At 43.6% G+C, this 72089-nt stretch overlaps 1 protein-coding gene and 1 non-coding gene across 2 annotated transcripts; one reads left to right on the top strand and one right to left on the bottom strand.

Annotated features, from left to right (window-relative positions):
* Nucleotides 1–23554: 23554 nt before the first annotated feature.
* On the bottom strand, nt 23555–23638 carry TRNAL-UAA (transfer RNA leucine (anticodon UAA)). The gene has a single exon. It is a non-coding gene; the product is annotated as a tRNA-Leu (tRNA).
* A 22113-nt stretch (nt 23639–45751) lies between these two features.
* LOC123744974 (germ cell nuclear acidic protein-like) lies at nt 45752–46582 on the top strand. Its single transcript, XM_045725198.2, has one exon. The coding sequence runs from the start codon at nt 45752–45754 to the stop codon at nt 46580–46582; it is 831 nt and encodes a 276-aa protein (XP_045581154.2).
* The last annotated feature ends 25507 nt before the right edge of the window (nt 46583–72089 follow it).

A 72089-nucleotide genomic window follows, 5' to 3' on the forward strand; every position in this document is an offset into this window, starting at 1 on the left:
AGTGTGTTAAGTGCAAAGTGTTCCATCTGTGACAATGGCAGACAAAGCTACCATCGATGATCTGGACGATGTTCAGGCTTTTCTGAACAGAGTGGACTGTCTTGCCAGATTAAAGTATCTGAGCAAACCGGAACTTGTACTAGTGAGCGCCTACCTGGAGATCAAGATCCGTGCCAGTGATTCCCGTGTGGAGATCTTGTCCAAGGTTCACCGGCACCTGAAGGCAGAAGAGAAACAGGAAGGCGAGACTCCTAGTACCAGGGAAGGTGAGGAAATAGCTTCCACAGAAAAGGAAGATAAGGGCAGTGACATTGACAGTGATGCAGGTGAGCTTAATATCAGCTTCCTAACAGTCAAAATGCGTGCCCTAGAGATCAATCGCGAGATAGAAGTTAGAGTCAAGAAGTTAGAAGTAGAACGAGAATTAAAAGATAAAGAAGTGGAGATGAAAAATAAAGAAATGGAGATGAAAGAAAAAGAATTGGCGATGAGGCGTTTAGAATTAGAAAGAGAAGAAAGAAGAGAAGAACGAGAAAGAGAGAGAGAAGAACGAGAAAGAGAGAGAGAAGAACGAGAAAGAGAAGAGAGACGAGAGAGAGAAGAACGAGAGCGAGAAAGGGAGGAAAGACAGAGACAACATGAACTAGAAGTATTACGACTAGGCGCTGGACAGAGACAAACTGGAGTAAGCGGTTTCGATCCGGTAAGGAATATCAAAATGGTCCCCAAATTCAACGAGAGAGAAGTTTCGAAGTTCTTCGCAGCCTTCGAGAAAGTCGCTGCCTCTTTGGAGTGGCCAAGGGAGAATTGGGCCATCATGATACAGTCAGTCTTGACTGGGAAGGCCCAAATTGCCTACTCTACGTTATCCCTTGACGACTCCGGCGATTACGATATGGTAAAGAAAGTGGTGCTCATGGCGTACCAATTGGTACCTGAGGCATATAGGCAAAAGTTCAGAAACCTGAAGAAGACCTCAGAGCACACTTTCACCGAATTCGCCACCATCAAGGAGCGACTTTTTCAAGAATGGTGTGCCTCTCGGAAGGTGGAGACCAAGGAAGACCTCGAGCAGCTGATTCTGCTCGAGGACTTCAAGGATTGTTTGTCTGGAGACCTCAAGACGTACTTAGAGGAACAGCAGGTAGAGACCTTGAGTGCAGCAGCCACCATGGCTGAAGAGTACATCCTGACTCATAGGCCGTCTGCTAAGTACGTCCCAAGGAATTACCAGCGCCGGTTCGACAGACCTCATGATGAAGAAGAAAGACCCGTCCCACAAAGTGCTAAGAAGACGCCCCCAAGTAGCCCCCGAAGAACAAGTCCTAGCAGTCCGAAACACCGGAGCCCGAGGAGGAATATGGTGTGCTGGACTTGTGGGCAGAAAGGGCATATAGCTGCTAGGTGCCGAGGCAGAAGAGGTGGCAGCGCACGTAGGGAGGTGATGATGATGAGCTGTGTTACACCACCAGCAGGAAACCAGTCTACGACGACGCAGGAAGGACCAAGTTTGTTGGCCCCTCACACTTCAACCGGGTATGTAACGAGTGATCATACTGGTAGATCTGTAGTAGTGCTCAGAGATAGTGGAGCAGCCCAGTCCCTGATCATGAAGAGCTCGGTACCCGAGGGAGTAAGTGTGGACGGGAGACAAGAGGTTGTCCTGGTTGGGTTTCCAAGGACGCAGTACATCGCCCCCTTAGTGCCAGTACATCTCGACTCGCCTTATTTCAGCGGCACATGTGCGTTGGCAGTTGTCGATACCCTCCCTGTGGCTGGGATTGACGTGGTACTAGCCAACGACTTGGTGACCGATTGGAGCACCAATCATCCCAAAGATGCGGACGAGTCTACCAGAACAGCACGGTCTGAGGTAACAGGCAATGGTAATGTCCAGGTAAAGACAGACCCGGATGTGAACATGTCTAATTTGTCCTCTCCCCCGCAGATCGACAGTTATCTAGCAGTGTCTCCTGACTCTTCTCTTAACAAGGAACATGAGGTTACAATGGCAGAAGTACCTGGACTAGAAGAGAGGCCTTGTGTGCAGACACCCACGGATACCAACGAGTCTGGAGCAAAGGCTGAGGTGTGCTTGCGGTATGGCAAGGTGCAGCGTGTAGGGGACCAGCCAGAGATTCCCCAGACGTCAGAGGTATGTGAGGTGTGTTCAAAAGGTCTAGTGCCCTCTTTGGTCCAAGCCAGGCTAGTGGATGGTGCCGGCTATGGACATGACAAGCTCAGGACACTTATCCCTCAATTGGCCTCATGCTTCTTAGCGATATTTTGTTTTATTCTCCTATGTATTCTATGTGTTCTCAGTAAGGACCGGTGGACGACCCGACGAATGATGGCCCCCATGAACATCGTGAAAAGGTCCCAGGGATTGGAGATTTGTACTGCAAGTGTTGCAGTTGAAGAAGGGACCTGGGAGGTAATAGATGATACAGGAGGTACGATAGATGATAAAATGAGTGACTGTTTCCGGCAGGTTGACACCCCCCGCGTGATTGCTGAGCCTCAATACAGCGTTATACGGAACGTTGGTCGACCTGACGGAGGCAGAGCGAATGCCATCTTCGGTGTGAAAGCAGCCCTGTTGGGACTAGGTGTGAACCTAGTAGGGTATGCTGTAAGTATTGACTTACCCACTGCCGCGATCACTCTGAATTATCAAACCCCTGTATTCCAGGTTCCTGTCTCCCTGAAGGACCATCGGACCGGCACCAGAAATGCCGTCTGTGGTCAGCCATCATCGGTGCCACGACATAAGGAAGTGTCGAGTCACCCGAGATCGTGTCGAAACCAATCCGTACTCGAGAGATGTGAGACGACGCCCCTGCTTGACATCGCAGAGGAGACGTGGAAGGTTACGCCAGACAGGACATCGCCTTCAAGCTTCAAGTTCCCATTGTGCCGGAATTGCCCAGTAGGACAGTTCTGTGGACGAGACAGCCTCGCTATTCCAGATCATAAAGCATGTGTGTCCATTTGGAGTTGTGTCGCCCTGCTAATTTGGTTTGTGTTTTTTATAGAACCCCAAACCAAATTCTTTTTGGTGGGGAGGTGTTACGAACCCGGATCCAGCGTCCGAGCCTGGAGCAGTGACAAACACGCCATCTGTGGGTCAGCTCCCGAAACCCCCGCCAAACGAACGACGACACCTAGTGAGGACAGCGTGTACTGGCCTCGAGGACCAGTTTCCAGTCTGGTTCAGCACTCAACACCGCCGCTCCTGACCTCTGGTGAGGTGGTGCTCCGACGACAGCGCCATCTATGGACTGGATACGTCAGGTGTTTGTGTCTGAGGCTGTAAGTGTGGTGTTTTAGTGTCCCTGTTATTGATGACGTGTCTGCTTACAGAGCCGACCTGGGACCACTGTGTTGAAGGTGGAGTCAGTCTACCCGAGGCAGCCAGTCTCCATACTGTGAAGTTTGCTGCAGCTGTTGTGACGTCGTCCCCCCGGAAGAACACTGTGGCGTGTTAAGCCTGCCAGTGGAGTGGCAGTGAAAGGATTTACCCGGGGCCGACGGTTGGAGACGATAATCCACTGGGGTATTGAGGACAGGAGGGTGATTGGTGACATCACACGAGACTCCTGTCTAGGGCGTACCCCTTTTATCGTTCGTGGAGTGGCCGTACCAGCCTTGGTGGCTCAGTACCTGCCAGCAGACCTGCTGGACGTGTGGTTGACGGCCTCCACGACGGTGCCCCCAGTGGACCTGTGTTTTGGCTGACCTGTGGCCAGGGTAGGCTCGGTATTCTCTCAAGACACGTCTTGAGGCCACGAAGAAAGCACCGCGGACTCAGCACCTAGCTTCGAGGATCCATAGTCTCCAGCAGACGACTAAAGTGTTAATACCCCTCCCCCTTGTGTACTCTTTTATTATATATATTAAACGGTGAAGGTGAACATTATATTATATTAAGTTCTTAGCTTTCTTTCCCTACTCCCTTTAAGTTACTTGCGTCACGGATCTCATCCCTTGAAAGCCTCTACTGGCTTGGGGTCGGATATATATCTTCCTCTAACGACATCAGAGTAAGAACCCCGTTGCGTCCCGAGAGGGCCGTAACAGAGAGAGAGAGAAAGAAACAGAGAGACTGACTGACTGACTGACTGACTGAGTCTTTGAAGGAGATTTGTGGCGAATGTCAGTCAACCTAACCTATGGTGTTTGGTCCCGTCAATGTGTGGAAATCACCATCCTTCTCTCAGTGTGGTGCTTTAATCTTCCCTACCCTGTCTCAGTGTTTTCCTCTCGTCACTACACTGTTAAATTTAAATTTTGCCCCGAGGGGCGAGTTTATTGGGCAGCGCCACTCATCTTGTGAGTGAACATACCGACACTGTCTTAACCTTGGGCTCCCTCTCCGCCTTCTCTCAGTGCAGTGTGATGCCCCCTTGCCCACCCTGTCTCAGCGTAGTACCCCCGGGCCAACCCTTTCTCCGTCGAGACCTTCATAATATCGAGTGTCTCAGACTGGGTGTTAGGGCCAGGGCTAGTCGACACCCAGTGTCGACTAGCCCTGGGTTGAAGTAGTGAGTTGGAGTCCCAAGGATAGACACTTCTTCCCCTTGGTTGAAGAATTGGGCAAGAAGAGGTCCCAAGAGCTAGGGGGGCAGCTTAATCGACTGTAGAGTCGAACTTGTGTGTGTTTGTGAGTATTAAGAGTAGAGATAGACTAACCCAGAGGATGGACTGAAAGCGTCCATACCTCTGGGTTGGTACATGCCCCAGAGTCCCACCTGGGTATCAGAGTCCAGGGTATGTACCGGTGTAGGTCCAAGTGGATCAGAAATGTGGATCACGAATAAACTGACTAGTGTAGCAGGGAAACAATTGAAAGTAATTTGGCAAGAGGAAAAAATGATACTTTCCCCGCGTCGCTTGGTGCTGGTGCAATGTGTGTGAAATGGTGCACTGTTTACCTATGCTTGTCCTGGTTGCTGCGTTTTCCCCTCTTATCATCATACTTACCTACATCTTCCTTTTTTTTTTTACAGCTACCCCTAAACTATATGATGGGTTACCTCGTATGTGTCAAGGGTTAGCTATACTTGACGCTAAATAAGATCCCCATCTCACATGATGGTTGGTCATACAGGGCCGTGTGATCAGTAGTCTACACTGGCCAACTTTGGGTGTATGATGAGGATATCATCCGGAACACGAGAGCGGTTAAAATAGCGATGATACTAAGGAGTCTCCATCTTGCAGGATGGTTAGTGATAGGAGGATGGCGGATATGGTGGGTAGGGGCAGTGTAGGATAGAGGCGATCGCTTTGGGGGATGGGAAGGTCAAGGAGTTATGAGTAGGGTAATGGTGATTAGTTATAGGTAAGGGTTAGGGAGCCTTGTGGGGTAAAGAGGAGACTAAATGGGAGTCGGTAGAAGGGAAAGGATACAATATGAAAAGGTTTAGGAGATGGAGAAGGTAAAGAAACTTTGTTAGGGAAGGGAAGGTAAAGTAACGTTGTGATGAGGGTAATGAAGCGTTGTTAGGGAGAGGAGAGGAAAAAGATCTCAAGGGGAAAGACCAATGAGGTTTTATGTTTTTCGTGCTCCATAACTCAGTTACATTTATTTTCTCATTTTAAATATTTTGTATTTATTTAATATGAATTTGTTCCATTAGAATGTGGCTGCAGTTTCGTGGAGAAACATCATGTTTACACTATAAGATCCCTTTGAGTTACTCAGTGGCTGTTTTCGTATTATTATTATTGGTGACATTAATTATTACAATCTACGTTTGCACCTAATATTTAATTACAGAGGTCGCTGCTAACCGGACCACTGCGCCCACTTCAACTCCTATATATGACAATATAACATTACACGTAGTAGGAAAGACCACTAGGCAACACGTAAGAAATTTTTGTCACTAATCATTACAGAATAAGATAAATCAATAAAATACAAACTGAACAGCCAAGTCCTATTACAAATACTCCTCCTCCTCCGCCTCCTTTACAGATGTGAACATTTTGGTGAACTAAACATTGTCTTTGGTGAATGGCGCACTAAGAAGGAAGTGGGGAAGAGAGGAGAGGTGATATGTAGGGATGAGATGGGATGGGGTGGAGGGGGGACACCAATATTTGAGGAAAAGGACGAGAGAGAGAGTAGAAGAGAGAAACCACAAGCCACAAGAGTGATAGAAGAGCCAGAGTGGATGCTGGTGGGAAAGTAGAAGTGAAAATCAAGGGAAAGTTACTAGGCAGGAGAGAGGACGGTGCAGGTGTGACAAAAAAAATCAAACAGAAGGAGAGTGAGAGAGAATGAGAACATACAGACAACAGCAGAAGAACAAGCTAGTATAGACAAGGCTGAAGATAAGACTTTAAGGACAAGTAGGGTGATAGGGGAAGTTTGCAAGGACGACACGGGCCGGGGAAGGAGGTAATAAATGTGGATCAGAGGTTGATGAGGAGTGTAATCACAAGGGGGGGGAGAGACGACCGAGGTGGAGAGAGTAGAGAGGCGCCCTGGTAGAGTGAGAGGGGATTAAGGGAGACAGAGAGAGACATACAGACACAAACTGAGAAACAGAGAGGGAGTGAAAAGAGAAAGTGGCACCTGTGGTGTATAGAAAAGAACGTCTTCGACTTAGTTGTGAGACGCGAGTACAATTGGCTGAGTGTTCTCTCACCTCATGCGCCTATTCACCTAGTAGTGAATAGGTACAAGGGAGTTAAACAGCTGCTCTGGGCTGCATCCTAGGGATGGTCACTATGCACTCACACTGCCCAAATAACACACACACTAAGTCGCCTGGTTTCAAACCTTGGGAGGAATGACTTGGAACTATTCCGTAACTATTCACTCCTGTTCCCACAACAGTCATCAGGGACTTGGTAGTAAACCTATTGCCGTGTCGTGTTCCAGGGAAAGCTGTGATCCCGGTAATAAGAAACGGAAATAATCTACTCCTGTACACCCAGCGTCACACCCAGGTGGTGTCCTGGGACACCCAGGACACCCAGGTGGTGTCCTGGGTGTGGCGCTGGTGTCCTGGGTGTGGCACTGGTGTCCTGGGTGTGGCGCCGGTGTCCTGGGTGTGGCGCCGGTGTCCTGGGTGTGGCACTGGTGTCCTGGGTGTGGCGCTGGTGTCCTGGGTGTGGCGCCGGTGTCCTGGGTGTGGCACTGGTGTCCTGGGTGTGGCACTGGTGTCCTGGGTGTGGCGCTGGTGTCCTGGGTGTGGCACTGGTGTCCTGGGTGTGGCACTGGTGTCCTGGGTGTGGCGCCGGTGTCCTGGGTGTGGCACTGGTGTCCTGGGTGTGGCACTGGTGTCCTGGGTGTGGCGCTGGTGTCCTGGGTGTGGCACTGGTGTCCTGGGTGTGGCACTGGTGTCCTGGGTGTGGCACTGGTGTCCTGGGTGTGGCGCTGGTGTCCTGGGTGTGGCGCTGGTGTCCTGGGTGTGGCGCTGGTGTCCTGGGTGTGGCGCTGGTGTCCTGGGTGTGGCGCTGGTGTCCTGGGTGTGGCGCTGGTGTCCTGGGTGTGGCGCTAGTGTCCTGGGTGTGGCGCCGGTGTCCTGGGTGTGGCGCCGGTGTCCCGGGTGTGGCGCTGGTGTCCCGGGTGTGGCGCTGGTGTCCCGGGTGTGGCGCTGGTGTCCCGGATGTGGCGCTGGTGTCCTGGGTGTGGCACTGGTGTCCTGGGTGTGGCACTGGTGTCCTGGGTGTGGCACTGGTGTCCTGGGTGTGGCACTGGTGTCCTGGGTGTGGCACTGTTGTCCTGGGTGTGGCGCCGGTGTCCTGGGTGTGGCGCCGGTGTCCTGGGTGTGGCGCTGGTGTCCTGGGTGTGGCGCTGGTGTCCTGGGTGTGGCACTGGTGTCCTGGGTGTGGCACTGGTGTCCTGGGTGTGGCACTGGTGTCCTGGGTGTGGCGCTGGTGTCCTGGGTGTGGCGCCGGTGTCCTGGGTGTGGCGCTGGTGTCCTGGGTGTGGCGCTGGTGTCCCGGGTGTGGCGCTGGTGTACTGGGTGTGGCGCCGGTGTCCTGGGTGTGGCACCCCTGGAAACACAAACCGAAACTGTCTCTATTTTCCGCTTATTAAAACTTGTAATAAAGTTGTTACATCTTGGCTTAACGTGTTTATGACGTATTAGAACGTTGTTACAACTTGCTATATTGGTTGTTATACCTGGTTAGGTGGTGTTAAAACTTGTTCGAACGTTGTACCAACGTCGTAGTTTCGGTGTGTGTTTGGCGGGACTGGTGTCCTGGGTGTGGCGCTGGTGTCCTGGGTGTGGCGCCGGTGTCCTGGGTGTGGCGCTGGTGTCCTGGGTGTGGCACTGGTGTCCTGGGTGTGGCACTGGTGTCCTGGGTGTGGCACTGGTGTCCTGGGTGTGGCACTGGTGTCCTGGGTGTGGCACTGGTGTCCTGGGTGTGGCACTGGTGTCCTGGGTGTGGCGCCGGTGTCCTGGGTGTGGCACTGGTGTCCTGGGTGTGGCTCTGGTGTCCTGGGTGTGGCACTGGTGTCCTGGGTGTGGCGCCGGTGTCCTGGGTGTGGCGCCGGTGTCCTGGGTGTGGCGCTGGTGTTCTGGGTGTGGCGCCGGTGTCCTGGGTGTGGCGCTGGTGTCCTGGGTGTGGCTCTGGTGTCCTGGGTGTGGCACTGGTGTCCTGGGTGTGGCGCCGGTGTCCTGGGTGTGGCGCCGGTGTCCTGGGTGTGGCGCTGGTGTCCTGGGTGTGGCGCCGGTGTCCTGGGTGTGGCGCTGGTGTCCTGGGTGTGGCTCTGGTGTCCTGGGTGTGGCACTGGTGTCCTGGGTGTGGCGCCGGTGTCCTGGGTGTGGCGCTGGTGTCCTGGGTGTGGCGCTGGTGTCCTGGGTGTGGCGCTGGTGTCCTGGGTGTGGCGCCGGTGTCCTGGGTGTGGCGCTGGTAGGGGTATCCCAGAGAGCAGCATGACCTGCCCAGCGCTGCCAACACAATCTAACTTTCTATGTCTCCAAAGATCAAAGTTTTATCCCTGCTCGATCGTGAAGGCGGCGGCGTCTGCGCGCGCATGCAGAGGTGTTTATTTTGCAGCTAAATATACGCACGAAAGCACGCACCTTACACACACATGCGTAACACACACGCATGCGCACCTTACACACGCATGTACAGCACACACACAGTGGCACGCAGCAAAAAAATGTTAGCATTCGTACAGATAATGAAATTATACTTACGTGCGATTTATATATTTTCATGATTATGGATATACAGATAAACTTACTATGTTTGTAAGTGAAAACGACCCGGGTTCGAACCCTTAGCAGGGTGAGACGATGGGGCACCGTTCTCTGACTGTACATCTCCGTTCACTGTTACGTGTGCCGTCCGTATACACCGCAAGTCATACTTCTAACTATACAATTGTAAGAGTGTCCCATGCTTATATGGCGGCAGAAAACGAGAATTTTGAATTAGTTAATGCTTTACGTTTTTGCGGGAGAAGCCTAGTCATTTATCCAACATGGCTGCTCAGAGATTCGCGCCGAAATTTGGGAGGGACGCTGACGCCACCTGGCGCCCGGGATTTGATTGATTAATGAAGATTAAGATACCCAAGAGGTGGCACGGGCTTGAATAGCCCGTAAGTGGTATCCTGGATGTGATAAAGCAAGATTACTTCTTAGGCAGAAGTGACCAATGAGGAGGTGAGGTGAGCTCGTGTGATACTCAGAGAGCACCCGATTGGTGTAGGCCCCGGCTGTCCTAAGGTTTCTCAACGTCAAGAAACTGTCGTACTAAATTGCCAATATCCTAACCTACCAGAGGACCCAAAACAGAAAACGGTACAGTATGTCATGTGTCACATTTGGTTTGGTGACGTGTGATTCAATTCTAAATGTCCAGCAAATTCGCACAGCACGGAGGGAACCGGTCGGCCGAGCGGACAGCACGCTGGACTTGTGATCCTGTGGTCCCGGGATCGATCCCGGGCGCCGGAGAGAAACAATGAGCACAGTGTTTCTTTCACCCTATGCCCCTGTTACCTAGCAGTAAAATAGGTAACTGGGTGTTAGTCAGCTGTCACGGGCTGCTTCCTGGGGGTGGAGGCCTGGTCGAGGACCGGGCCGCGGGGACACTAAAGCCCCGAAATCATCTCAAGATAACCTCAGGAAGAGAAGCACCATTAAGATAACCTGAAAACATTTTGAACATTCCGTCTAATTATTTTACAGGAAATCATCATTACTGTTCTTCCGCACATCATAATTTGTTAGTTTCAGTTAACTTTAGCTCACAAACATAACATTGTGTTCACCGGAAATAAGACTGTTTGCATGACACAACAGAGCGTCTGCATAAAATAAACAAAAACGCAATGATAAGCGCATCAGTAAACAAACTTCATTGTCAGGGCTCCTCATATTGCTACACACATGACTCAAAGAATCACAGGAAATTATCCTTTTGTATCGAGTCTATCTCCGAGGAATACTCTTGATTAAAGTCTATCGGGCAAGGAGGACGGGAATGAGTGAAGATTGCGTAGGAGGAAATGAATAATGAACATCACAAGAGTTCCTGGGAATATTTGCCAAAATGTTTGACAAGGCGAAGGCTCTTCCTCTCGAGTCTTCGTGTATATTAAAGCGGAAGATAATTATGTACATTACCAGGAACTTGTTTAAGAAGGCAATACACTGATTCCACAGTAGTGACGGGGAAGGATGAGGGGGGCAGATTACAGGTTTCAGTATGAGAAGTACAGAATGGTTTTTGTGTGTGTTTCTAGCAGCTCTATCCCGTAATGGTGTTCCTCAGTGGGATCCCAGAACCACTATCCCGTAATGGTAACCCGTAAAGGGGCCGCGGTTACGTCAGTACCTTGGGTTTGAAGTCTTGACATAAGGTCAATATCCAGCCGTATTAATTCGTTAATCTCCTCGTCAGGCTGAGTTAATCTGGAAGTTTAACTACAGTTGCCGAAATGTTTTAGTAATACTAAACCAAAATTTGTGAGTCGTTAGTTAATGTGTACTCAGCTCGCTCGACCCTCCAAAACACAGCTTATTGATACATCATACCGTCATACACATCATACCTTATCATACAGAGAAGCACACGTCCGGTTCCCACGTCTGAGCTGAGGACTCGGCAAGAGGGGCCCGATCAGTGAGTCGAGGCTCAGGTTTGTTCGCCTTAACCGGCCCCGACTATGGATAGTGAAAACCATATAACCGTCTCTTGCCAGCCCAATAGTGTCACCCTCATGCCGCCCTTCTAACGCCATCATACCACCCTATTCAGGTCCTTTTCCACCCTCATCTTTTCTCTCTCACTCTCTCTCTCTCTCTCTCTCTCTCTCTCTCTCTCTCTCTCTCTCTCTCTCTCTCTCTCTCTCTCTCTCTCTCTCTCTCCCTCCCTGGTGCACTCCCCAATCAAACCTGGACCACCAGCATGTGTGGATATATCATTAGTTCCTAGCAGCTTGTATCCGCCAACACTATCCATCTCTCTCACTTCGTCCATCCCTCCCATCACCCCCTGCTATACACACTACACAAGCTCTCCTCATATCATATTCCTTCCAATATTCTGCTACTGTTTTATTAATTTTATTTAACACTATGTATTTAATCTTTATTATTAGCACTCGCAGAATTATTCTTATTGGACTTTACTCTCATCGTTTGTCATCGACATTCTTTACTACTGTTGTTCTTTATTTGTGCTTTAAAAATAATACAAAATCGTAGCCTTTACTGCCAATTTTTCATCACCAGCGTCTTCGTGAGTTTGAAGACAAGCGTTGTGGTCACAGCATATTCATTCCTTTCATCACAGCATACCACAGCATGGGTGTATGAGGGGGGGGGAGGGGCAATCAGTGAAACCCCCATTAGGTTTCAGGGAAAACCTCAGGAACCCTACAAGATTCAGTTGAATCCCAGGTTGTATTACTTTCAGCATTTCGTGCCCTAGTGGTTTAGGATGTGTGGTTGGGAGTACCCGGGGTACAGGTTCGAATCCTCCACATGGACTGTAGGGAATTTTTTTTCAACTGTCATCCTTGCTGGGGGTGTGGAGAGTACTGGTGTGGCTGGGGTGGGGGCGTGTGGAGAGTACTGACGTGGCTGGGGAGTGGGACGTGGAGAGTACTGGCACTCCCAAGACAGCCCCGGCAGGGGAACCATACCCCCCCTCGATCAGCCCCCCCCCCCCCGGCAACTCCCTCAACGGTGCCACGGTAAATCCCTCGCCACGTAAGTAACGAGAAGATATGCATTTTAAATCCCTTTTTTGAGTTTAATTTCCGTTAGCGTTAAAGAGTGACCGGGATTTCCTTCGCTGGGGTTAATGCCTCACACATCCATATCACTTGTACATCCGTACCTAAGGTAAGGGGAGGGACCGAGGGGAGGCGAAGGAAGGAAGGGGAGTCTGAGGGGAGGGGAGAAGATGCTGGGAAATAATTTAGTTTGTTTTCTTTTTGAGTAAAGAAGATGGAGAGGTGTAAATAAAGGGAAAAGTTTAGAAATGGGGAAATACGGAAAGGGTTATGATTGGCTGGTTGGTCTGCCTTGCTGACATGTGTCTGGTCTTTCAGGAGGCAGACGCCATTAAAATTTTACATAAACATCAAGTCTCGCTGGAGCAGAATAATTTCCACAATTATTTCCCGCCTAGACGTAGAGTTACGGGACCAAAAACGTCCCGTTATCAGCACGATCTTCGTCATCAACAAGGGAAGTGTTCTGTATCCGATTCCAGTTCTATCTAGCGATTGTTGGCCAGTAATAATAGATTACTGAATACCGGTTAGAACGCGTGGCGAACCATTCAAACAGGGAAATTATTAATTAAATCTTATCTAATAAATTACAATATTCCCCCTGATACAGCTGTCATATATAAGTTATGAGTATTATTGTGTATGTGCCCTTTGACAGGTGAAATTGAAGGGAAGAAGAATTAATAACAATTACCTGGTAAAGCACGTGACTTGGGAAGACACTGGCTTCATCTACAAGGAGTATCAGTTTGTATTATCATCCGGGAGTTCGCAGCGCACCGCTCCTGTGCCAGGTAAGTCCACTACGGGCTCACCATAGCCCGTGCTACTTGGAACTGGTTCCGAGTAGCTGAATCTATAACAACAACAACATTCGGGAGTTCAGTGGCAACCACCGGACGGGTCGGACGCTCTTGAGGTGTCTCCGCTCCTGGCTAGTGTTTATGTTAGAAGATTGCTGGTTGCCCTGCTGGTGGTGGTTTGCCACTGACAGGGTGACGCTTGGATTTGCCATGGGGACTTCTCGGCCTCTAGTGAAGAGGATTTTGTCGGCTGGTCTGGCATTGACGGTGCTGGTGGACCATCTGTTGGTTGGTCCACCAGATTAATAAATTAATATTTATTAGTATTTATAAATTAATAATACGAGTCAGTTTTCTCCACAATACTTGTACCCTGAGGATGAAAATTGGCCTTTATTTTATGTTCATGTTTGTGGGGTTTTCCCAGCTCGGATTTGTTATGCATGTGGGGAATAGTCTTAGTAGGTTAGTAGGATAGGTTAGTAGTGAATGGGGCCGGGTTGGTGGTTGTTGAGGGGTGGTTGGTGGTGGTTGGGGCAGGGTTGGTGGTGGTTGAGGCTGGGTGGGTGGTAGTAGTGGCTAGACTGGCTGTGGTACTTGGTCTCATTGCCATTATTCTTGCAACAGTTGGAAGTTGCAGTGTTGGTTATAGTGACGCTTGTAGTGCTCCTCGTGGGGTTGGTGGTAGTGGTTGTGGCGAAGTTGGTTGTAATGTCTTCCCAGATAGGAACTCCTCTTACATGTGGTAAAGATTTGCGTTCTCCGGAAACCCGCAAGACAGTTCAGTCAGGCACGGGAAGCTGTTATTTTGAACAAAGGATATAAGACAAACTAAGTGTCTTCATCCTATTGATACACATTCTGAGGGCCTATTGAGCCACAGAGACTTTCCACCACCAATTTAATTCATCCTACTGGAGTTGAACTGAGTTTATAACCCTAGTCCTATGGTTAAAAAAGTATTATTATCACCAGAACCAGTAAAATTCTTACGATTCACCTGGCAGTTATAGCCCCGCTCCTGTGCCAGGTAAGTCCACCACGGGCTCACCATAGCCCGTGCTACTTGGAACTTATTATTCCGAGCAGATTAATCTAAAACAATAACCCCCGTTCAACCAGATAAATGTATTTGTCAATCAGTTTGGCTGTGGTGATGGTGGAAGATGTGGTAGGGATGGTGGTGGTGGTGGTGGTAGTGTTGGTGGTGGTGGTGGTGGTGGTAATGGTAGTGGTGGTGGTGGTGGTAATGGTAGTGGTGGTGGTGGTGGTGGTAATGGTGGTAGTGGTGGTGGTGGTGGTGGTAATGGTGGTAGTGGTGGTGGTGAGATTCATCATGGTTGTGATGATGCTTGTGGGTTTTCCCACCGCAGACTTGACCATTTATATAAAATGATTATCAGAATATGTTTTTAGTCCTCCACAAACAGGTGACTGAATTGCTTTTGCAAAGACAAATTGCCGTGTTAATCATCATTCATATATTTTCGTCTGTCCCCTATAGACAGGGTTAAATGACTGTGGGTGTTGTGAAGTTGATGTTGGTTAGTGTGATGCTGGTTGTGGTTGTAGTGAAGGTGATGGTGGTTGTGGTGATGCTATATAGTATAGTCGTTGTCATGATGCTGGTAGTGGTTGTGGGGGATGATCGTGGTGGTGGCTGAAATGAGGGTGGTATAATGATTGTGGTGATTACTAGATGTGGTAATGAAAGTTGTGGTTAGGTTGGTTGTGGTTGTAGACATGCTACTAATATCTTCTCGAATAGTATATCTTATTTTGCTGTATAAATCCCCTACGGCCAAAAACTGATGTACCAAGAACCACAGCGGCTCTGAAAATTGTCGTAATGTTCTGATTTATTTTCGTGGGTCTTCTGTTCGGTTAGTTTCGGGTAACTTAGTACATCAGTTTAGGGACGTTGTGGACTCTCGAGAGAATAGGCGGTGTCGCGAGGCTGGTAGTGGTCGCTGTGGTGATTCTAGTAGTTCGTGTGGTTATGCTTGTAATAGTGGTTGAGGTTATGCCAGTAGTGGTGGATGAGGTGATGCTGGTAGGGAGGTGGTTGTGGTGATGCTGGTAGGAGGTGGTTGTGGTGATGCTGGTAGGAGGTGGTGAGGCAGGAGGGGGTGTTGGCAGCTGTCGTGGCCCAATGTTGATTCATAATGAAGACGTCGGCAGGGCTCTTAATCGGAGGGCTTGGACACAGGTATTCAACAGACGCCGTCACGACCAGACAACGTAGTGAACCACTCAACCACACCTGACAGGAACACTTACCCACCCTCCCTACCAACAACCTCCCTCCCTCCCTCACTCACTCACTCACTCACTCACTCACTCACTCACTCACTCACTTGTTCTTTCTTCTATTATGTGTCTAGATGTCGTTTCTCACACCCAGTTTTAGATGGTGGAAGACGTCCTTCATATCTAATACACTAAGATATGTCTAGTGTGTGAAAATGCAGCTGAAGAAAAGAAAAATGTAAATATAAAACTCGTGTATCAAAATATGTGATGGGCAGCCACGCGTCTCGCCCAGAGAAAAAAGTTGCTTCATAAAACACACACACACACACACACACACACACACACACACACACACACACACACAGTACCTATGTATATACACGTAAACTATAACATCACACCGACTGTATTGGGGGAGCAGAAAATAGGAACAACAGAGCCCCTTGGACACCTAGGACAATCGCTACAACCATCAGAGTTGCAATAGGACAAAAATACAAAAATAAAACATATTCGCATCTTTGATCCCTCCAATAAAAGAGAAGGCGTTGCTGCTGGTGCTAGTGGTGGTGCAGGAGGAGGTGCTATCACCGTGAGGGGGAAGGGCTCCAGCACCACCTCTTCCTGGCCGGACCCCTCGAGTTCGCAATGGAATAAAATGTTTGTGGGAAGTGAGGGAGAGAGAAGCATTAGGGCTCCTTCATGATAGATAGAGTGCGAGAGGGGACGGGTGGACGAGGCAATGGTGGCAGCAGGAGACAAGCGGTCTTTGTTGTTGGTGGTGGTGGTGGAGGGGTTGGAACTATAGGCACGATCCTGTTTCGGTAAACACGAATATTTCTTGCAATATACGTCCTCGGTTTTGAGTATATGTGTTCTCTCATTCGGAGAGAATTGTGTCATCTTTTTTTTTACAATGTGCTATAGGCTACAGAATGTTTGCGTCTGTCTTTCTATTTTGTGTTTCGGCTTTGTTTTCTTCATCATGTTGTGCGATGTAGAAAGATTATTCACCGATGGTAGAGTACACGTGTCCATAGTGAAGGTGTACTCATAGAGGCATGAGTGTCCGAGTGGGCGTGTTTGTGGCCACCTTTAGTGGGGAGGGGGGGGTGTAAAGGTGGTGTTGAGGTGCAGATTATGAAAAAGATTAGAAATGGGAAATATAGGATGAATAACAATAGCAAATGGGACACGGTGTGTGTGTGTGTGTGTGTGTGTGTGTGTGTGTGTGTGTGTGTGTTTGGTAGCTGAAGTTTGTTCTCTTTTTCAGCGAGCTGCGAGTGTGGGTAAGGTTTTTATGTGTTTCAACATATTTGGCTGCCTGTAGATGATTACTGTGTACCATTCACATCAATACACACTCTGATGCTTCAGTGCATGTTTTGATATTATGTTTAAGGGTCTCTATTGAGGAGAGAGGATCCTAGAATGTATTTCATCATGAAGCTATGTATTGTGAGGCTTAATTATCATCGAGTAGATGCAAACTCTTGGGCCTCCAGCTGTGGTAGTGGGCGCCTCCTCTCGGAGTAATCTTTTTAGCATTAGATCTTCTAACATTTCGATCCTGTTCCCCACTCTGTTGGCTTGCTGTTGTAGTCTGATGTTTAGTGGTGGCATGTTCAGGAACTCACATAGTTTCTGCATTCTTGATCATATGGTGGACGGTGCTTTGCACCTCTTCTTCTGTCCTGGTTGACTGATTATTGGAGTTATATCGTATGGAATTGTATTCTCCGTGCTCATGAGGGATAGGGGTAAGGTCAGACGCATATTTATGTTGGAAAGCGTTCTTTAGTTACTGTTCTCATTTGCCTAGAAATAATGATAACGCTTCAAAGAGACAGTTTAATTGAGGACAACATTTAACGTTACAGTGCATAGGTATGGAATAGGCAAATTAGAGTCATGAAGGTGACTCAGCAGTCTTTGACTCAGGTGACTCAGGTGGCTTTAAGCAGTCTCCGTGGTGTAGTGGTAAGACACTCGCCTGGCGTTCCGCGAGCGCTATGTCATGGGTTCGTATCCTGGCCGGGGAGGATTTACTGGGCGCAATTCCTTAACTGCAGCCTCTGTTTAACACAACAGTAAAATGTGTACTTGGATGAAAAAACGATTCTTCGCGGCAGGGGATCGTATTCCAGGGACCATAGGATTAAGGACTTGCCCGAAACGCTACGCGTACTAGTGGCTGTACAAGAATGTAACAACTCTTGTATATATCTCAAAAAAAACAAAAAAAAAAAAAAGGTAGAGCTTACAGGTAGTGTAGGTTTTTAATAACTGTAACTGTAAGTTACATTTATTAAAAACAAACAAATGAGATTATTTCAGATTTAGAAGAACTTAGCTATGTCTAAAGGCCTGAAAGCTTCAGTATTAAAACCTATGGTAATTTTTTATAATAATAGGTATGTGTGTGTGTGTATGGTCAACACAGTAATCGGACCAGACAGTGTAATGAAGTCATTGCGCCAATTCGTCTTGGTTAATGGCAAGTTAGTGAAGCTGAGCCGCTAGCAGAATATTCTGGTAGTGGCTCAGCTTGTGACAAACCATTAAATAATTCACTCGAACACTACATTGTTGAATGTAAAACTGTTAATATTTTAGAACTTGGCTATCGTACAATCAACTATGTAACTATTTCATTCAATCTGGTATATTGAAAGCCATCCTAATAATTTATCCTAAATTTGCCTGTCCATATAAAAGAATGACGAATGTGGGAACCGACCTGTGAGATTTATATTTATTTAATTTATATGAATTTATATTTACGTTAATTTGTATACTTCGATAGCAATTTGTATAATGATAAGTGGACTGTATTTCTGCAATAATCTCATAATCTCACAAATCGATCCTCTACACATTAGGGGGGGGGTTATTAAATTAATATATATGCAGCCAATCAAACTACAGTAATAGCTACATACATTGATGAGGTTCCTTATCTTATAGTACAGCAGGTTAGTCCACCAGGTATAACTAGGGTGTAGACACCAAATTATCCTCTTTGAGGTAGCTTCTATCACCCAGTAACTGGTGCACATAATCTTGCATCCTCGTCTTGACCTGTCAAAAGTGCGCTAGCTGTGAAGCCAGATACCTATATATGACAAGTATATCAGAGAAAACAGTACATGGAACATGAAGACCTGGCTTAATTACCTTTAGTTTGAGGCTTCCATGTGATCTAACCGGGTCACCCTATATAATGACATTAATGGCCATAAATGAAGATACATGGGTTTCGGAAAGAACACTTAACTTGATTTGTAGACAGCGTGTTGATAATGGTACACTTCTGGTTTCCATAACACTACGTCCAAGTAAATTTAACAGGAGCCGAATTTGCTCCCGTGTGAGCCTCTGGTCTCAATAAACAACAATGGCTGCCCCTTCCTCCTTCTGACGCCTGGCCTACTTTGTCCAAATTTCAGAAAGTGATAGAAGGGTCACATTTACTCTACTTTAATATTGATAATTAAGTTAATTTATATAAGATGTTTTTATGATGGTAAAGTCCAAAGACTAATGTATTTAAGAATAATTCCCACCATAATAGGTGGTGAATTATAATAGTATGTGGTGATGATATCCCGTTTTCTTTAGACGGTAATTCCACTACAAGTTACGTTTTCTATGGGTAACTTGTTGGTAATACAGCTATTATCTGTATGATATTAAATGGTGTCGGATTTTCCGACATAATTCCCCAGGGGGCTGCTCACGGGTCGAAGTCCTGATTAGAACAGACGAACACCGATACTCCTCCATCGAATTATTACATTAATTTGATGTTAGTAGTTAGTAATCACACATTTGTGTGTCTGTTCGTACAGGACGGATGTCCCGTACTAGAGTTGCAGGGGTTAGAAGTCTAATGCAATTTCATTTCCCTGTCAACTCTTGAAAGGCTAATATTCAAGCCTTATTACATATTATTTAACCCAGAAGACTGGATGTGATCAAGTACTACAGTCAAGTATGATTCAGGGACTGCAGTGAGATCAGTGACATTAGATATAACTTGAAGTTTCTTCAGGTAACTGGTCACTGATATATAAACACTGAGGCCCATGGAATACATCTTGATTAAATAATAAATGTATCAAATCAGTCATCAGATTTATTGGGGTTTAATTTAGTTAATTGATTCAGAAGATTGAATAGCTCATCATTAAAGTAAAGTATGGTTCTGAGACTGCAGTGGGTTCAGTGACATTGGTCGCAGTGACTTGTAGCTGTTTTAGCTACTGTTCACTGATTTGCCACTGAGGCCTCATGAACTCATCTCCAGCTTTAAATGATGATACTAACATCAACCTCTGTTGGTATAGTCAACTGTAATCTCCTTAGTATAATGCTACTGGAGAAATATAATCAGCTGACAAATTTAGATTTCTACTGGTATTGTTTATCTGCAGGCATAGGTCTCCTCAGGCTTGATACTGGGCCTGAGAGTAATTTACCTCCTGCAGAGTTTAACATGGTTATACCCTGATATTTAGTAGGGCTACCGATGAATCGATGGTAGTAGTCTGTCCCCACAAGGACAGCCATTTGGCATTTGATTTGCTCAAATTTACCTGCAGCTGCTTGATAATAGCTTTCCAGGTCAGCATAATCAATTGTTGATTGTTGTGACAAATCTTCACATTTCTTGATCTGTCTTGTTAAGTGGCCTTTAAGACCTGCAAGGGTTCTTTTCATTCTCCCTGCATTATCCATACTGGCTAGTTGGTGAAGCCTTGTGGGACTTGTACTTGGGCTGCTCATAATACTGAACAAGCTCTAATGGTAGCCTAGGGTAAAATGCACTCACTAGGCAATAATCCTACCTCTACTAGAGGTTAGCACTTAAAATTAATACACATTATATATATATACAATCATACACACTAATGATTTGAGTGATAAACCAGTGTCACTGGAAGTACCTTTAGGTTAGCTCTTCTATATCACCCTAGGATGGTAGAGACACTAATTAATCACTCAAAGGTGTAATGATCATAAGTAAATTATTATATATACAACTCAACTCGAGTTGATAAAAATTACACCCAAAATAGGGTCTGGACCATTCATTAATGGTGTTAGGTTAATCAATATAGTACAACTGACTATGGTAATAATGGGACTAGGATGAACGATAATAGTTCAACTAGTCAATGGTTAATATCCTACCCTGTTGTGGGTTGGCAATTAGTAAATATTATATTGTGATCACTAGTGCAATATATATTAAATAATTCTCTATTTTGGAGAAATAATATACACAATTATTGATAATAGCCTCTTAATTAGCCTCTATGAAACTTCTAATATTATCTAGAAGTATTAAATATTATTAGTGACCTCGCGAAATAAAGTCCACAAAATTCGTAGATAATCTCTCGCGAAATGTAACACCACGAAATCCGTGAACAATCTCGCGAAGACACAGTCACTAATTTGGCTGGATTCTATATTAGCGCTGTCATTTCACGAAATAACACGCCACCAAATATCTGTGGGTGTGCATGAAACCGCTGACGAAGCTGAACTGGGCTGAGGGAGGCTCCTGAGCTCCCTCGAGGCTACGCTGCCGTCTTGACTGCTGGCTTTGTTTAAATAACACTGCACTAGAATATTTAATGAATCCACTGGATAACTGGTTCATCCGGTACTAAGATGACCAAATGTGGGTTCAAAGGACCGAATATTCCGGTTCCGAAGGTCCAAATAATGTGGGAACCGACCTGTGAGATTTATATTTATTTAATTTATATGAATTTATATTTACGTTAATTTGTATACTTCGATAGCAATTTGTATAATGATAAGTGGACTGTATTTCTGCAATAATCTCATAATCTCACAAATCGATCCTCTACACATTAGGGGGGGGGTTATTAAATTAATATATATGCAGCCAATCAAACTACAGTAATAGCTACATACATTGATGAGGTTCCTTATCTTATAGTACAGCAGGTTAGTCCACCAGGTATAACTAGGGTGTAGACACCAAATTATCCTCTTTGAGGTAGCTTCTATCACCCAGTAACTGGTGCACATAATCTTGCATCCTCGTCTTGACCTGTCAAAAGTGCGCTAGCTGTGAAGCCAGATACCTATATATGACAAGTATATCAGAGAAAACAGTACATGGAACATGAAGACCTGGCTTAATTACCTTTAGTTTGAGGCTTCCATGTGATCTAACCGGGTCACCCTATATAATGACATTAATGGCCATAAATGAAGATACATGGGTTTCGGAAAGAACACTTAACTTGATTTGTAGACAGCGTGTTGATAATGGTACACTTCTGGTTTCCATAACACTACGTCCAAGTAAATTTAACAGGAGCCGAATTTGCTCCCGTGTGAGCCTCTGGTCTCAATAAACAACAATGGCTGCCCCTTCCTCCTTCTGACGCCTGGCCTACTTTGTCCAAATTTCAGAAAGTGATAGAAGGGTCACATTTACTCTACTTTAATATTGATAATTAAGTTAATTTATATAAGATGTTTTTATGATGGTAAAGTCCAAAGACTAATGTATTTAAGAATAATTCCCACCATAATAGGTGGTGAATTATAATAGTATGTGGTGATGATATCCCGTTTTCTTTAGACGGTAATTCCACTACAAGTTACGTTTTCTATGGGTAACTTGTTGGTAATACAGCTATTATCTGTATGATATTAAATGGTGTCGGATTTTCCGACAACGAACGAGAATTGTATTAATTTATTAGTCTTTTAAACTGCATCACCTATGAATGCATCGCTGCCTTGTGTGATAGTGAACAATAGAAAGTTGCAATTACAAATTCGTAATTTGTAATTAGAATTGAAACATGTATAATGTTTAATGTAGTAGATTGTAACCTCATGCACTATATATGCTTCAATCTACAATTTAGACCTATTGTTTTTTTGTGTCTGAATTTCTGTCTTGTGTGACTGTGAATACGAGCACCATCCTCACTATAATAAGATTTAATTAAATTACTCAGACTAGACAAAACCGTGTATTAATTATGCCAATAAAGGTGTTAATAATTATAGGCTGAAGGCATGTCATTCTTTAGATGTACGTGAAACTAACTTACTCATCAACCTATAATGATATTTTACTCGAAATATATTAATAAAAATAATAAATGATTAATAAAAACCTTTAAGTAATAATACCTAAAATACAGACATTACATTACTGAACCCATCACTTCTGTAAACATTCAACAAACCAACTAAACTGAAGGAGAAAAACCCACAACCCACTATTGTTGGCACTATGGGTCAGTGAATGGCTACCATAAAGAAACTTACACGAGAGGGATAAAACTCCCAGCTCGCTGGTGTTGGCACAAAAGGTCACTGTATGGGCTGATGATCCTTTAAGCAACAGATGAACAATCATTTTATTGTTCACATCAACAGAGATGAGAGAAGAGAGTCAGATGTGCATCATGAAATAAGATGACAACACTACTGATACCACCACCTCTCACCACTGATACCACCACCTCTCACCACTGATACCACCACCTCTCACCACTGATACCACCACCTCTCACCACTGATACCACCACCTCTCACCACTGACACCACCACCTCTCACCACTGATACCACCACCTCTCACCACTGACACCACCACCTCTCACCACTGATACCACCACCTCTCACCACTGATACCACCACCTCTCACCACTGATACCACCACCTCTCACCACTGATACCACCACCTCTCACCACTGACACCACCACCTCTCACCACTGATACCACCACCTCTCACCACAAGTCATCACCACCTCCCCTCACCACACTGACAACCTCTTGGTATTCAACAACTTTCCAAATCGAGAACTAAAATTCATTTGGTCGGAGTTAAGATGATGGAGATAGTTATCACCAGAGTTTACTAATAATGTGGAAAGTTGTCTGGTATGTTGTAGGAGGTGGGGGGGGGGGGGTAGTGTGTGCTGGTAGGGAGGGGGTGTAGTGTGTGCTGGTAGGGAGGGGGGTGGTGGTAGTATGTGCTGGTAGGGAGGGGGGGTGGTGGTAATATGTGCTGGTAGGGTAGGGAGGGGGGATTACCTTGAGGTTAACTTGAGGTACTTCCGGGGCTTAGCGTCCCCGTGGCCCGGTCGTCGACCAGGCCTCCTGGTTGCTGGACTGATCAACCAGGCTGTTGGACGCGGCTGCTCGCAGCCTGACGTACGAATCACAGCCTGGTTGAACAGGTAAAAATATTCCCAGTTGTGTGTCAGGTGTGGGGTTCGAACCCACGCACTCTTGCGAGTACCAGAGCTTAAATCTGGCGCCTTAGACCGCTCGGCCAACCTGACATGTGGTGGTAGGAATATGTGCTGGTAGAGTAGGGAGTGGGTGATTGGTAAATTGTGTTGGTAGGGAAGTAGTGGTAGGGGATTGTGGGAGGTGGTAAAGGAAGTTGGGTGGTGGTAGAGCATAGAGGTTGGTGGTGGTGGTAGGGGTGAGTGCGTGGTGGTTGTAGATGGTGGTAGGTGGGTCATCATCTCCTCGTGTGGAGGAGATTCTTGGAGTGAAGTAACACTCCAAAAATCTATCAATTTTAGAGTGTGAGACTTACGTGAGCAAAATAAATCATAAATTTACAGTAATTTACATATTCTGTGAATCGCAAAGAGCATAATTAAAAAATATATATAATTTTAAGACACACTGATAAGAATTTTCTTAACATACAAACATATTTAAATTTACATAGATAATGGTGTATACATTGCATTATTCACGTTCTTAGGTTTGTTTTGAGCCTTCATAGCCTCTTCCTCCCAGTCTTTCTCTCTCCCTCACCCTACTCTCACAGTATAACGTTTCCCTTCCTCCAACTTGACTCAAAGCAACGCCCATCACCGGTTCCACATGCATTAGTTACACAAACCTTGTCTTTCTTACTACCCCCCATCCAAATATCCCCAGTTTGCTAACTGTAGGTAGTAACTAAGTGATTGTAACCTAATTACACATTACACACAGAAATCACAATAGCGTGATGCATCAAATGAACAAATCCTATCCACCGCTGCCCACTGGATGGGGGGCGGTGTGCAGGACAAACATATCAATTGTGACACTAGCTCTCCACATATGTCAGTTGCTTAACTTAGAAACTGTACTTGTGGTCGATCTCGAACCCATTGTTGTTGTGTCGATTTTTACTGTATTTTGTAACTAGCTCATCAAGATTGTAACTTGTTTAGCTAAATGAATTGTGGGGTTCAGTCCCTGAGCCCATTATGTGCCTCTGTAACACTTTCCACTACCGCCCACAAGATGGGCATGGGGTGCATAATAAACTAAACTAAAAAAATAATAATAATTCCTACCCAAACCTCTAACCTACCTACCCATTGGCCTCCCTTATTACTTCCCCCACCCAGATTATGTTCTTCGTAACCTGCCTTTCCCCCACCCCACCCCACCCCACTAACCCCACCCCACGCCAACGACCCCCCCCCTCTCTCTCCTCTCCCTGTGTCGTAAAAGAGGTTAACACGTCTAAGAGGCTAATGATGTTGACGGCCCCGGTGGCCCTTGATTGACTTTCCAGACACTCGAATGACAAAAAAAATCAAAAAGTTTCTCCTCATATTGTTCATATCAGATTGTGCCTTTTGTTTGACCGTGGGACGGGGGATAAATGTCTGGTGGTGGACATTAAAAAAGGTTTTCATGTAAAGTGTAATTTGTGGGAAATTGGTGAAGATATTCTATGGCATCCTTTTTTCAAGCCTTGACTGTGTGACAACACTTATTGGCTGGTTAATGAGAGCCTCAGGCTGGTGTTGGTGGCGGTGGTTGGGAGGGAAGGAGGCCATGGTGATTATGGTGAGGGAGGTAGTTATAAGGGTGGTAGATGAGAGTTGGTGATAGTGATGGTTGTTCTTGCAGAAACGGGGTGATAGTGAAGGTTGTTGTAGCAGAAACGGGGTGATAGTGAAGGTTGTTGTAGCAGAAACGGGGTGATAGTGAAGGTTGCTGTTGCAGAAACGGGGTGATAGTGAAGGTTGTTGCTGTAACGGGGTGATAGTGAAGGTTGTTGTAGCAGAAACGGGGTGATAGTGAAGGTTGCTGTAGCAGAAGCGGGGTGATAGTGAAGGTTGCTGTAGCAGAAGCGGGGTGATAGTGAAGGTTGCTGTAGCAGAAACGGGGTGATAGTGAAGGTTGCTGTAGCAGAAGCGGGGTGATAGTGAAGGTTGCTGTAGCAGAAGCGGGGTGATAGTGAAGGTTGCTGTAGCAGAAGCGGGGTGATAGTGAAGGTTGCTGTAGCAGAAGCGGGGTGATAGTGAAGGTTGCTGTAGCAGAAGCGGGGTGATAGTGAAGGTTGCTGTTACAGAAACGGGGTGATAGTGAAGGTTGTTGTTGCAGAAGCGGGGTGATAGTGAAGGTTGTTGTTGCTGAAACGGGGTGATAGTGAGTGTTTGTTTCCTTAGGCAGGCAAGATGACGTGACTCACAAACATATTAATTAAATAGTTTGAGCATGTTATTGTTTTACACTCCGTAACACACAGCGTCCATAAATTGTAACTGCTAAATAAATTGTGTATAATCACCTCGCAAAAAAACTCTCCAATTTGTTGCTTTATCAATTACAAAATAATAGTTCGCGTATCATATTCCAATTAACTTATCTTTTTAATCATTTAGTATACACAAATCCACCTTATCCTGTTATAAAAATCTTGTTCAAGGCTACGTTCATAAACAATGGGATTTCAAATCCTAAATCTTATTTGCTCCACAGTTCTGTTTTCGGTCTTTTGAAAGTTGTGTTTCTAGATAACAACTTACAACACAATCACCTCTATTGTATTAAGTTGATCAGCCCTGATAAGAGCAATATTTAGAAGCGGTCAATGTCCTCTATTGAAATACTGGCAAAACAACGGCCCAATGCATTAAGTAGAGAACAATAGCGAGGGGATAGAAAAGTCATTTATTAATATCATTCGTAGATTTATCGCTAAGCAGGAACACAATTCGTCCTGAGAAAAGAGCAGGAATATTTCCCGCCCGGCGCTTGTGATTAAACTTAACACAGCTGCAAAAATAACCACTCCATCCTTCTTTTTATCTCTCGGCGATTATTGTCTACCTTTAGATGATGGGGAGAAAAGTCTAATGGATTATAATGATGGAGGTAAGGGATGGACGCTCGGGGATGGGAAGGGGGATAGCAGGAAGAGGTGGGAAGGGTAGTTTCTGACGTAGAAAGAGAATATACGAGGGTCGATGTGACATAGACAAGACATGCATGCGGAGGGGGTCGGAAAAAAGAGGAATAAAGATTTATGTAAAGGCGATGTGACAGAGATACACTTGAAGGGCGATGTGGTAGAAGAGGCATAAATTGGGTTATATGGCACAGAATTCATACATGAGGTGATGTGACACAGATGATACATGTGCTTAGGAGCGACGTATTCATATCTCGCGAGAGACACGCAGAAGGGTGTAATAAGAAAATGACGTATGGAAGGTACAGATTACGACATACAGGTGGGACGGGTGGTGGTGTTGGAGGGACGGGTGGTGGTGTTGATGGGACGGGTGGTGGTGTTGATGGGACGGGTGGTGGTGATGGTGGGACGGGTGGTGGTGTTGATGGGACGGGTGGTGGTGTTGGAGGGACGGGTACTTACCTACAAGAGTCCACAGAGAAGTGTGATCTAGCTCTTTATGCCCCACATTAATAACAGTTATGATATTCGAACTCTTTGACGAGTAAGGTTGTGGACGGAGGTGGCTTCCTCAGCCTCTTTCACTACGTTGCTTCTACGGAATACTTGTACAGGGTACGAGAACTGCTTTACATGTCTGAGAACCCGTAGCGCCAGGGGCAAGCAGGTCATGAACTCTCTCGAATAAATGGGTTCCAGGCTCATTAACCCAAGGGCAGCCAGTGTTTCAGCGCCTCAGTGGGGCGATTCACAGATGAAACGCCTGCTACGTCCTCGGTTCCTGTCCGGAAGCAGAAGGGCTTTAAGAGATATACAACCTTTAGACATATTTTGTAATCAACTTCATTCCTCTACCTCTCACTCCCATTACTTCCCTCTCTCTATTTACCCTCATCCACTCAGTGTCTCTCACCTCACTTCCTCTCTCAGCCTCCCTCCCCCTTCCCCCTTGTCTCTTTCTGGGCTTTCCCCCCCCCCCCCGGCCCCCCCTGTCACTAGTAATCTCCCTTTTAGATTAGGATGAGCGTAATCCCTCTAAACCTTTTTCATGGTCAGATGCTTCTTGTTGTTCCCCTGATGATGTATTCAGCCCGCTACGCTGCTATGTTACGGTACACAGCTATGTTGTACTGCACAGCTATGCTGCGCTATGTTATGGTACACAGCTATGTTGTACTGCACAGCTATGCTGCGCTATGTTACGGTACACAGCTATGTTGTACTGCACAGCTATGCTGCGCTATGTTATGGTACACAGCTATGTTGTACTGCACAGCTATGCTGCGCTATGTTACGGTACACAGCTATGTTGTACTGCACAGCTATGCTGCGCTATGTTATGGTACACAGCTATGTTGTACTGCACAGCTATGCTGCGCTATGTTATAGTACACAGCTATGTTGTACTGCACAGCTATGCTGCGCTATGTTACGGTACACAGCTATGTTGTACTGCACAGCTATGCTGCGCTATGCAGCTATGTTACGGTATTTAGCTATGTTTCATAGAACAGCTGTGCTTCGTTACTCAGCTATGTTGTGTCATAAAACTGTGTCCTGCTCTACACAGCTATACATTGTCATACAGAGCCATGTTGGTCTATACAGCTATGTTGTTCCATAGCGCTATGTTTCTCTACACATCTGTTCCACTGTGCGAATTTATATGTATATTTTTTCAGATCACCAGTATGTAGCTACACCCTCCCGGATCTTATGTGTTTGTTCATATGCAACCCATCCTCCAGTTTTATAGTGCTTTCTGTAACTATGTGATCAATTGTACCAATATATAGTAATGAGATCCAGTAAAACACTTTTTGTACAATTTTTTTTTATTGAGTCCGGGGAAAATATTGAGCTAAAAACCAAACTTATATATTACTAGGCCTAGTATATCACCTATATGTACGATATTAGGTGATATCGTATAATGGACCTAGGGGCAGCGTTAGGATATCTTTTATTGACAATATAATATACAATATCACTGAAATCACGGAACCCTTAAGCACAATCTTTCCAAGAGCGTGTGACTCTTGGATGTGAATAAATACGTTATAAAACATGCCGTAGTTCAGTTTTCTCAATATACTATTAGTCACTCACCTCAATAATATAACAAACTCAGTATGCTCTAAAGTCATCCTCAGTCAGATGGCTCTCATAAGGCTTGATATTACTCCTAATACCTTACTAGATCCGAAGGGCTCATTAGTATCTCTATGGCAACCCATTCTTTGACTCTTCTCGTCCAAGAGGCAGCTGACCCCAATGACATATTAAACAATTTTAATGTATTATATAATGATTTTGTATTATGTTGATATAATTCTGTATAATTAATTTCTAGTGGACCAAACTCTCACAAGTCAAGCCTGGCCTCAGGCCGGGCTTGGGGAGTAGAAGAACTCCCAGAACCCCATCAACCAGGTATCAACCAGTTAGACCTGGGGTAGATTAGATCATGTATTATGGTTCTTTTGGTAATTATTAGCATTTGCTGTACGAGGGTGACGCATTGCAACTCTTCTAACATAAGACGCATTCATAAATATTTACGCACTGAACTCAAAATCGGCATATTCTCAAATACATAATAATGTTAATATATATTCTATTTGTATATGTAGTTAGGCCTGTATTAGGCTGGATTAAGTCCATAGGTTCTCTAGATAATTATTTGTATTCATAATACGCGAGTGATGTATTTATAGAGTTTTTATTTGAATAGAGGAAAAGAGCAAATCACAGTTCGAGGAAAGTAAAGAAAAAAATCTCCGAGTTGTGTGTCGTGTGTAAACTATTCTTCAAACACAAACAAGAGATTTGGTGAGTGGATTAAGGAGAATTTGTCCATTGTTTATGAGGACGGGCGGCCTGATAATGTAGCAGATGCCAGCGTCTGTGGGATTGAAAGGTCCAGGTCGGGAGATAAAATGATCACATCCTTCCCCTGAAGTTGATGATACTCTTCCAAGGGGACAGACAATCATTTGTGTTGATTTCGTGATTGTTCGCATTGGGAGGAATATCGTCTTTGTTGTAGACTTTCTTAGTATCGGACTGCTCGTTCACATAGGCAACTTGCAGTCATTAGCTTCCCGTCACTAGTTGTCAATGGAGAGTTAGCTTTCGTACAGGCTCTTCAGTATTGTTGCAACTCCTTTTGAGAATTAATTGACTGCTGCTTCGGTGCAGCAGTCAGTTAATTGTTGCTTGAGGCATGAGTCACAATGAGTTTGTGGCATGTTGCAAGCCATCTTACAACATGATTATTTCATACGAAAACGTTAAAAAATTTAAGCAAATCCACTGCTGCTATTGCGAATTTAAGTAAGAACGTCGATACGATGTGCTAGCTCTCCAGATGGCTCATCGACCAATGACATGGAGACAGCATCTGCCATCCCTGCTCTGATTGGTCGATCACATTATCTTCCGACACTCTACGTATCACCGAATGAGACGAGGCACCCAACTACTGGTTGAACGACGAGTTTAATACGAATCAACAGAATTTAACTGGAGTCTACATTGTTTTTACGAGCTAATTTCTACACACACAAAAAAGACTGACGAAAGAATTTCTAACTATAAATATAACAAAAATATTCAGGCATTGCGTACTAGATCTAGTTGCCTGTACAACTCTCATAAGAGCTTTAACAATCCAACAATTTAACAATTTAACAATCCCGTAATCTTGCTCAACCTTTCCAGAAACCTCATTGTCCTACTCCCACCCCATCCTTACCAAATCCTCTGGTCAAAAAGAGGAAAAAACATGGGGCATGCAGCCTCTCTTAATATCAGGTAAACACAAAATAACCGTTGTAAACATTGCATCTGAGTCAGGATGTACATAGGTAAGGAAGTGTTTATGTTCAAACTATGGCTTTCACGAGGAACTCCGTGACCTTAATTAAACTCAATGACCCGTACGACACAACTACTGTCCTATCTTACACGTCTCGATTGTATTCAATAACGCATAAAATAACTAATAATATTATTAGCAACATTAATAATATAAATCTAATTTTAAGAAACACTGAAAATTGTCACACGGGAACAAACTTCAGTATAAACTCTGTTAAACACGGGTATTAAATTGTGGGCTTAACGGGCAAATGCTGTATATAGATGATTACAGGTTCGTGTCACAATAGCAAATATACTTCCATAATTAATTAAATAGCATTACGCCGACGACAGAGGAATGACTAGCTGTTGCCGCGAGATTACTCGCAAATAATAATACTAATAATAATAATAATTGCACAAAGAAATTACATTATCGTGATGTATTAATGAGAAAATCAGTTGGAGCAATGAGGGAGATTCGAACCTATGCTCTGGGTACTCCCAAGCATAGGACTTTACCCACTGCACCACGACCTGGTAAAAGCATTGCAAGCTGGGATTCAACTCGATCTTCTAGTGTTCCTATACCACAAGTCATAGTGCATGGAGGTATTGAGTGAAACACTGATTAGGATTCAGTGGAAGCCTCAGGAACCCTAGAGGATTCAGTTGAATCCCAGGTTGCAATGCTTTTAACCATGTCGTGGTGTAAGGTTAAAAGCCTATGCTTGGGAGCATCCAGAACATAGGTTCGATTCCTCCTCACAACTCCTACTGATTTTCTCAATAATAATAATAATAATGATAATAATAATAATAATAATAATTATAGTTAAAGTCATATAATACACTTTGAAGTTCAAAGGAATTACATCATTACATTGGTGTGAGAATTGTATATTTATATTTAGTCATAGTTAATGTTATGTAGTTATCAACCTTGACAACCAAAGCCTCAGTGCAATGGATGCGACCAAGGAATCACTTCAGACTACACAACTCATTATTTATATTCACGATAGTGAGTTGGTGGAGCGCTTGTGGAGTGATTGATGAAAATTAAGCCACCCAAGAGGTGGCACGGGCATGAATAACCCGTATATGGGATATTTTTTTGGAGTAAATGTGACCTTTGGTCGTAAAAGGATATACGGCGTGCTGTGCCCGCATTTACATCGTCAGTCCTTACTGTGTAGCTGCTATCGTGGGGAGGATACTGCTGGACAGTATTTATGAGGGTGTCCAGCTGTTGGACACTTTTCATTACCAGAAGAGTGGCAGTGTTGATGGGTTCAGAGTGGTTACTGCAAAATTCAGGGACTCTTAAAGCTCTTCTAAGGTCCTTGGTTTCATCACATTCCAGGAGATAGTGAAGTAGTGGCTTTTCTGTGATTGTTTGACAGAAGATGCATTTCCACTCTCTGGTTTCACAAATTTTCCTGTTGCATCTGTAGCCTAGACGAAGTCTATATAACCGTACTGATATTTCCCTGTGGATTCCTTTCGGGTTATTTAACCTGTCTAACTTGGTGGCCTGAACATACCATATCGCAGAGGTTGTGGAGTGAGTCCGTCCTCACTTATATAGACTACCTAACGGACATAGACACCCCTCCCCGCTCACATAAGATAACCAATATAGACCTTATAACCTAATCTATGGAGATCACACAATCATAAAATCTAAGCAGATCCAACTCTTAGATAGATACCCTAGACTAACATATTTAAACCCATAACCTAACCAATTTACCCCCCCCCCCCCATTATAGTCTCTATATACCTCTGTATATAAGCATATGTCTACCTATATAAATTCTAATAAATGTATACACCATAATTTAATCTATATTGACCTCCTACACCCCGCAATTTGGAGTGAGGACGGGTAGTGAAAGTGATTTAATGGTCTGTGTCACATGACCTCTCTGCCAGGGACTTTAATCCTATTCGGAACAGCAATATCAATGAGAAGATAGTCATCATCTTCCATCTATTGTTCAAAACTAACATGTCGGAGAAAACAAATTGTAAATGAGAACGTAAATGAGAAAGTAAACACTGAGAACACAAATACTAAAGAAAAACTAGCTAGAAAACCTTAACAAAAGGAGGGAGGGGTAAATAGCTTCATCTAAATTGTTAATGAATGAAAAAAATCTTCTTTTCATTCCTTTTTGGCCTGTCTGATTCTACGTGAATCTTATGGTGAAAACACCTGATCCTGCCTTGCTCTCCTCCACCGTCCTTCTCCTCCTTCTCTCTCTTATCTCTCTCTCTCTCTTATCTCTCTCTCTCTCTCTCTCTCTCTCTCTCTCTCTCTCTCTCTCTCTCTCTCTCTCTCTCTCTCTCTCTCTCTCGATCGATCGATCGATCGATCGAAGAAAGAGAGACAGATAGACGGGCAGAGAACACAGACACAGAAAGACAACACACAGAAACAGACATAGACACCGAGACACAGACAGATAGTGAAGCTGGTCTGTAGTTCAGCTGTTTTTCCCCCTTCTTGTATATTGCCACTACATCTGGCATTTTTTACAGTCCAGAATATCGTTTGTCAACCTTTTTACCCTTGGTATAATTCCGGGTCGTACGTTAGACAAACACACGGATTTCATTGTCAACTGAAAGCAGACTATTTGTGTCTTTGCTCATGATGCTGGTTAAATATGGAAAATAAATAAAAAAATGACTAAAAATATACATTTACATATGATTAGAATTATACCATTAGATTAGACCCCCACATCCATGGGGTCCATAGATCCCAGGATATAAATCTCTGGTAAAAGCTCTACATTTACCAGAGAGGAGACCAATACAAATATCTTGGTTGTTAGCATAGAGCATAAACTACTTTCCTTAGTATAACAAACACTGGATTCCTTAGCGATAGCCGAAACTGAGTAACAATGACTGTAGCTTCCTTAGCGATAGCCAAAACTTCGTAACAATGACTATAGCTTCCTTAGCGATAGCCAAAACTGAGTAACAATGACCATAGCTTCCTTAACGATAGCCAAAACTGAGTAACAATGACTATAGTTTCCTTAGCGATAGCCAAAACTGAGTAACAATGACCATAGCTTCCTTAACGATAGCCAAAACTGAGTAACAATGACTATAGCTTCCTTAGCGATAGCCAAAAGTCAGAAACAAAGAACAGTAACAAACCGCCTTGTGCACGGGACCCCCCAATAGCTTAATAAAGCATAATGAGAGCCCCTATATTATAACTAAACACGAGAGTCAGCGAGCCTAGCTGAGCATAATGATAGCCGACGAGCCTAGCTGAGCATAATGATAGCCGACCAGGTGCTAACTTAGTCCCGAGAATCATGGTGTCAACAAAGTAGGGGGCGGAGGGAGGGTAGATGTTAGGGACAATTTACTCCTGCTTTGCTGAATATTCATTGGTGGATAATTACAGAGTCGGGCACAATAGGTCGTAATTGACATGTATTGATGCCGTTGGCATCGACCGTAGTGATGTAGACGCCTCTATTGTTACCTGGAGAGTCTTGCGCCCTCTATATCTTGGTGGGGGGGGGAGGGGGAGGGGTGGGGAAGGGAGGGAGGAAGGGGTTATTGATGACTTTGCATTGGGGGTTGAAGAGAACGTGACCCCTGGGGTTGATGCCTTGATCCTGGTCAAGGAGGCTTGGTTAGGGACCGGGACGCGGGGATGTTGAGCCCCGAAATCATCGTAAGATAACCCTATGATGACTAGGTGATGACTTGATCGTGGGGTTGAGGTGAGTTTGACCCCCTCCTGGAGTTCTGGAAAAGGGTTCGAACCCCAGCGTTAAGTGCAAATTATGCTGTTTGTCACCTTTAACATAAACATCTCTCTACTGTTTCTTTCGATTATTACTGCAATTACGACCTGGACCGTTTGTCCGTGTGTGTGGTAGTACCAGGTGGGGGGAGAGGGGGGGGTAGTTGGTCGCTGAATATAGGGGTAAACTGCACGCACTCTTAGGAGTACACACCGTTAACAGTGTACACCGTCAACAGTGTACACCGTAAAATATACATACCATAAACAGGGCACTCAGGACTCAACTCAGATCTGCGCTCAAAGCGCTCAGGAGGAACACAGGTCATTCCTCAACTCCCATAAGACTCAACGCTTTAAAAAAAAAGTACAAATCCACAAACCATAAAATCTATACAAATCCATAATCCTCCCCCAAAAATGAGTACAAATCCAACAACCTTAAAACACCGGGAGCCAGGCGTCTGTTTCGGTCATACCGAAGTCAGATATACGTTGGTCTGAGAGCGCTGTATTGAGCTTAAGGTTCCCCTAGATCCTAGAGCACCTAATTGAGTCGTGTTGTTGGGGGCTACACCTGGGGACCAAACAGCCGAAGAGGCGTTGAACACGTCCTCAACTCGTCTCGGACGTGGTGGTCCCCCACGTAACCCTTGTCATGAAGGTTTTGTGAGAGCATAAACTGTGCTGGATGGCACCGCCAGTCCGTTTATTGCTAGCGATCTCCAAACGCGCCTGAGGGTAGAACTTCAATTTTAATCCTTTTGAGGGGAACATTTACCGAGATATTTGGACCTGAAGCCCAAAGTTCCACTTTTTGTTCACAATTCGATTGTTTGTTTTACTTATTTTGAGGAATAACATTTGCTTAAATGAACGCTTAATTATTTCGTAGTTCATTGCCGGATGAGGCATCATAATATTTAGGGTAGTTAGTCCTTTGCAACATTAGTCAGATTCACGAGTTGTATGTACTTAATATATACTTTCCAAGTGTATTTGTGTATCTTTTCACCCCTTCCTCAGACCAAGTCCATTCCATCAAACGGGCGACCCCAAAGTCACATTCGTCAGTTTTAACATGCTGTTCATTCAAAATAGGAATTTTCTTAAATTTAAATTAATATTGTTATATATTAGCATATTGTGCATATTTAGGCATTGGTTAGGCTAGGTTAAGTTGGTGTTTAGGTTCTGTTGGCGAGTATTTGTTTTTGTAGTACGTGGGTGAATCATTATCAGCGTTGTGGTTCGAACAAAAGTCGTCAGCGAAGCACTTGTTTGAGAAGTGTTGGAACGTCATCAGTTGTGAGTCGTGAGTAAACAGTTTTTAATTCATAAACAGGGGGTTTGGCGGGTGCATGAAATGAACTTTGGCCTTTGTTTATGAGGACGGCCTTTTTGCTAAAATCTTTTGGTTGAAACATGCTTCATTGCCTTCCAATCGAATAAAACCACTCCAAAATACCTTAACTAGCCATGATATATATATATATATATATATATATATATATGTGTGTATATATATATATATATATATATATATATATATATATATATATATATATATATTGTGACGGTAACGCGTTGGTGTTCGGCTGTTTAAGGCTAGGGGTATGGCCTCGTCACATAGTTATAAAAAAAAATAGAAAAACTGGAACTTCGTCTGTGGTAAGGTAAGGAGAAGACACACAAAACACAAGTAAAACTTTAACAATGAAATTTTAATTACGTTAAATAAATCAAAACATGAAAATAATGCACAAACAAATATGTATAATAAAATCAATGAATCAAAATAATAAGAATACTTAAATGACAAAATGAAAAGTTACGTTAAGGCAAAATAACAAGTGCAATACAAAAGTTAAGTGGGAGGTGCTGGAATATTGGCTTAAAGCCACCACCTCTCTCAGTACACGCTAACGTCTAGCTGGGAGGAGTGCTGGCTACGAAAGCACGGAACATTCTAAGGACTGATGTTGGGGCGACCCCAGACATCAGGTAGTATTGGGGGGCGAGTGCAGGTGCAGCCAGACCGGCGACCAATCAGCGGAGTCGTAGCGATCAACGGGTAGTTTGGTGGTTGGAGTTCGAACAGGTGGCTGGCTGTATACGTTTCTGCTCACCCTGGCAAGCCTTGCTGGTGGTGTTGTCGTTGTTAGACATTTCTTCCATAGTCTTTTTATATAATTGTGAAGACGTAATTTTGGAGGGAAGAGCAGGCTCAATCTCTTGAAGGAGATTATCGTCACAATATATATATATATGTATATATATATATATATATATATATATATATATATATATATTTATATATATATATATATATATATATATATATATATATATATATATATATATATATATATATATATATATATATATATATATATATAGATATATTCATAATCAGATGTTAATAAAAAAATGTGTAAAACGCCTTTTTAATGTGTTAAGGCACAAAGCACTAGAATTATATTCAGCTAATCAATTACCAGATGTATTAGTCAAAAAGTTACTTATTAACGCGAGTGAAATCCAGTATTTATTGACAATCATTGCTATCTACGACCTTATTCTGGTCTATTGTGTCCACTTGTCACATAAAGCCTCGGCGATACTTAACTTCTCCAGATAATCGCCTAGCCAATAAAAAGCTCCACAACTACTCATTATAAAAGGCATATATCACACTAACTTTATCTTTGCTTCTCATAGAAAACTGGAAGGAGGCATTCACGACGTTTCGTCTCCTTACTATTCAGGTGTTCAGCATCATGTATTCCTAAGATAAATAAACCAACACTGGGAGATAAAATCCTTGGTTTACGGGCAGAACTCTGAAGGATCATCAAAATCCCGAGGACAAGCATTTCTCCATCAAGGAGGAGATTGGTTTTAGTGCGAAATGTTTGGGTTGGTGTTGAGCTGAAGGCCTATCAACCTCTGGAGGCCACCATGAAGGTACCTTACTGACAGCCTGCAATCCTACAAACACCCCCGCCAACCCACCCTCCTAAAAAAATCCAGGACTAAAATGAACTCTCACTGTAAATACACCGAGAATTTGCGTATATGTTACGGTGTTTTTTCACGGTGTATAGGTCCCTGGCGTATATATTTCCCTGACGTAATACTTCCTTTCTGCTTGATTGTTTTCGTCCACGAACACCTTTCTCCTGAACGACTTGAGTCTGGAGAAAATTCACGCGTGTCATCAGGTGGTGATGGAGAAGAAACTGACAGGGAAGGGAGCTTCCTTGAGACGGTGGTAACGGGACGGGAAATGAGAGAGGAATTTTGGGCTTCAGTGAGGGTTAAGGGACCAGGAAAGGAGATAACTTTGTGAGATGGAGACGGGCTCCCAGGTGTTAAAATAAATTCAATTAATGGAAAAACAGTGTGCTGGAACAGGAAGCTATCAAACGGTATGCTGGAACAGGAAGCTATCAAACGGTATGCTGGAACAAGAAGCTATCAAACGGTATGCTGGAACAAGAAGCTATCAAACGGTATGCTGGAACAGGAAGCTATCAAACGGTATGGTGGAACAAGAAGCTATCAAACGGTATGCTGGAACAGGAAGCTATCAAACGGTATGCTGGAACAGGAAGCTATCAAACGGTATGCTGGAACAGGAAGCTATCAAACGGTATGCTGGAACAGGAAGCTATCAAACGGTATGCTGGAACAGAAAGCTATCAAACGGTATGCTGGAACAGAAAGCTATCAAACGGTATGCTGGAACAGAAAGCTATCAAACGGTATGCTGGAACAGGAAGCTATCAAACGGTATGCTGGAACAGGAAGCTATCAAACGGTATGCTGGAACAGGAAGCTATCAAACGGCGTACCGAAAAATGGATTAATTAACGAAAAAAACACACAAAAACAACGATTAACTTTCTTGACTGTTTACAATCAATTCGTAATTTGGATTATAAGTTTTGGAAGACACAAATGATGCAATTTTTTGTTTTGTTTTGCCTTAACAGATCCGAAAAATCGGATAAAAAAGCAGCGAGCGAGATATTTATAAAATAGCGAGTGGATAAAAAAAAACAGTTGATTTAAAATAAAATATTAATGGACCAAGATCTCTGAGATTTGTATTTCCCCGCAAAAACTAGGCACTGACGCACATCATCAATATTACTTACGCTCGTGTAGATACCAAATTCCAAATTGCTTTTATTTACTTTTTAAAAATATATGGCAGCTCTACTGACTTAAAAATCACTTGAGTTCAGACAGAAAATAAATAAACAATTAAACATGTGAAGAATTTGATGGTATGTTAATATTAAGCTGAATGTTGGTGAAGAGAGAGGTAGACGCTTTTATGGTTATGAAAAAGGAGGTAAATACGACAATTTTAGTAGAATGACGCCCTTAAGTGAGGAGACAGTAGCAGGGAAAGGTAGAGTAGCACGGAAAGAGAGAGTAGCAGGGAAGGGGACAGTAGCAAGGAAGGGGACAGTAGCAGGAAAGGGGACAGTAGCAGAGAAAGGGACAGTTTTTATTTTGACTGTTTTCTTCCACAGACGGGGCCAGTCATTTACAATGGTAACCTTCACATTTAAATTTTTTCTGTCCTCTGTGGACCGGATTAGAGAGCGGGTCTACTACATATTGACAGGGTTCGAGATATGTTATTTTTTATATTATTGTTTGTTGGTTATTGAATACTCAACCACAGAACCGGATTACTGTGCGATTACTAAGATGAAATGCCTTTCTAGCTAGTTTATTCAATGTATATATATATATATATATATATATATATATATATATATATATATATATATATATATATATATATAAAATAATAATAATAAAATTGTGAAGGTACCACCTCTGGTGCAAGTGTAGGGACCCATAGCCTCGGAGAAGAAAATAAAGAGTATTTAGAAAAGACCTTATGGATTCTCACTGAACATTTTAATACGTTCTTCTCCTACCATCCCTATTCTTTTGTATATATACATATATATTCGATTTATTTCAACTTTATTCCAAAAATGGAGTTACATATAGGGTACAAAGATGATTATGATAAGTTGTCGAGTTCCTCCAGCTCCTCAGGTGGCGGGCAGGAGCCATGAATGCAGTGTGCATTTCCGCTCTGTATCGCCACACTGAGGCGCTGGAAGCTCTAGGGTCTCTTGTTGTTTTAATTAGCCTAGAACCCAGATCCTGAAAAAAACTGGTAGCACTCTTACCACAGGCGCCGAGTGTCTCAGAAGCAATGAGGACAAAATTGTAGTAGTGTTCCAGCTCTCAGTACTTACGGGATTTGGCTGATTCCCTGTGAGTGGCAGCACCACCTGGTTGTGCAACATTGAAGTCAATGTAGGTGTTAGCCAGGGTTGATACACGTGTAGTTCCATACCAACTGCTTGCCATCATTCCAGGGATTCACTGTGATACTATCTGGGCGACCAATAAGAGCATCAGAGTTACGGGGCGTTAGGTAATTGGGCTCGCTCTCGGCTGGGCATCCAGCTGTGGTGAGGCGGCTGGTGGTGAGTGGTGAGACTTCGTTTGCTTCGATGTTGTTAACATCACTGTGCCTCGGGTGCCATCCCCCTCAGCTTTCGCCGAGTAGGCCATGGTGGCCGCAAATACTTTTTGGTGTGGATTGGGGCAGCAAGGCGGAGGGCCACAGCAATTCAGAGGGCGTGTAGAGTGAGACGTGGGCCGGTTGCCGACATTGGGGTTGCTAACAGGAATTCCCTGCATGTGGGGCTGCTACTGCTGTGAGGCGAGCAATTTCGTGTTGTAATGTTGCAGCACCCAGGCACTCTGCAGCAACTTGGTCTTCAATGGGGCCAGCCCAGCTTGATTTCTTGTGGGCTTTTGAGTGATGTGCCTGCACGAGACGCCCACTCTGTGGCACAGTATATCGTTCCCACAGTCAGGGAACGAGAGAGTGAGATACAGGGAAAAGAAGAGCGTCAAGGAAAGGTAGAGTGGCAGGAAATGGGAGAGTGTCTGGGAAGGGAAGTGATTTAAACCTAACATTAAGTTGGCAGAGGACCTCGAGAGTTACCAATGGGTGATGAAAATGGGAAGATAATTTTTTTTGTAGTCACCAGTGGAGGTGAACCAGGATACGCCTTCTGGATGCAGGCGAGAATATTTGATAGTCTAAAAACTTATTAATACACATCATTCTGTTTTCATATGGTGAGAAGCGTCCAATTTGTATGCTATAGACGCAAGTAATCATGCACGCGTGTACAGATACACTGACGCAATCGAGACCAGTTCACTTTAGTACTGGAAAACCTAAATTGCAAGAGATTTTTTAATCCAATGACATTTGTGCCCCTGTACCCCGAGCGTGCAAATATAATCGCATTTAGAGTGTTGATTTGTTATATATTCGGTAATGAGTCTAGCTAACTGTGTTTACGAGGTGCGAGATTTAGCTCTTTGGCCCAGTTTGTGTCATCTCTCGTTCGCAAGGACCTCCACGCTGAAGGGGAATGTTATCTCTTCCTCTAACTCATTTGTGTGTGTGTAGGATTGCACGCGTGTGTGTTTGTGTATGTAACGATTCAAACTTAGAGAGAGAGACAGAGACAGAGAGACGCAGACACAGCGTTCTGCACGCATCGTCCATATTCAGCACATACCAACACCAATCCCGCTTTGCCTGGATATTTCATTTCACGAATTCTCCGGAATCCGAAAAATTCTATAAAAAATCGCACCCTGTCGCACTCTTTCTTACAAATTTTCATGCACACGCAAGCGCATATACGCGCAGTAGGCTGCGTCATCGGCTCACAACCGAGGATTCTGGGGATCAATCCTAACGGTAGGACAGAAACATTTGGGCAGCGTTTCTTTTCACCAGATGCCTCGGTTTACCTAACAATAAATAGGTATATGAGGTATTCACTGCTGTTGTGGGTTGAATCATGTTAATTGTCAGTTTTTTGGCCTTATATATCTCAGGAAATATGTCGGGAGTGAATGCAATAGACAAGCGAACATGCAATACAAAATTAGAGATTAAACATCATGATTCACGTAGAGTCATGAGGTTGAAAAGAGTTTGGGGGAGTAACATCACACCAACGTAAGAACTACCTATCTAAACAAGGACTCATTAACAATGTCATAAAAAACAAATGTCAGACGGCCTCATATTCCTGGGGCCAGGAGTTCAACACGCATTTCCGTGTCAACTTACGAACGTGTACATCTTTTCTCAATCATTGGCGGCTTTGTTTGCATTTATTAAACAGTTTACGAGCTTCGAAATTTTCAAGTCAAACGTTATTATTGTTATAAACAACCTCCTGGTGCTTCGAAACTTATGAACTGTGAAATAAATGTAAACAAAGCCGGCGAAGATTGAGGATAGATGTAGAGGTTCATCAATAGATGCGTAACCGCTTGATGACTCCTAGAAATATGCGGTGCCCGTATGAAGATCTTATATTTCAATACAAAACAAAAAGGAAGATAGACCAGAGGTATGGTGCATGACTATCCATAGAAATAATGTATTCCAAATTGCTTAATGTTTAAAGAAATCGATGAGATTATGCAGGCGATAAGTCCCAAGAACGTGGCTGAAGTATGTTGACCAATCCACACATTATTGTGGTTATACCTCTCGTGTCTGATTTGTAAATGTTAGTCCTGGAGCCCTCAACTTTCCAGGGAGAAGAGTTAAATTAGTTCTGGAATGATTTTATGTCTTTCTGCGTTCACGTTTACCCTAAGTAGTTATATTCCTTTGAAGGGAAGGTCTCCATACTTTGAAACAGTAGTCCAGACAGCAATGGCATCCCGGTAGTTAGAGACGGCAGGGAAAACAGACAAAAGTTTTGCTCCTGGCGAAGATGGAGTCAGGTACGACACACTCAAGGCGCTAAGTGAAGTGTCTTTGATAATCATATTAAAGACAAGTAGTGATTTCAAGTACATTATTGCCGACATTGTTCAAACGTCATCAGTTGTGAGACGCGAGTAAACCTTTATTCATTCGCCGGCGATGAGTCACAATAACGTGGCTAAAGTATGTTGACCAGACCACACACTAGAAGGTGAAGGGACGACGACGTTTCGGTTCGTCCTGACCGTCGTCGTCGTCCCTTCACCTTCTAGTGTGTGGTCTGGTCAACTTTATTCATTCATAAACAATGGGTTTGGTGGCTGGGCTAATGAGCATTTGGTTTTTGTTGATGAGTACTGACGGCACTTAGAGAGGAGCGATTCGAACACAGGAAGACAGCGAAACACTCACCGTTCAAGAAAAGTTCGAATGCAATCAGTTGCGAGTCATGTGTAAAGTGGTTTTCATTCCTAAACAGGGTGGGGGGGGGGGGGGTGACTGGATTAACAACCATTTAGTAATTGTTCATGAGGCCAGTCTGGGAGTTGTGAGAGGGTGTGGAGTTACATCGAGACCGTAGCTCTACCGTCCAGCCCAAGTAGGGGGGAGGGGGATTATCAGGAGAAAGCGCCAAGCCACTACGACTTTGTAGCACTGGGAAGGGATCAGGATAAGGATTGGGGATGGGACGGAGGGAAAGGAATGATACCCCAACCACTTGGACGGTCGGGGATTGAACGCCGACATGCATGAAGCGAGAATCGGTAAAGCTTTCACTGGAGAGCCCAAGTTAACGTGACTCTGGGATGTGGTTTCAACAGGTGGTAGCGGGAATCAATATCAATAATATTAGAGGAATCGCAAATAAAGTTCAAATGGCTGCCGGAGTGTGCCCTGAGACTGTGAGAAATTTATGTTCATTATTGATTAATTTGCTCTCAATTATGTTAGAGTTTTTCTTCCTAATAGCATGATTTAAGAGTAATTTAAAGTTTGTGAAATATCCAAGTTTCTCTTAAATGTGTTCGGCTGAATTAATTGTTTTAGGGTCATATTAACTCACTAACCTTATTCATAAATGATTTAATGTTTATAATTGATTTCCTTTTAAATAAATTAAGTTCATTATTCATTTATACATGGAAAAAGGAATCATAGCGTAACACGCCATTATATAATTATATATTATATGATACTTATCTTGAGGTTATAATTCAATTGACTTCCACTTATTTGGGGGATATGAAAGAACCGTTTAGTGCTCACCTAGCTGTACTTGCGGAGGTTGAGCTTCGACTCTTTGGCCCCGCCTCTCAACTGTCAATCAACCGGTGTGGTTGCATCCTGGGAAGAGCCAGTAGTTCGATCTTTGGGGGCAGGAAAGGGGGATCTCGACACAAGCTTAAAGTGTATAAATAGGTGTCCTGTCCCTTACGAAATGAATTATTTATAATATATTACTGACGGGATACTAAGTAAAGAGGTGGGTAAGAGCCTAAGTCACTATTCTTAGTATCTGCACTAAGACTTGAGTTCAGAACCTTGCACTCACTTCTACAAGGTTCTGAACCCCGATGAGGTTACCCCCCAGGGTAGTTTTTGTCGTGGGTAGAGAGGGAGGTAAAATGTGTAGTCTCACGCCATATTCTCCTGATCACTTGGCCATGACTCCTATGTCGCCATGAGGCTGAACGAGGCGACGGGGGGAAAGGGAGGGCGACGACCCCAGTGGCAGGGGTAATGACCCTGATTAAGAAAGTTATACTCTGTCTTGGCCGGTCACAACACCTCCCGTGTCTTTACCTGCGACACACTGGGCCTCGTTCGTGCCTATTCGTGCGCTTTATCTTTCAGTTTCAGATTTTATAAAAATGCATTTGAAATATTGCCGATTAAAGATGTCGTTCTAATTATGGTTCTCTGGGTCTCAAGCTGAGAAATGCGATGTTAAAATTAAACATTTTTACAGCATTCACCATTTTCTTGACGCAAACGTGAGATATTAATGGGAAAATCAATTGGAACAATGATAGGATTCGAACCTTCGTATTTGGGTACTCCCATACCGCGCCCTGACCTCCATGCCATGCCATGTCTGAAGCAAGACATGGCATAAGTTATACAACCTTGGATTCCACTGAATTCAGTGAAATTCCACGTTACATAACTTATACCATGTTATGGTCTAGAGGTAAAGTGCGCGGCCTGAGAGTACACAGATCGACGGGTTCGAATCCCGTCATTGCTCAAACTAATTTTCTCATTCAGTATTTTCTCATTCAATACAAATGTTATCATCTTAGGAAGCGACAAATAGTCCTCGCATGATGAATCGGGGCCCAGAGTAGTGTTCTTATGTCTCATCATTACGTAATTAGGAACCATCATAGTATTGTGCTACTGAGTGTGTCGTTGCAACTCTGAACGAGTCCATTGATGCCGAAGAACCTAAATGAACCTTTTGATGCCGAAAAGCCTGAAAAGGACTATTAATGCTGGAAAGACTGAAAAGGACCATTAATGCTGGAAAGATTGAACTTATCTATTAATACCTAAGAACCTGAATAAGCCTTTGAATACTAAAGAGTTTGAACAAGTCAATTAATTCTGAAGAGCCAAAACGGCTTTGTCGATTTGTAAGAAAATTTAACCATAGCTAAATTTCATAGTTAAATAATTATATTTAAGACTCATCGTCTGCTTATTAGAATAATTAGATTGATAACTTTAATTCCAACTCAATTCCCTGACATTTATTTAATTGAAATCAGAAGTAAAGTACCTTTTTATGATCAGCTTCGGGCCAGGTTTACTGGGAGGACCCATCCAAATTACGACGACTGTATGATATTCATTAAATATATATTTATGCATTTTTAATTCTCAAGTTAACGCAGCAAGGCAGCTGTAATGCTCGCGTGCCGGAAATTGATTTTGAAATTTTAATCGAAAAACGTGTTTGGCGAGTTGGTAAAATTAGCAGGGCGGGTTTAGTTTTTAATTTTGTTTTGTGTGGCTGTGTGTCTATGATTGTGAGTCTATGACTGTGAGTCTATGACTGTGAGTCCATGACTGTGGGTCTGTGTGCATTAATTCGTGACTGTAAATCTGTGACTATGAGTATGTGTCTATTAGTTTATGCCTTTGAGTCTGTGACTGTGTGTGACTGAGACTATAAATCTGGGACTGTAAAATATTATTTTTAATATTTATCAAAGGCTATTTCACAGTGGCTATTTCTCCCTGGCTATTTCTCACTGGTGATTTCTCATCAGCTTTTTCAGGGGGTAATTTCTCATTGGCTATTTTACAGTGGCTATTTCAGTGAGATTATATCACACTCTTTATTTCACAGTGGTTGTTTCTAATAGTTAATTTCACAGTGGCTATCTCACAGTAGCTATTTCAGTTTTATTTCACAGTGGCTATTCTACAATTTCAGTGACTATTTCGCAATGACTATTTCTCAGTGGCTATTTCGACAAATTGTCTGATTATGGCTGGACCATTCCCGAGATGAACATCAGACCAGGCAGCAAGCTGGATTAGCGGTCAGAGGTGTGAGGGAGGGAGTGCGGCCGGGTGCACGTGGCAGGGAGAAGGCCATTGTTTCCCAGGCCAGAGGAGGAGGAGGGTGCGCCCTCTCGTGGGAGGACTTCATAAGATTTATTTACATGTTGATCTGGAGAGTGGCTCGTCTTGCCTCGTGGCGGGTGAGTGATGCCACTATGCACCGGAATGCTTTTCCAAATGCTCCAGACAGCTTTTCAAAGATAAATAATGCTGCAGACTGCTCTTCCAAGGATAATAATGCTCCAGACTGTTCTTCCAAGGATAATAATGCTCCAGACTGTTCTTCCAAGGATAATAATGCTCCAGACTGCTCTTCCAAGGATAATAATGCTCCAGACTGTTCTTCCAAGGTAAATAATACTCCAGACTGTTCTCCCAAGGATAATAATGCTCCAGACTGTTCTTCCAAGGATAATAAGGCTCCAGACTGCTCTTCCAAGGATAATAATGCTCCAGACTGCTCTTCCAAGGATAATAATGCTCCAGACTGTTCTTCCAAAGATAATAATGCTCCAGACTGCTCTTCCAAGGATAATAATGCTCCAGACTGCTCTTCCAAGGATAATAATGCTCCAGACTGTTCTTCCAAGGTAAATAATACTCCAGACTGTTCTCCCAAGGATAATAATGCTCCAGACTGTTCTTACAAGGATAATAATGCTCCAGACTGCTCTTCCAAGGATAATAATGCTCCAGACTGCTCTTCCAATGATAATAATGCTCCAGACTGTTCTTCCAAGGTAAATAATACTCCAGACGGTTCTCCCAAGGATAATAATGCTCCTGACTGTTCTTCCAAGGTTAATAATGCTCCAGACTGCTCTTCCAAGGTTAATAATGCTCCAGACTGCTCTTCCAATTTAAACAACGCTCCAGACGGCTTTTCCAAGATTTATTATGACCAAGACTGGACTTTCACGATAAACAAATTTTCCAGATGGATTTCCCATGATTGTTACTGCACCAGACTGATCTCACAAGGTTAGTAATGCTCTACACTGATCTTCCGTTACTAAGACTGTTCCACTGTGACTTTTCAAAAGAAAGTATTTACGTATGTAGGTTAGCTTAGCACTTTAAAAGCACCGAATCACCTTCTGTGGTTGAGTGTTCAATAAACCCTTGAACTATATGTTTAACACTTCTCTAACCCTGTCCATGGAGGACAGAAGAAAATGTATATATGCTGGTTAGCATTGTAAATGTGTGGCCACGTCTGTGGTAGAAAAAAAATGCACCAGACTGACCTTACCAGGAAGTGGACGAGACATAATAACTTTCCAAGTTTGAGAATGCTCTAAGAATGCTCCACACGGATCATCCAGGGTCGAGATATGCTCCAAGCACTAGTTATGCAATATATGTGATGTAACTGTAAAGTGAGCTTGTAAAAGCATTTTAATCACCTTCAGTGGCTTCTAGTTTCTATTTGCAGATATCATACCTTGTCAAAATTGGAGAGAGAAATGTATATATATATATATATATATATATATATATATATATATATATATATATATATATATATATATATATATATATATATATGCAAGTAAATATGTGTAAGCTGGTCAAAATTGCATTGTACCTTTGAGATCTCACATTAATCACATTATGTGTAAAAGAATATGCATCGAGCACCATTTATGTAGGACCGACCAATATATTTATGCATGTTGGTTAGTATCACAAAATGCACTGCAATCACTTTCTGTGATTGATGGCTCAATACATAATTAAACTATGTGACGTCTAACAGATCTCTGACCCTGTCCATGGCGGACAGAAGAAAATATATATATTATAAATAGGACTGTAAATGTAGACTGTAAAATGACTGTAAACGTCTGTGGTAGAAATTAATAATACAAAAACTCAGACGCAAACGACAACAGAAACTCCCAGCGTTAACAGACAATCCGAGCCACACAAACGAAGGGACGGTAACTATCAGGAGTCGTCATATCAGGAGTCGACTATCATATATAGTCGTAATGGCCAAGCCATTACGACTATATAACACTTGGAAGGGGTCAGGATAAGGATTTGGGATGGGACGATGGAGGAAGGAATGGTGCCCAACCACTTGGACAGTCGGGGATTGAACACCGACCTGCATGAAGCGAGACCGTCGCTCTACCGTCCGCTCTATGTAGTCTAGCCGCTACAAGAGGGGGAAGAAAAAATAATCAACAGACACCCGCAGACATAACCAAGCAATCCCAACGGTAAGCAACAAGCAAGCAACCACATCCTCAGTAACTTCACCTCTTACATACAACACAAACCACAACTGGTATGATATCCTTAATAAACTAATTTAACATAACTAACAAGCATTGAACAAAAAACTCCAACTTATATAGAAACTCTCCTGCCACTCAGATAACCCGAGGCCATTCTCTCCTCTACCGTTAACTCCCGAGCCGTGAACAATGGCCCAACAGCCTCTTCCCTTCCTCCAAACTCAGAAATACATCCAATGAATTGCAGAAGTCAACATGACCAGGAATTAGTAGGCTGCGCCCGCCAGCGGTGCCCGCCCCCGGGGCTTCGAACCCCCACCCAACACCCGTACCACTCGACAGAGGAAAAAATATCGTTTTCAAAATCCTTCATGTTTAGCAAGGTCTGATTATATTATGGCCTCTCAGGCGGGTGCTATCGTCCTTAATACAGTGGTACATCAGTACTCGTTGATCTGTATGTAAGGCAGAGACCGAATTACAGTTCGGATAATAAGGGGCTAGACAGACCGCACAGCTTAGAGAGAGGCTAAGAATGTTTAAGAATAGAATGTAAGAATCTGAGAAGCGACTAAGAGACAAAGGAATACTCCGATGAGTTTCGCTCGCTGCCGCTACGTTCAGTCAGAAATTGATGAGAAGAATTCCGAACGAATTTTCTCTGAATACTAAAGGATGACACTGAGATCGGCTCCAGGAACAGCGCAAGACCCACACAGAAATTTTTATTTATTTATCTCGGCATGTGAATGACGGCCTATTGCTTATGAGTTCTCATTAAGTGCTTGGAACTAAACAAAAAATAGGCCTTTGGAAAAAAATAGATGTTAATTTTTTTTTTAGTTAGTCTAATTATTATTTCTGCCTTCTGAAAATCAAACAAAAAATGCGTCTCTGGAAATGAAACAAAAATTAAATAATTTTCTTTTCGTTTTGGTTTAATTATAATTTATTATCGGTTTATTTATAATTTATAATCGGTTTAATTATAATTTATTATCGGTTTAATTATAATTTATAATCGGTTTAATTATAATTTATTATCGGTTTAATTATAATTTATTATCGGTTTAATTATAATTTATTATCATTAACATATTAAAGTTATAGAATAGTTTAAGGTATAACATGGGTGGAATAACGGCTCAAGAACTTTGTCAGTGTGCAAGAGAGGAGAAGAGATAAGATTTTAGAAGTCCAACACACACATCTCTCCATCATTTAGCGATGACTCAACGAACTGAACATGATAAAGAAGAGGAAAATGACCAAGATGAAGGAAATTAATGATCCCAAGGAACTGAAAAAATATATAAATATATATTCAAAACGATTCAATGGTGTTGCATCAAACCGTTTCCTCAACTAGTTGCTCTCATATTATAAGTAATGATCCTTAAAAGTACAAATTTCAAAGTACTCTGAAAAGTTGCGGTTCACATATTCACATTTCCTGTGCATCGCTAGGTTAGCCTAGGAGGGTTCTAGGGTTCCTAGCTAGGTTAGCACTTCGTATTTTGTACGTTGTGGCAAATCAACAGAGCGAACTGATTGAAGAGCAATACTAGAGTGTTATCCATGTAACGTCAAGTGTTTTTAAAGCTCGATCGTACTTTGTCACCAGAAAAAGGGTTCACTGAGATTTAAAAAATCTGTATTTTCAAAATCACCAAAAAAATGGTTCAATGAGATTTAAAAAAATCTGTATTTTCAATTTGAATCACCATATGTCAATTCCAGCAACATCGCCTGGACGGTATAGCGACGACTTTGATTCTTGCAAGTCCATGTTCGATCCCCGACAATTTAACTGGCTACAAACCGTTCCTTCAATCCATTCTCAAATCCAGGCTTCCCAGTCCTCGCAACCCTACGATATGCGACATAAGTTATATTAACATAGACCATAAGTTATATTAACATAGACCGTGAAGCTTGCTTCAGCTTCATAATACCTTTGTCGTCAAGCAATGATCAAGTGATTACCATATCTAAGAGAGGAACACTGAGCTATGGGGGGAGGGGGTCATCTAGAAGTAATTGTTCCTCTCAACTTAGTGATTCTGTTTGTAGTTGTTATCGCCTTGTTCATCAAAGGCAGTAGTCAGCAGGCTGTAGCGACAAGGCAGTAGTCAGCAGGCTGTAGCAACAAGGCAGTAGTCAGCAGGCTGTAGCAACAAGGCAGTAGTCAGCAGGCTGTAGCGACAAGGCAGTAGTCAGCAGGCTGTAGCGACAAGGCAGTAGTCAGCAGGCTGTAGCGACAAGGCAGTAGTCAGCAGGCTGTAGCGACAAGGCAGTAGTCAGCAGGTTGTAGCAACAAGGCAGTAGTCAGCAGGCTGTAGCGACAAGGCAGTAGTCAGCAGGCTGTAGCAACAAGGCAGTAGTCAGCAGGCTGTAGCGACAAGGCAGTAGTCAGCAGGCTGTAGCGACAAGGCAGTATTCAGCAGGCTGTAGCAACAAGGCAGTAGTCAGCAGGCTGTAGCGACAAGGCAGTAGTCAGCAGGCTGTAGCGACAAGGCAGTAGTCAGCAGGCTGTAGCGACAAGGCAGTAGTCAGCAGGCTGTAGCAACAAGGCAGTAGTCAGCAGGTTGTAGCGACAAGGCAGTAGTCAGCAGGCTGTAGCGACAAGGCAGTAGTCAGCAGGCTGTAGCGACAAGGCAGTAGTCAGCAGGCTGTAGCAACAAGGCAGTAGTCAGCAGGCTGTAGCAACAAGGCAGTAGTCTGCAGGCTGTAGCAACAAGGCAGTAGTCAGCAGGCTGTAGCGACAAGGCAGTAGTCAGCAGGCTGTAGCAACAAGGCAGTAGTCAGCAGGCTGTAGCGACAAGGCAGTAGTCAGCAGGCTGTAGCGACAAGGCAGTAGTCAGCAGGCTGTAGCAACAAGGCAGTAGTCAGCAGGATGTAGCAACAAGGCAGTAGTCAGCAGGCTGTAGCGACAAGGCAGTAGTCAGCAGGCTGTAGCGACAAGGCAGTAGTCAGCAGGCTGTAGCAACAAGGCAGTAGTCAGCAGGCTGTAGCAACAAGGCAGTAGTCAGCAGGCTGTAGCAACAAGGCAGTAGTCAGCAGGCTGTAGCGACAAGGCAGTAGTCAGCAGGCTGTAGCAACAAGGCAGTAGTCAGCAGGCTGTAGCGACAAGGCAGTAGTCAGCAGGCTGTAGCGACAAGGCAGTAGTCAGCAGGATGTAGCGACCTGTGTCAGCTGGCATTAATCACCACAGTAGGCAATGTAAGCTGTAGTCAGTAGTCAGGAACCAGGTTGTCATCTAGTAATAATCAGCATTCAAGAGCGAACAGACAACATATAGTAATCAACAGTAAACAGGACTCATATGCATGAAGCAGCCATACTGATACAACTCTTATTACAAGTCAAATAAAGCATACAGTCAGTAACAAAAGAAGCAACTTAACTGTGGCGTCATTAAGCAGGTAGAGGAGAGAGGATAATACACTACCAACAACAGGTAGAGGAGAGAGGATAATACACTACCAGCAGCAGGTAGAGGATAATACACCACCAGCAACAGGTAGAGGAGAGAGGATAATACACCACCAGCAACAGGTAGAGGAGAGAGGATAATACACTACCAGCAGCAGGTAGAGGATAATACACCACCAGCAACAGGTAGAGGAGAGAGGATAATACACCACCAGCAACAGGTAGAGGAGAGAGGATAATACACTACCAGCAACAGGTAGAGGAGAGAGGATAATACACTACCAGCAACAGGTAGAGGAGAGAGGATAATACACTACCAGCAACAGGTAGAGGAGAGAGGATAATACACTACCAGCAACAGGTAGAGGAGAGAGGATAATACACTACCAGCAACAGGTAGAGGAGAGAGGATAATACACTACCAGCAATAGGTAGAGGAGAGAGGATAATACACTACCAGCAACAGGTAGAGGAGAGAGGATAATACACTACCAGCAATAGGTAGAGGAGAGAGGATAATACACCACCAGCAACAGGTAGAGGAGAGAGGATAATACACTACCAGCAACAGGTAGAGGAGAGAGGATAATACACTACCAGCAATAGGTAGAGGAGAGAGGATAATACACTACCAGCAACAGGTAGAGGAGAGAGGATAATACACCACCAGCAACAGGTAGAGGAGAGAGGATAATACACTACCAGCAACAGGTAGAGGAGAGAGGATAATACACTACCAGCAACAGGTAGAGGAGAGAGGATAATACACTACCAGCAACAGGTAGAGGAGAGAGGATAATACACTACCAGCAACAGGTAGAGGAGAGAGGATAATACACTACCAGCAACAGGTAGAGGAGAGAGGATAATACACTACCAGCAACAGGTAGAGGAGAGAGGATAATACACTACCAGCAACAGGTAGAGGAGAGAGGATAATACACTACCAGCAATAGGTAGAGGAGAGAGGATAATACACTACCAGCAACAGGTAGAGGAGAGAGGATAATACACTACCAGCAATAGGTAGAGGAGAGAGGATAATACACCACCAGCAATAGGTAGAGGAGAGAGGATAATACACTACCAGCAACAGGTAGAGGAGAGAGGATAATACACTACCAGCAACAGGTAGAGGAGAGAGGATAATACACTACCAGCAACAGGTAGAGGAGAGAGGATAATACACCACCAGCAACAGGTAGAGGAGAGAGGATAATACACTACCAGCAACAGGTAGAGGAGAGAGGATAATACACTACCAGCAACAGGTAGAGGAGAGAGGATAATACACTACCAGCAACAGGTAGAGGAGAGAGGATAATACACCACCAGCAACAGGTAGAGGAGAGAGGATAATACACTACCAGCAACAGGTAGAGGAGAGAGGATAATACACTACCAACAACAGGCAGCAGGAACTTGACCTAAGCGTAAGAGTAGCTATATAAAGCTGGTGACAGGAAGCTTACATGAGACATTAAGTGACAGGCAGTAAGCTGCTTGAATATTCGAAGCAGGAAAATTTCCAAATTTCCATAATATACATAAGCCTCTAAAAAGCTCGCAAGGTAAGCTTGAATGCTCAGCAAGCTGAATTAATATACAGCTTGATACATTCTTCAGTACGTAATTAATAAGTAAGCACTAAAATAATAAGGGATAACTTAAGTTTTGTAGTTATTTTACTGCAAAGTAAATTGTACTTATAAATGGCGTGTTTATGACCGTTGTTTGTGGGCTTCCTGGGGATAAAAGTATCTTCCATGACGTCACTTACAAATGTTCATGACGTCACATGATTACCATCCATGACGTCACTAGCCGGTGTCCAATACGGTACTAGCAAGTATCCACTATGACGTCAGAAGGGAGTTTCCACTACAATGTCAATAGGGAGAATCCACCGTGACGTCACCGTCAGCATCGCTGCCACGGCGACGGTGAAGGACGCTGAATGAAGAGTTAAGCTATTATAGTAACTCACAGTAGCCTGACAGCAACAACAGTAGCCTCACAGCAACAGTAGCTTCCTCACAACTCACAGTACCCGCCCACCGCCCACCCACAGTGGGTATTAACGCCTACAATGACCACTAAAAGTTCACTGTAGCACCCATCTCCCACAGTGTCCACCCACAGTAACACAGTGGACGCCCAACTACCTACAAAAGCCAACCACCAGCAACAAAAGTCGCCCTGCCGCCCACAGCAGCCGGCCACCACCCACAACAGCCGCCCACAGCAGCCGCCCACCACCCACAACAGCCGCCCACAGCAGCCGCCCGCAACCCACAGCAGCCGCCCACCACCCACAGCAGCCGCCCACCACCCACAGCAGCCGCCCACCACCCACAGCAGCCGCCCACCACCCACAACAGCCGCCCACAGCAGCCGCCCACCACCCACAGCAGCCGCCCACCACCCACAACAGCCGCCCACAGCAGCCGCCCACCACCCACAGCAGCCGCCCACAGCAGCCGCCCACCACCCACAACAGCCGCCCACAGCAGCCGCCCACCACCCACAGCAGCCGCCCACCACCCACAGCAGCCGCCCACCACCCACAGCAGCCGCCCACCACCCACAACAGCCGCCCTCAGCAGCCGCCCACCACCCACAGCAGCCGCCCACCACCCACAGTGGCTGCTCAGTCGATTGACGCCCGGATGGGTTGAGTTTTAAATATTAATGGGGTAAAATGGCGCACCATTGAGGACAATTATTCCTAAACGTTGTGTAAATTACTCCAGGCTTCATCTAATATTCTCCCCCATTTGCGCGCCTTGCCTAAATTCCACCCATTACTTCTCGGTGCCCCTTCTCTTTACCCCTTCCGTCTCCTCTGTTTCTTGTTCTGTGTTATTTCCTTATCTTATTTTTGTGGGGGGAAGGGGGGAGGGGGGTTCAGGGTTTCTATCTTCATTGTTATTGTTAATATTGTTCGCCATTTTCTTTGCTCTACTTCTCGTTGCTCTTTTTATTCTTTTTCCTCCTCGTGCTTCGTCTTTACTCATCTTTATTGTTCAACGAGGTTGTTGTGTTCCCCGTCATCACCCAGTATCTAAAGTCACACCACCTGGGCAGGTCCTTTGGACGCTATGTGAAGGATGTCATACTCAGTATCAAGCGCTAAGCCATTATGACTATATAGCACTTTGAAGGGATGTGTACAGAGAGAGAAGGGGGGGGGGGTATGAGGTCGTGTGGGAAGGAACGATGCCCAATTACCTTGACCATCGGGGATCGAACACTGACCCAGTAAGAAGCAAGACCATCATTTTTATGGGCAGAAAACTCGACAAGGGTGTATATCATCCTGGGAGGAAAACGAATCTGAGGCTCCAGTTGGTGAAACACCTCCTCCAGCATAGCTTTTGATGAAGGCAGCTGGACTGTGTTTCCTAGGATAGAATATGTTTCCTGCGTGAACTAAGGGTGTGTGTGTGTGTGTGCGTGTGTGTGTGTGTGCGTGTGTGTGTGTGTGAGTGTGTGTGTGTGTGTGTGTGTGTGTGTGTGTGTGTGTGTGTGTGTGTGTGTGTGCGTGTGTGTGTGTGTGAGTGTGTGTGTGTGTGTGTGTGTGTGTGTGTGTGTGTGTGTGTGTGTGTGTGTGTGTGTGTGTGTGTGTGTGTGTGTGTGTGTGTGTGTTGATTTTACCATTGTCTCTGACGTCATGGAACCAGACCTGCCAATCATAGACAGGCTCGTGAGCTAAACCGTATGATAATCTGTGGGAATTTTTGTTCTTAATATAGACCTGCATTGATCTTTGTTTTCTTTCGCCCCCTGGATCTCTTTAACAATCTATAGGATTTTACCAGTCTACATTAAATGTGACATTAACGAAGCAGATATCTTCAATTTTCAAAAATCTATGTAATAGTAAAATACTTCAACAGGCACATTGGGACACAAGGTAAAAGTTTGACGTGCCTGCTGAACTCTGGCCAACCCTCTGGACACCCAGATGGTTTTCCAGCAGAGACCTGGAGGGTTTTTATAGCAGGCAACTGTATGGTTTTCCAGAAGACACCTGGAAAGTGAAGACAGGCATAGTGAAAGGTCCCACCTACAGCCACTGAACAGATCACTTCATCCAGTGACAGGTCTCCTACACCCCACTGAATGGTCCCATGACCGCACTGTAGCAGCTTCTGTACCCAGTGTAGTGGCTCGTACACTCAGAATATTGGCTTCTATACCCATTATAGCGGGTCCTATACATCAGTATAGCGGGTCTTATACCCAGTGTAACCGCTACCACACCCAGTATAGCTGCTCCTACACCCAGAATAACGTCTCTTCTACCCATTAAACGGGTCCTATACACACTGTAGTGTACATCACTGGTGCTCCCCAGCAACTCATCAATAAATAAAGCATTTGGCAGGAGAGAGGAGCGAACATTATGTACAATAATACTCAAGAGGACATAAAAACATCGCCAAGAGAGCAGTTGAACTGGCAATTAGTATGCCGGTACGGGGACCGCCAAGGTACACGGAGAATTGTTAATATCTTCTTGCAATACTGGGAGCCTGGCGGGGCGTCGAGGCAAAACCTATTTAGTTTTAATCGGCGTTACGATACCACCAATTGTTCTGGAAATGCCGACAAGCAAATTGGTAAGTTTGGTATGGGTCTGCATAGTGGTATGTGGGGAAAGGGGGTGGGTATGTGTGTGTGTTTACTAGTTGTGTTTACTAATTGTGTTTTTGCGGGGGTTGAGCTTTGCTCTTTCGGCCCGCCTCTCAACTGTCAATCAACTGTTTACGAACTAACTACTAACTTACTAACTACTTTTTTTTTTTTTTTTTTTCCCCACACCACACACACACACACACCCCCCCCAGGAAGCAGCCCGTGACAGCTGACTAACTCCCAGGTACCTATTTACTGCTAGGTAACAGGGGCACTTAGGGTGAAAGAAACTTTGCCCATTTGTTTCTGCCTCGTGCGGGAATCGAACCCGCGCCACAGAATTACGAGTCCTGCGCGCTATCCACCAGGCTACGAGGCCCCCCTAGGTGTGTGTGTGTGTGTGTGTGTGTGTGTGTCAGCATAGTGGTGAATGTATTTTTAAATCAAATAGGTCGTTTTGAAAGGGAATAAATATCTCCAACGATGCTCCCACAATTCCAGAGTACGCTACCATCACCTTACACCGGAAATCAGAGAGCGGTAGTGCACGGAATACTGTCTGACAACCCTGGTTCACCTGTAGATCGATGATCTCCTCCTTCAAGTTGTCATTATCACACCAGTCTGCCAGGATATCTTTCCTGTTTATTTCATCCCCATTTTCAAGCTACTCGCTGGCTGTAGCTTCCTAAAACGACCTTTTGTTCTGTTATTGCTGCTGCTAATCTTTTCTTCATCCTTTTTTTTTCCATATCCGTTAGGATCATTTACATCGTAATCATGTCCTCCTGTTTACGTCTGTTGTCTATTAAAATAAGATCCAACTTCCCCAGTCTGCCATTGTTCTCCAGTCCCCTCAGTTTTGGAACCTGTATCTTGTTTTCAGAGAGCAAACAAACCCCTTCATTGGAGGAGTATACAGCACGAAATGCCTACTTTTCATATTTTTGATAATTATTTGGATATTTGTCAGCTCGGACTATGGCTGATTTAATCAGCGTTTCACTCATTCTGTACTGTATTTGCTGTCTCCTCTCTCCTTCCATCTTATATTTACGTGGGTTGAAGTCTTGTAGCCATCATTTCAATCATTCCTGCAGGTAACTCTGCAACGTTTTGCAGTCCTCACTTGTCTTAATTATTTTTAGGAGTTTTGCATCGTGTACGAACATTGACTAGTAACAATCCCCTTCATGGGTCTGGTAATTAACATATGTATAGAGAAGAACAGGTCCCAATATCGACCCTTCCAGTTCCTTATTCATTATCTTCCACCTTATCTTCTTAATTCTAAATATGATTCTTTGTTGTTTGATACTTTCTCAAGAATTCCAGTACTCTTCCCGTTACTCTTGCAAGTAGTCAGTGTTTAAATTTGCGTCTCTTATGGGGAATTTAGTGTCAAAGGATTTTGGGCAATCTTAAAAAATTGCACACGGCCTCTCCTTTTCTTTCTTGGTAGATTTATGTTAAACTTCTTTAAATACTACAATAAGCTATCAGGCAAAAACCTCACCTCTCTAAGCTCATAGTTTTGGTGACAACTAATATTTTTCTGAGTGTTTCACAAGCCATTCCCTCGTATATACCCTCCTTCTTTCTTAAACATAGCTACTATATTTCCTGCTTTACAATTTAATATCAATTCATACTTCTCGTTTGATGTATTAAAGATTATTAAAAGTTACTGGCGCAAAGCCTCTTTAGCATCCATGGAAGACATATATCAGGACCTCCGGCCTCTGTATATCCGGCTCACTCGGGTGCTTCTTTGCCTCTTCTTCTGACACTTGTTGCTTCATTTCTCATTATGTAATGTCGTTCCCTCAGCCTCCAGTAACTGTTCAGATTCTGTTTAAAACTATTTAATAACTTATAATTAGAGACCAAATTTTGGCTCATATATACCATTCGCGTTTGTTGATTTTCTTTCCGTCGAATGACCTGCTATCTCGACCATGTACTACTGACCACTCTGATCTTCTTAGAGTGGTCGGTAAAGCAATGGATTCGCTTCTTACTGGGTTGGCGTTCAGCTTCCGATAGTTCAAGTGAGTATGAGTCGTACCTACATTTCGTCCTTGTATCCCATCTCTTAAGCTGTCCTTATATTCCTTCCAAGTTCTGTATAGTCATACTTGCTGAACGCTGTGTCTCTCCTGGTCTTCGAAACACTTCTGAATTGCTTGTTTAATCATCACTAAAGTATCCGTTGTTGTCCCATAATCCCATTTTCAATTCGCTTCTCTCGTCATGAATGGATTGGGTGGATATAAATACGATCTGCCTCGTATGGGTCAATACGATCTGCCTCGTATGGGTCAATAGGCCTTCTGCAGTTACCTTCATTCTTATGTTCTTAGGTCATTAACAATACCCTTACTTACAACACTTTCTGCTGACCAGACCACACACTACAAGTTGAAGGGACGACAACGTTTCGGTCCGTCCTGGACCATTCTCAACTCGATTGTGAGAATCGACTTGAGAATGGTCCAGGACGGACCGAAACGTCGTCGTCCCTTCAACTTCTAGTGTGTGGTCTGGTCAACATACTTCAGCCACGTTATTGTGACTCATCGCCTGAACACTTTCTGCTGTTCACCCCTTATGTGTTATCTCCTATTAAAACTGCCTTTGAAGCCAAACTCACATTACGCACCCTCTAACGTCAACTCTTTGTGGCCCAGCATTCATTAAAACTACCATAACCTACCTCTACTACATATAACTACCCAGCTTTGTTTTTAAGCCTCGGAATGACTCCGGCTTTGAACTGATGTCATTCCAACTCAGTTTTATTCAATGTTGTGTCGTAAATGATCTCCAAGAGCAGCCAGCTTTGTTGAGGTCACCCACCAGCCTGCGTGCTCAGGGGGTACTGCCCAGCGGAGCTGGTGATCGTTCCCGCCACAAACTTCTGCCATTACCACTTAGTTTCATTTAGACAACAAGGCGCTCGGGCCTGAGGAGAAATTTGCATTCCCAGGGCTCCACGCTGTGCCGTAAACGCTTACTGGTGTGTGTGTGTGTGTGTGTGTGTGTGTGTGTGTGTGTGGTGTGTGTGTGTGTGTGTGTGTGTGTACTCACCTATATGTACTCACCTATATGTGCTTGCAGGATCGAGCATTGACTTTTGGATCCCGCCTTTCTAGCTATCGGTTGTTTACAGCAATGACTCCTGTCCCATTTCCCTATCATACCTAGTTTTAAAAGTATGAATAGTATTTGCTTCCACAACCTGTTCCCCAAGTGCATTCCATTTTTCTACTACTCTCACGCTAAAAGAAAACTTCCTAACATCTCTGTGACTCATCTGAGTTTCCAGTTTCCACCCATGTCCCCTCGTTCTGTTATTATTACGTGTGAACATTTCATCTATTTCCACTTTGTCAATTCCCCTGAGTATTTTATATGTCCCTATCATATCTCCTCTCTCCCTTCTTTTCTCTAGTGTCGTAAGGTTCAGTTCCTTCAGCCGCTCTTCATATCCCATCCCTCGTAGCTCTGGGACAAGCCTCGTCGCAAACCTCTGAACCTTCTCCAGTTTCTTTATGTGTTTCTTCAGGTGGGGGCTCCATGATGGCGCGGCATACTCTAAGACGGGTCTCACGTAGGCAGTGTAAAGCGCCCTAAAAGCTTCCTCATTTAGGTTTCTGAATGAAGTTCTAATTTTCGCCAGTGTAGAGTACGCTGCTGTCGTTATCCTATTTATATGTGCCTCAGGAGTTAGATTAGGTGTCACATCCACTCCCAGGTCTCTTTCTCGAATCGTTACAGGTAGGCTGTTCCCCTTCATTGTGTACTGTCCCTTTGGTCTCCTGTCACCTGATCCCATTTCCATAACTTTACATTTACTGGTGTTAAACTCCAGTAGCCATTTCCCTGACCATCTCTGCAGCCTGTTTAAGTCCTCTTGGAGGATCCTACAATCCTCGTCTGTCACAACTCTTCTCATTAATTTTGCGTCATCTGCAAACATTGACATGTATGATTCCACTCCTGTAAACATATCATTTACGTAAATTAGAAAGAGGATTGGTCCCAGCACCGATCCTTGAGGTACTCCACTTGTTACTGTTCGCCAGTCCGACTTTTCGCCCCTTACCATTACCCTCTGGCTCCTTCCTGTTAGGTAGTTCTTCACCCATACTAGGGCCTTTCCGCTTACTCCTGCCTGCCTCTCAAGTTTGTATAGCAGTCTCATGTGCGGTACCGTATCAAAGGCCTTTTGGCAGTCAAGAAATATGCAGTCTGCCCAGCCTTCTCTGTCCTGCCTTATCCTTGTTACTTTATCATAGAATTCTAAAAGGTTTGTTAGGCATGATTTCCCTGTCCAGAACCCATGTTGGTGCTTGTTTACAAACCCAATGCTCTCCAGGTGCTCAACAAGTCTTAGCCTAATTATTCTTTCAAGAATTTTGCAGGGGATGCTTGTCAGTGATACGGGTCTGTAGTTAAGTGCCTCCTCCCTATCACCCTTTTTGAAAATCGGTACGACATTTGCCTCCTTCCAGCAACTGGGCAATTCTCCCGACATAAGTGACTCATTAAAGATCATTGCCAGAGGCACGCTGAGAGCCTGCGCTGCCTCTTTGAGTATCCACGGTGATACTTTGTCTGGTCCAACAGCTTTATTTGCATCCAGTGTTGTCAACTGTTTCATTACATCCTCTGCTGTCACCTCTATATCCGATAGTCTTTCATCTTGGGTAATCTCTTCTAACAATGGGAGCTGCTCAGGCTCGGTTGTGAACACTCCATGGAATTTTGCATTCAGTACCTCGCAGATTTCCTTGTCGCTTTCTGTATATGCCCCTTCTGTTTTCCTCAGTCTTGTCACTTGGTCATTTACCGACATCTTCCTTCTTATATGGCTATGTAGTAATTTTGGTTGCTTTTTCGCTTTGACTGCAATATCGTTCTCATAATTCCTTTCCGACACTCGTCTTATGTTAATGTAATCATTCCTAGCTCTGTTACATCTAATCCTGTTGTCCTCTGTCCTTTGTCTTCTGTACTTCCTCCACTCCCTCCTGCTTCTCACCTTTGCTTCCTGACACTGTCTATTAAACCATGTGTGTGTGTGTGTGTGTGTGTGTGTGTGTGTGTGTGTGTGTGTGTGTGTGTGTGTGTGTGTTTGTGTGTGTGTGTGTGTGTGTGTGTGTGTGTGTGTGTGTGTGTGTGTGTGTGTGTGTGTGTGTGTGTGTGTTTCTGATAGATACTGCGTTTGAGCAGTATCAATCTGTTTGTCTACCTGTCTCTCTCTCTCTCTCTCTCTCTCTCTCTCTCTCTCTCTCTCTCTCTCTCTCTCTCTCTCTCTCTCTCTCTCTCTCTCTCTCTCTCTCTCCCCAGTATGAGCCAGCTTTAATTCTAATAGTGCTGTCATGACTAAGTCAGTGGGCCTGTGGCGCCGCGTCCAATAACAGACGCCACCCATCCCCATCTGTCAGTCTCTAATGTACTTTATGGTTAAAGAATTAGAGGAGTCACGGGACGTGTTCAAGTATTGAGTCGCATATTAAGAAATATTGCGATATATATATATATATATATATATATATATATATATATATATATATATATATATATATATATATATATATATATATATATATATGTATATATATATATATATATATATATATATATATATATATATATATATATATATATATATATATATATATATATATCAAACGTAAACTTCGTATATTAACTTTTCATCTTTACATTCCATCAACATTTTCCATGTTGAAGGAACATCAACAAAAATATATTGGACTTATAGAATAATAAAAGAAGTATAAAATGTGAGATTCTTCTTAATGCTGCCCCTGAGAGATAATGGCATCAAGAAGCCTATTAGCCCTTTGCTTAACTAACATTGCCTGGAATAATAAAGGCTAATAAAGTGAACAAATATAGAGATCCCAGCGCTCAATATGATCACAATGTATGTGAATTAGTGAGGAACTACTTGATAGGAGTTAGGAGACCGGTGGAGAGGCAGTAAGAGACTCATCACACCAGGGGAAATCTGTAGATCACCTGAAGGTAGATCTACAGATTTTATGAGTGAGCACAGACTTCTGTAGATCTACAGATCTACGGAAGTCGGTAGATCACCTGAAGGTCAGGCTGCGTTAACGAGAGCTGGAAAAAAGGCCACTGATTGAGCAGTATGCGAGAAAGTAGTACTTCAATATATTTCAGATAGGAACATGCTCTGTTCTTAGAGCCTTAGCCAAACCTCCCACAGGACACATAAGTCCAACCAAATGGCAAGCAAGTGACAAGAGAATGTGATGAATGCAGCAGGCCGGAAATGATCTCACCGGTCTATTGGAACAAGCGCATTTATAACGCCTGATGTACTCACAAGTAGACTATTATCACTATATTCCAAGCTATCCAGCGACTAGACAGCGACGACGCATATGGCACGAAAGTGTTATATGCGAACTATGTAGGAACCATTCTTAAGTATGGGTCACCTACGTGGAACTCTCCACCTTAATCCACGCTAACGACAGGAAGGATCCAAAAATCAGCAATGAGGCTCGTACATGAGCTAAGAGAACCGGATTTCCTTGCACAGGTGTTATTTTACATGGCAGGGAAGGATGAAGGATATGAATTCAATATATAATATTTTGTAGTGAATTTAAAAAGTAAACAGAGAAGCAGGATTATAAGAGAGGAACAGCAGGAAGAGAAAACACTTTGATGGAAGGTGCTCATATTAGTCACAGTGATGTCAGGAAAAACATCAGTTTTAAAGTTATAAGTAAATAGTGTAGGTTAGATAGTACATTTAGATCAGTACAGCATTTGTATGTTAAATATTTGTTACTTCTCTTTATTTTTCTTCGGTTCTCTCTTTGTTTTCACTCTCTTTTTATTTTCCTCTCACACTCTCACACTTCTAAATGTTTAAGGTACAGTTGCCGAGGACCAGGTTTAAGGTGGGGTGGATGGGGGGGTTCATCAAGAAGCACAGCATTAGCCAGACTTCTCTGGTACTCCCCAGTCAAGCATTCTTCACTGATGTGAGAAACAATCTCCTTTTGTTACTCTGAGGTAAAAGAAAGCTCTTTGGTCACCTTTGAACGCACTCCTTAGATCTTCCAAGTTTCTTTCAAGAATATTCGGACAACATTTTCTTTCCTCTCTGCTTTTTCCTTACTGCCAAAAACAAAAATTTTCCGAAAACTAACAAGCGTTTCATTATTCTTCTATCATGAAGACGCTTTTGTTGAATGAGGAATAGTGTAATGAATTATAACCCTGAGTTAAGCCAGGGAATTATAGTTTAAAAAGTATTGGAATACCCGGGAATGAGTCGAAATTTACGACGGTGAGACGGAATCTGTTGGTTGTGGTGAGGGTAGCGTTGGTAGTGGTAGTTATACCACTGGACCTGTACGTGGTTATACCACTGGGTCTGTACGTAGTTATACCACTGGGTCTGTACGTGGTTAATCCATTGGATTTGCACGTGGTAATACCACTGGGCTTGCATATGGTTATTCCACTTCTCTCTAATCTCTGAATATTCACTGTAATGTGAATATTCACATTACATTTACCTCCATTTCACGCCCACTAAATTTTTACTCAGGTGAGATGGAACCCGGCTCGTCCGTCTCGTCATCTGATTCTGTATATAGATCTGTCCCATCACTATTATTCCACACGGGGTTCCATCTCCATATATCTCTCCCTCGACCCACTGAGTCTCCACCTCCATATATCTCTCCCTCGACCCACTGAGTCTCCACCTCCATATATCTCTTCCTCGACCCACTGAGTCTTCACTTTATACACACCTCGCTCGACACCTTTACACTCCTCATATGAGCTGCTCTCCACTTGCTCAGTGTGACCCTTCGTGAAGACCAACATGTGGTTGTGAGGAGACAGCTTGAGACTCTGGCGTTCAGTAACATGTGGACGGTTTAGCAAACGAGGCACGATAATAACTTCGAAGATGACCAACATCTCTGTCAGTTGTAACATGTTTAACCCATATTCAAGTTTGGAATTAGATCTTAAATTTAACGAATCATTAAATTTAAACCATGCATCAGACAAAACTTGTATCCTGGCGAGTTAAACAAAGCATTAGAGGACACATATCCAGGCGTGTTAAACCAAGCATATGAGGAAACAGGTTTCCAGGTTTGTTAAAGCAAGCATCAGAGGAAACTGTGGCCAGGCTTGTTAAACCAAGCAACTAAGAAAACATGCGTCCAGGCGCGTTAAACCAAGCATCAGGTGTTTTAAAGCAGTCGCAGTGTTCTGACGTGTGCTACATGGCAGCTGCGTCTGAAAGTTAAAGTGAACACCTCTTCAATTATTATTTTTAGTATTTTTTTTTATCAACAAACCCACCTGCAGTTGGCGTCAGCCTTCCATACACAGTGAGACCCCCGGCCAGGAAGCTCTCACGCATATTGCTTCCTCATTTATTTCCGACGTTTAGATATGTCTTCTCTGCTAGAGACAGCAAAAGCTGCTAAAATAGTTTCACTAAGCTCTTTTTCTTCCTTTGCGAGGCTTTTGCCCATAATCTCTTCCTTCCTATGCACTCTGCCTCTTCTCTTCTCCTCTATTAACGCTCATAGTTCCCCCTTTCCTCTTGCCTCTAATTTTGCTGAAGTGTTTCTGGGTTTTTTTCTTTCAGGTTTTAATATGCTGTCTGAAGATACTGTACCAAATTTCCCCTGTAAAAGATAAATTTGTGTTTATATATGTGTATATATATATATATATATATATATATATATATATATATATATATATATATATAATATATTATAGTCATATATTTCTGTTAGTTGCAACTCAAATTTAAACAAATTAACTTATACATAATGAAATGGACAGATTTTATGAGAAATTATGAGAAAGAGCAAGTAGAGGGGACGAGAAGAGGGGAGTGAACGGCCAGATAGTAAGATGAATGTGAGGCTGAGAGGTATGAACCCATCAGAGCCTCTAGTGAATGCCAGCAGCCACAGGGAAGCAACACAATACGGAAGCGAGTGAATGCCAGCATACCACAAAATTAATCAGGAATTCATTCGGATGCAATCAGCTTCCGCGACAGGCAGAGAACGCAGAGGCAGAGTACTTTCAGAATCCCTAGTCCAAACATGGCAGTGCTCCAGCATCCTCTCACCTCAGATGCAACAATTCAACTTTCCCTCCACGCATCGGTCACAACCTACCAATTATCAACTACCCATCATCCTCCCCCTCAATCATTCTCCACCTATAAGATTCCCCCCCCCCCTCCCCCTCAATCATTCATTCCCTACCCATCGCTACTTACCATTTCATACCCTTCCCTTCCCTTTTATATTTCCTACTAAGAAATTCATCACTCCAAACTACCTCCTCCCTTTCTATTCGTCGATGCCTCACCTGATCCCACTAACACATAGTTTTATCCCTTCCTCCTTTAGACTGAGCTTGGAGCACAGACAGGGCATGGAACATCAGTGAAAACTAAAGATCTGGTACACCAATAACGATTGACTGCCAAATAAAGCAGACGAACTCAAAGTAAGGAATTTTTACGAAAGCTCTGATGTAAAAGTAATCAAGGCGAATAAATTTACTGGAATGATTACCAAATAAATTTTTACAAGGGAACCCAGATAATATGAAATGAAGTCTTCAGAAGGAAGAAGGTATAGCACCGCTGATCAAAATCAACTAGAACCTTGATTAAACAACCACAATGATTGGATTGTGATTCAATTTCATGAGAAATAAGAAAATGATAATGAGTTACACCTCCCAAAGAATCCCAAAAGACCGATGCAAGAATATGAAATTATTAGTTGAACTTGCTTACATATGCTCTAATTAATGATGCATGCAGACCACGTAGTAAAGTTGCTAATAATTGCACACTTCAGCCAATGAACAAATTGATTGGGAAATAATGAACCCAAGAGGAGAAGAAGATATATTGAAAACATTCAACATAAAATGTTAAACAGAGACACTGACCACTTTGAATACAAGATATATAATGACAGAGAAGGACATAGAAAGGTAAAAATGGGAAGAGTGAATGGCTACCAACCGTGGGAATGTCAGCTTAGAAAATTCCTGGAGAGGATAGCATAAGAAAGATTACTCATAAGATAATCAACACCAGACGTGATGTACTACATAATGAATAAACTCAAAGAAGTTGAAGTAAGATTTATTCCTGCCCTGAGGGTAGTGCCTGGATGCAAGTATAAAAAGCAAAAGAGCACAGAAGAAATGAAGAGCACACAGAAGAGACGGGTATCACAATGCACACAGAACAACGAGGAACAACTACACATAAGTTAGATGAGTGGCAGAGAAGCAACACGAGAGAAGGACATAGCACTCAAGGCTAAACCACAATTTTAACTGTTCCATAGCTACATTTGAAGGAAGATGATTCTGAACAAAGATATGATCAGATCCCAAAACAGGGAGAGATGGGGCAGGGGGTGGAACATGGAGAATGCTAAATAAGTATGCAAAGAACTTAATAAAGCTTCTACAAACCTCAACATAAAAGACTGAAATTGCAGTGATACCAGAAGAAAATAACTTTAGAAACTGGATGTAACAAAAGTTGTAGTACCAGACAAGATATCACCTTAGATACTAAAGGAGACAGCTGAAAAAATGTGCAATCCCCCATGCTGTAGTACTCAATTCCACTCTTAAAATGGGTTGAATTTTCTGACTGATTGAAAATATTTGGACTCATTCTGTTTCTGATATATTTCAACGATCTTCCAGAGGGTATAGACTCATTCATCTCGGTGATCTCTGATGCAAAAATTATGAGAAGAATCAAGACAGAAGAGAGACTACAGGACGGCCTAGACAAGCTGAAGGAATAATCTAGAAAATGGCTCCTAAGGTTTAACTCGAGTAAGTGTAAAGTAATGAAATTATGTAAAGGGAGCAGGAGGCCGAACACATGGTACCATTGGGAAGGTGAAATCCGGAGGTGAGTCAAATAAAGATCTGAGAATTTATATCACACTGAACCTGTCCCCAGAAACTCACATCAAAAAGATATCATCAGCGGCATATACTAGATTGGCCAACATAAGAACTGCCTTTAGAATCTTTTGTAAGGAATCATTCAGAACCTTGTATAACACTTATATCAGACCAATCCTGGAGTATGCAGCTCCAGCTTGGAGTCCATACCTAGTTAAATACAAGGCAAAGTTAGCAAAGATTCAGATGTATCCTTCCAGACTAGTTCCAGAACTGAGAGTTATGAGTTACGAGGAAAGGCTCCGTCCCTGGAAGGCAGAAGAGTAAGGGAAGACATGATCACCACCTACAAATATCTTCAAAGTAATTGACAGATGGACAAAGACAAACTACTTAACATGGGTGTAACACGAACAAGGGGACCACAGGTGGAAACTTAGTACCCAAATGAGCCACAGAGAGATTAGACAGAATTGTTTCAATGTCAGAGTAGTTAACAAATGTAATGCATTAGACAGTGATGTGGTGGAGGCAGATTCCATAAACAGTTTAAAATGTAAATATGATAGAGCTCAATAAGCTCAAGCACCTGTAGACCAGTTGATTGACAGTTGAGAGACGGGACCAAAGAGCCAAAGCTCAACCCCCGCAAGCACAACTAGGTGAGTACACACACACACACCCACACACACACACACACACACATGATTTAGGGGGTGATGTGGTGGAGGCTGACTCCATACACAGTTTCAAGTGTAGATATGACAGCCCGATAGGCTCAGGAATCTGTACACCTGTTGATTGACGGTTGAGAGGCGGGACCAAAGAGCCAGAGCTCAACCCCCGCAAACACAACTAGGTGAGTACAACTAGGTGATTACACACCCAAACACACACACACACACACACACACACACACACACACACACACACACACACACACACACACACACACACACACACACACACACACACAGAGGGCAGCCTCTGCTGCCTGCTGCCTGTAGAAATAGATCCCACCTGCTCATCATGGGCGACTTCAATCACGGAAAGATTGACTGGGAGAACAAGGAACCGCATGGAGGCGAGGATACGTGGAGAGCCAAACTATTGGAGGTGGTGACAAGCAACTTTTTAACGCAGCATGTCGGAGAACCCACAAGGATGAGAGGCAATGACGAACCAGCGAGACTCGACCTAGTCTTCACTCTGAACGACTCCGACATAAGAGAAATCGGTTTTGAGGACCCAGTAGGAATGAGCGACCACAGTGTACTGGTGTTTGAGTACTTGATTGAAGAAGGGTTATTGAACTCGAGGAGGGATACCGAAACCAAAAGGTTAGCATACCGAAAGGGAAACTATGAGGGGATAAGAAAATTCCTAACAGATATAGCATGGGAAACAGAGCTCAGGGGAAAGACGGCCCAAGATATGATGGATTACATCACGCAGAAGTGCAAGGACGCAGCAAACAAGTTTGTCCCAGTCCAAAAGGAAAACAGAGAAATGAAGATGAGAAACCCATGGTTTAATCAAAGATGTAGGCTAGCTAAGCAGCAAAGTAAAAGGGCATGGAGAAACTATAGGAATAACAGGACACTGGAGAGCAGAGAAAGATACCAGAATGCCAGGAATGAATATGTCAGGATGAGAAGAGAGGCAGAAAGACAATACGAAAATGACATCGCAAGCAAGGCAAAGACTCAGCCTAAATTGTTGCATAGCCACATTAGGAGAAAAACAACAGTAAAGGAACAGGTTATGAGATTAAGGATAGGGGCGGAAGGATTCACTACAAATGACAAGGAAGTGTGTGAGGAATTGAATAAGAAATTCCAGGAGGTCTTCACCTTAGAACAAGGAGAAATTCCAGAGGTAAGTGAGGGAATAGCTAACCAGGAACCACTGGAAGAGTTTGAGATTACCAGTGGGGAAGTAAGGAAGTGTTTACTAGAGTTGGACGTGACGAAGGCTATAGGCCCAGATGGAATCTCCCCTTGGGTTCTAAAGGAAGGAGCAAGAGAACTGAGCCTACCACTCTCCATAGTGTATAACAAATCACTGGCAACAGGGGAACTGCCAGATATTTGGAAAGCAGCTAACGTAGTCCCGATATACAAGAAAGGGGATAGACAGGAGGCACTGAACTACAGGCCAGTGTCCCTAACCTGCATACCATGCAAGCTGATGGAGAAGATTGTGCGAAAAAAACTAGTGGAGCATCTGGAGCGAAGGAACTTTGTAACACAGCATCAACATGGGTTCAGGGATGGCAGGTCCTGCCTCACAGGGTTACTTGAATTCTACGACCAGGCAACAAAAATAAGGCAAGAAAGAGAAGGGTGGGCAGACTGCATATTTTTGGATTGTCAGAAAGCCTTTGATACAGTGCCACACAAGAGGCTAGTGCGAAAGTTGGAGATGCAGGCTGGAGTGAGAGGGAAGGTACTCCGGTGGATAGAGGAATACCTAAGCAACAGGAGACAACGAGTCTGTGTGAGGGGTGAGGTCTCAGATTGGCGAGACGTCACAAGTGGAGTCCCGCAGGGGTCAGTCCTTGGACCTATACTGTTTCTGGTATATGTAAATGATCTCCCAGAGGGTATAGATTCGTTCCTCTCAATGTTTGCCGACGATGCAAAAATTATGAGGAGGATTGAAACAGAGGATGATAGTAGGAGGCTACAAGATGACCTGGATAGACTGAGTGAATGGTCCAACAAATGGCTGTTGAAGTTCAACCCGAGTAAATGCAAAGTAATGAAACTAGGCAGTGGAAACAGGAGGCCAGGCACAGGATACAGAATAGGAGATGAAGTACTTAATGAAACAGACAGAGAGAAAGATCTAGGAGTTGATATCACACCAAACCTGTCTCCTGAAGCCCACATAAAGAGAATAACGTCTGCGGCATATGCGAGGCTGGCTAACATCAGAACGGCGTTCACGAACCTGTGTAAGGAATCATTCAGAATCTTGTACACCACATATGTAAGACCAATCCTGGAGTATGCGGCCCCAGCATGGAGCCCGTACCTTGTCAAGCACAAGACGAAGCTGGAAAAAGTCCAAAGGTATGCTACTAGACTAGTCCCAGAACTAAGAGGCATGAGTTATGAGGAAAGGCTGCGGGAAATGCACCTCACGACACTGGAAGACAGAAGAGTAAGGGGGGACATGATCACAACCTACAAAATCCTCAGGGGAATCGACCGGATAAACAAGGATGAACTTTTCAACACTGGTGGGACGCGAACAAGGGGACACAGGTGGAAGCTGAGTACCCAAATGAGCCACAGAGACGTTAGAAAGAACTTTTTCAGTGTCAGAGTAGTTAGCAAATGGAATGCATTAGGAAGTGATGTGGTGGAGGCTGACTCCATTCACAGTTTCAAATGTAGATATGATAGAGCCCAATAGGCTCAGGAATCTGTACACCAGTTGATTGACGGTTGAGAGGCGGGACCAAAGAGCCAGAGCTCAACCCCCGCAAGCACAATTAGGTGAGTACAATTAGGTGAGTACACACACACACACACACACACACACACACACACACACACACACACACACACACACACGTACAGAGAGAGAGCGCGCCTGGGGCAACAGACCCACTCAGGAATATAACCTGTAATGCTCCCTGCGACCGGACTCTCCAGTCCCATTGATATGCTCCTAGCTCACGGTTTTTCTTCTTTTTTCTATTTTTTTTACTGAGCATTTCGTATGTGATGTATAACACATTTTTTCCGCTACCCGGTGCAGCATCATTTGCAATATCATCTTCACTGTTGCTCTCTGCATATTCCACGATGATGGAGTTACCATATGGTCCCGCCTCACCATTTTTACCTCTTCGTGTGAGTCTTATTTTTGGAATAAATTTTATTGCATTCTTAACATGGCGTTATTGTATTTATTTTCTGATACTCAGAATAATACTTCAAAATAATAATTCAAAATGATAATTTTATTTGGTGTATATATATATATATATATATATATATATATATATATATATATATATATATATATATATATATATATGTTTTCATTATTCTCTGTCATTGTCATATCTCTTTGTAATTATTATTGCCACGAGTGCTGCTACTCACCTGTTTGTACTCATCGCAATTTACTCTCAGAGTTCAGTTTTGTAGTTTTTCGTTTTCCTGAAGTTTCTGTCTGCTTTCTTCAGTGCCAAGTAATGATTAGGGTTTATTTATATTGTGGCCAGTGGTGACTGTTCATGAACGAGAGATCTCGAGTGCGATTAACACGGCAGAAAAGAGACGTTTGGCCACATTTCTTTTCGCGGGATGTTACCCTGGAGTTAGAGAACTGTTGTGGGAGGCGTGTGGGGGAAGATCACACGCTCGCTTACTGGAACGTCGATGAGCCTAACAGGCCAACCCGTCCTCCTTAGGTTTCCCATCGTCAAGAAACTGTCGTACTTAAGCGCCCTTATCCTAACCTACCATAGGACCCAAAACAGGAAACGGGGCAGTATGTAAATTTCGCAAATCGCTACTATTTTCTAGTACGACAATTTTTGGTCATAGGTAGACTATACGTCAAAATGCGACGTTTTATTTGGAGGGCGGGTTGTCCAAGCGTCCGGTATCTGGCGAAAGGAAACTAGACGGTTGAGAGATCTCTTCTCTCTGTTGATCCCTTTATTTATTTATTGTGTTCCTGTTCTCCTGCCGCTTTCTTTTAAGTAGTTTTGTTTTTCTCTCGCGTCTCTCTGTTTTGGTATGAAAACTGTGCCCATTCAATCAACATTTCGCAGCTTTGCATCCGTCTGATGCTCACTTTAACAATTAACTATTGCCAATTATATCCATTAACGAACTTAATAATGCATTGCAAATGCGTAGACATTTGAAATCGAGTTTCTCTGTTATCTCCCATTTTCTTATATAATGAATGTCGTATTTAATTTCTGACACGAAAAGCTCGTTTTTACCTAACGGAGGCAGGTATTTTTCGATCGAAAATATCTTTCTTTATTTTTTTGGTATATCCAAGGTTCAAGGTTCCTTGACTCATAGTATTGCTTCTTGGCTCACAAACATACCAATCAATCCAATCCCTATTTGTCAAATATTGATACTGTTCTTAAAAGATTCCCCCATTTTGCACCCGCAAG

Source organism: Procambarus clarkii, chromosome 57 (genome assembly GCF_040958095.1).
Source record: "Procambarus clarkii isolate CNS0578487 chromosome 57, FALCON_Pclarkii_2.0, whole genome shotgun sequence".
Classification (NCBI taxonomy): domain Eukaryota; kingdom Metazoa; phylum Arthropoda; class Malacostraca; order Decapoda; family Cambaridae; genus Procambarus; species Procambarus clarkii.

What these genes read in the sequence shown, in the direction of transcription:
- LOC123744974 (XM_045725198.2), top strand. Translation starts at nt 45,752, where the DNA reads ATGCACCGGAATGCTTTTCCAAATGCTCCAGACAGCTTTTCAAAGATA.